The sequence below is a fragment of the Glycine soja genome, chromosome 18 (assembly GCF_004193775.1).
Source record: "Glycine soja cultivar W05 chromosome 18, ASM419377v2, whole genome shotgun sequence".
Lineage (NCBI taxonomy): Eukaryota > Viridiplantae > Streptophyta > Magnoliopsida > Fabales > Fabaceae > Glycine > Glycine soja.
Window position 1 is genome coordinate 46,601,245 of NC_041019.1, and position 72,089 is coordinate 46,673,333.

Consider the following 72,089-nt stretch of genomic DNA (forward strand, 5'->3'; position numbering starts at 1 on the left):
TTGATAATTTATATATATATATATATATATATATATATATATATATATATATTTCTGTTAGTTAATAATGGATTAATTAGGTATAATGGTATAATATTAAATGATTTAGGTAACTTAAATGTATAATGGTACAAAAATGTTTTATTAGTTGTTTATTATAGTGATAAGTTTAGTTTAAGTAAATAATATAGTTATAAATTTAGAATATATTTGTATTAGTTTTTACTATGTTTGTTAGTTAATAAGTAGTCAATTTATGGATGTGGTTTTATGATAATTTGAATATACATTGTGTATGATGCATATGTGCTGTTAATGTTTTTGTTATTTAAGGTGTAGTAAATTTTTGGATGTAGTTATATGATAATTTGAATGTACTTGTGTATGATGCATATGTCCTTAAGATGGACAAAGATCAATGGAGGTATGACTTTGCGATGTCACAAGAAGTTCATATGGATTATGATTATGATAATCAAGAAGAATGTGGGGTGAATGAACCACATGTGGATTGTTCAAATGCTTTTAATACGTCTCAGGTAATCATAGATAATTTGAGTCATTTGGTTGAATTAATGGTTTGTATGAAAATTAAAATGTTAGGGTTGCGTTGTAGGTATTCGCTACTCGAGATGATGTTTTGCAATGGGCTCGAACAGTTGCCCATGAAAATGGATTTGTTGCAGTGATTATGAGGTCTGACACAGAGACCAGTAGCAGAGGAAGAAGTTCATTTGTCTTAATTGGGTGTGAAAGGAGTGGTACGTACAAGTGTAGAAATAAAGAATTCGTTAGAAAAGACACCGGGAGTAGGAAATGTGGTTGTCCCTTCAGGCTTCATGGGAAACCAGTGCATGGAGGGGAAGGTTGGATGGTGAAGTTGATTTGTGGGATTCACAATCATGAATTGGCGAAGTCCTTAGTTGGACATCCATACGTCGGGCGATTGACTAAGGAAGAAAAGAAAATTATTGCTGATATGACAAAGTCGATGGTGAAACCGAAAAACATCTTGCTAATGTTGAAGGAACACAATGCCGACAGTTGCACCACGATAAAGCAAATTTACAATGCAAGAAGTGCATATCGTTCTTCAATAAGAGGAGCTGATACCGAAATGCAGCATCTAATGAAGCTTCTCGAACGTGATCAATACATTCATTGGCTTAGATTGAAGGATGAAGTTGTGGTGCGTGATCTGTTTTGGTGTCACCCAGATGCAGTAAAGTTATGCAATGCATGTCATCTGGTGTTTTTTATAGACAGTACCTACAAAACAAACAAGTACAGACTCCCACTACTTGACTTTGTTGGAGTGACACCAACGACGATGACATTCTCTGCTGGGTTTGCATATCTGGAGGCTGAGTATGTTAATAATATTGTATGGGCTTTGGAACGATTTCAAGGCCTATTTTTAAGACACAATCGCCTCCCTCTTGTTATTGTCACTGACAGAGACCTAGCACTGATGAATGCAGTGAAAACTGTGTTTCCCGAGTCTACTAATTTGTTGTGCAGGTTTCATATCGATAAGAATGTGAAGGCGAAGTGCAAATATTTAATCGGGGAAAAAAATGTGTGGGACTATGTAATGGATAGCTGGGGTACTTTGGTTGATTGCTCGTCCGAACACGAGTTCCATGAGTCACATCAGAAGTTTCAAGTTGCTTGTTCGCCTTGGCCGATGTTCATTGACTATGTTAACGACACATGGATTATCCCCCACAAGGAAAAATTTATTACAGCACGGACGAATAAGGTCATGCACCTAGGCAACACAACAACAAACAGGTATTAAGAACTGATTTTATTTGTTAGTAACGATTAGTATTAAATGGTATTTAATTGTTGTATATTTTCATGTTTGTTGTGTATTTTAAATATAGGGTTGAATCAGCTCATTGGGCTCTCAAAAGAGTACTACAAAATAGCGTTGGAGACCTATGTAGTGTTTGGGATGCCATGAACAACATGATCACGCTGCAACACGTCGAAATTAAAGCATCCTTTGAAACCAGTACGCATGTGGTTGGCCATGTATATATAAAAACCTTATACAAGAGGCTTCTTGGGATGGTTTCGAGGGATGCTTTAAATCAGATTGTTTCTGAGATTGACCGTCTACGTTATCTCGGCAACAATCTCTCTTCTTGTGGTTGTGTGATGAGAAGCACGCACGACCTTCCTTGTGCATGTGAGCTTTCTAGGTATACTGCTGGCAGCATCCCATTGGAGTCAGTCCATATTTTTTGGAGGAGACTTTGCTTTTCAGACCAATGGTTATGTGAGACGGAAGTCACCATCAAGGAAGAGATAGAGGTCATATCTAAAAGGTTTGATGAACTTGATGTGGCTGGCAAAGTAACTCTGAAGAGTAAACTTTGAGAAATTGCATACCCTGATCATAACTCTATGTGCCCTCCTCCGTCAAAGGTGAACACTAAAGGTGCACCGAAGAAATCGATGAAAAGAAGTCAAACATCCACAAAGCGTGATCCGTCTTACTGGGAGTATGTTGATGCTTTTCATTCTGTTCAAAGCAGCAACTCTCCAGTGAAACGAAGTGCATCATGTTCTCAACCGCGTCAGCCAACAAGGATCATCCCGATGTTGGATCAATTTGCGTCATTCTTTCAAGGTTTCATTCGTGACTTTGTGGATGTGAAAGCGGACGGTAACTGTGGATATCGGTCCATTGCCGCTTTATTAGGTATGGGGGAAGATTCGTGGCCGTTAGTGCGTAATGAATTGATTAAAGAACTTGGCAGGTGGTTACATGAGTACATGAACCTCTTCGATGGCACAGAGAGATTTGAACAATTAAAGTTGTCCCTACTTGTTGATGGCTTTTCAAAGGTATGTTTTTAGGTTAATTTTTTTAATAACAATGTTTAAATTACTTACATGTGTATGTTTGGTTCATTCAGGTTAGTGTGGACAAGTGGATGGATATAACAGACATGGGATATGTGATTGCTTCACGGTATAACGTAATCCTTGTATCGTTGTCCCAACAACAAAGCATGACATTTTTCCCTCTTAGAAGTCAACCACCACCTGACTCTTCTGGCCACCGCATCATATGTGTCGGTCACGTGTTTGGAAATCATTTTGTTCAGGTACATTGAATATAGTTAGTATAACAATTATGCAATGACTTCGCTGGTTCGTTTGGCACGGTCAGCGCATGATATAATGTTTGTTCATGTACAACAGGTTTATTTGAAAGACCATTGTCCCTTGCCGCCTCCAGCGCTGTTGTGGTCAAGCAATTGTTATTCTCAGGCAAAGCAGTGGGCAATTCCATATATTAGTAGAATGCAACAATACACAAGCTTGATGTCATTCAAAACACACTATGTAGACCTAAATGAAGACTAAACATGCATTGTTTATGTAATTGTATTCATTATGCGATATAATTTGTTGTAACCCGTTACTAACCAATTAATATTATCAAGTACTCGTTTGGTTAAGCAAGGAAATTGTTGGTCCAACAAAAATCATTTACGCGTGCAACATACATCATTGTCATAATTGACAACACATAATGGCATGCATGCGTATTACAGTTTGAGCGCGACAACACATTGGCTGACTTCAGTACACATTCTGAAACTAGCAGTCGCTCGACAACACATTGGCTGACTTGACTACACATTGGCGACAACACATTGGCTGACTTGACTACACATTTACGCGTGCCTATTTTTTTGTAAACAAAGTTAAACAATGGCTTGGTCACAACCATCTATATATATGGCCTACTAAATCACACATTATCTTGCTTTCAAATAATCTCCCAACTGATACACAAACTATGGCATTTTTAGGAGAAACTAGCAGTCAGACGATTGTCAACTCAAGGTTGGCTTTCATTTATCCAAATGGATCGATTATTCACAATGATACTGGGGTTTACTTCCAAACTTCAACTCTGGTGCCCATTCGAGTACCAAATAGGTGTGATTTTGCAAGCCTAAAAACCAGAATACACAATACCCTTCAGCTATCCGACAAACAATTTTTGGATGAAATTCACTACCGGAAGCCATTCACCGATACAGGTAATCAAATTCGCTTTGAGTGTATCAAATTGATAAATGATGACGATGTCAACACAATGTTAATGTGTAATGATCAATTTTCTTGTGTTGGTCCGATTGAGTTATTATGCACCGTTGGAAGAACACCAGATGGAATAATAAACTTACTTGAACGCACTATGCCTCGTATTCATGACACGATCCTGTATTACAACGGGAAATGGAACATGCCACCGCAGAACAAATTTGTTGGATGCGCGTTCACAGGAAAAAATCCTAAGAAATTTCAAATTCCTTCAACATGTACCATCTATGAACTGAAGAATTTAATCAAGCAAGTTGCACCTAAAAGGATTCCCCCTCTTGGAATTCACGAATCACAAACGGTAAGACGATTGTTTTTTTGCCAACCAGCTCGGTTTGAGTATTTAGATACGGTTATAAAATATGAAATAAATGAGCTGATCACCAACGAAGAACTGCTAAAGGTGTTAGTACAATCTAACTACTGGAAAAAATATGGACCAATAGAAATTTTAGCTGTCTTTACTAAATATGTTGAAGACGAGGTCAGTGGGACGTCGCTAAACAACTGAATGTGATGTTTAATTTTTTGTTTTTTCATTGATGTAACCTTTATCTGTTTACGGCGTGTTTAATTTCCATAATAAAGTTGAATGTGTTGTTTCAGTGGTCCAAAAAATTAATTGTTAAAAGGGTCCATTTCCTATTCTTTTGGATTTTCAGGTTTTGTTTTGACATGTTAGTTGACGGAACCGGGGAACGAGACTATTTTTTTTGGGTTCTTTGACGTCCAAACATAAGAAATGGCCGCCCTCCATTGTCTCACGGCACTGGCACACCCACGCAAAAAAAATCCCAAACATGGGTACTTGAACATGGAAAAAGGGTCCATTTCCTATTTTTTTGGATTTTCAGGCTTTGTTTTGACGTGTTAGTTGACGGAACCGGGGAACGGAACTATTTTTTTTGGGTTCTTTGACGCCCAAAGATGAGAAATGGCCTCCCTCCATTGTCTCACGGCACTGGCACACCCACGCAAAAAAATCCCAAACATGGGTACTTGAACATGGAAAAAAGGTCCATTTCCTATTTTTTTGGATTTTCAGGCTTTGTTTTGACGTGTTAGTTGACGGAACCGGGGAACGGGACTATTTTTTTTGGGTTCTTTGACGTCCAAACATGAGAAATGGCCACCCTCCATTGTCTCACGGCACTGGCACACCCACGCAAAAAAATCCCAAACATGGGTACTTGAACATGGAAAAAGGGTTCATTTCCTATTTTTTTTTGGATTTTCAGGCTTTGTTTTGACGTGTTAGTTGACGAAACCGGGGAACGAGACTATTTCTTTTAGGTTCTTTGACGTCCAAACATGAGAAATGGCCACCCTCCATTGTCTCACGGCACTGGCACACCCACGCAAAAAAATCCCAAACATGCGTACTTGAACATGGATTTTTTTTAAAGTCATTCTTGTAGTATCTTATATGGCGATTTCGTTGTCATGTAATTTTTTTAAAATATTTAGTTTTTGGTACGACCTTATATATTAATGGTGTAAATTATGAATTATGAATTATTAATGATTTTAAAAACTTTTATTTTTTATGAAATTCTTACAAACAAAACTCATGATTCTAGGTTCCCTTTTTTTAAAAATAAATTTAAAACAACCGTAAACTTCGCTTAAGGACCACAAACAATCGGAATAATAATCTATATTATAAAATAATAAACTGTGCAAAACACGTCAACTATATTAAACAAAAACTGTAATAATTACAAATATTCATGTCAACTACAACACAAAAAATAAATACAATGATCAATGGTCCGTGCGGCGTCTCTGACGAGCCCTGACCGTCCCATCAGCACTGGGTCCCCCTCTCGCGATCGTCAGACAGTCCTGCATAATGTCATATAACTCTGTGCCTGCAGTGACTATCCTAAGGTTGAGCACACACTCCAACTTCTGTGCAATCGCCTCATATCCCTCGTAATCATCCTGTCAAAGTCATTAAAAACATTTATTATGAAATTTAAAATAAACAACAACTCATAAAACATTGAACGCGCAAATAATCTTACCAGATGGGTCCTATGGTCGTCACGGCTGGGCTGGGCGGCTGGAACATATCCCGCACATATGGAGGGGGGTCAAATGCCACTGGAACATGGGGGCTGGGCGGCTGTATGTAGTCCTCAGGGTCTACAGCTGGTGCATCCCTATGCTGGTCACCTGCTTGGGTCGGTGTCATGAATGGGTGAGATATGCGGAAAAACCACTCCATGTAATCCGCAGATACCTGCCCAGGCACTAGACAAAGCTGACCCGCAGGTAGTAAGTGATATGCAAACTGCATCCACCTGTCATCTATCTGATCGTGTGACAATCGTGCACTAACAGGCGGCGGAGGGATGCTCTGGATGTAACCGAACTGGTGTACCACCCTCTCCGGTCGAACCGTGACGACCATAGGACCCATCTGAGCTGACCCTGGAAAGATGAAATCTCCTGAAACGCCCTAACCCCCCGATGCTCCGTGTACGGCAACCAGGACACATCTGTGACGGTCAAACCATCACAACGTGCCCTGTAGGGTGCTCCTGTGATTCCCTTCATGTGCGCCTTCGACGTCAACCACCGGGAAGCACGTGGGGACGTCTCCTGGTATGTATCGTCAGTCACGCACTGGTGCACACTAGGGAAGTGCTCATAGATCCAGCACTACACAATAATTGAGGTTAACATAACATAAAAACATGTTTAAATCATAATCAAACCTAACATATTAGTAAACACAAAATTTACCTGAAGTAGCGTCAAGTACCCCGCAAGCTGTCGGGTGGTGGTCCTACAAGCTTCATCTAACTGGTCATACATATGAACCAGCGCGGCAACCCCCCAAGCGTAACCACCACAATGAGCGAGGTCCCGAAAAGCGTCAAGGTGGACCACATGCACGTATGTTGCACTCTTATTAGCAAAAAGAGTGCAACCGACAAGGTGCAACAGATAAGCGCGAGCTGCGACAATCCACCGCCGGGCCTGACATCTGGTCTCATAAATGACACGAACCCATCCTAATCGTACATATGCTCCACGTGTGAGTGTTGTCTCGGCTCTGACCTCCTCGGCAGACACTTCCAGCAACTCCGTTAGCAAGAATCTGGCCTCCTCCGTAGAAAGAGCGTGGAAACTGTGCAAGGCGCCAGTGATGGGCAAATGTAGGATGGACGACAAATCATCCAATGTGATCGTCAGCTCTCCTACAGGAAGGTGGAAGGTGTTAGTCTCACTGTGCCACCTCTTCACAAATGCGGATATAAGTCCAGGATCGCCAGTAATAACTGAACAATCTATCAGTGGACTTAATCTTGTGGCAGCCACCAGGCCTTCAATCTCAGGCACTGGCCTCCCAATCAGTGTCACCTTCCTCCCATGTGACACTAACTTCAAATTAGAACGTTCCTGATTTGAAGTACAAATTATACAATTATTAAAAAAAATTAATCATAAACAAATAAATCAACAATGACAAATAATTAACAAATTAAAATACCTGTCCACTCCAAACGGCATGTGCAACATGCTCGGCAAATGATGTGAGCACTGACGGGTCACGTGGACTACCAGGGAATCCCTCAGCAGCATCATCACCATCTGACCCCTCACCACTATCAGCACCCTGTGCGTCCGCACGCATCTCAGGTGCCTCCGTAGGCTGCTCAGGGACATCGTCAATCATGTCAGCGATGCCCTCAGCCATATCACGTCCCTCCGTAGTCATCTGATGAACGCGTAGCCTACGGGCTGAGACAGTAGGCCTACGCCTCTCGGGAACATCCGCAGCATCCTCGTCAGCAGGTCTATCTCTGCCTACAACTCTACATATGGCACGACCTAAACCTCGTGTTCTGGCCATGATCTGTAAATCATGTCGAACACGTATTTTTTTCGGTCAAAATATACACAATTTTCTTTATAAAAAAACAACTTTATTTATAAACAAATTAGACTAACTTAAATCAAATTATTTTAAAACATACACAACCTAATTTTAAAAAAAAAAATTAAACAACTTCATTTATTAAAAAAACACAACTTAAATTATAAAAAAAACAAATTAATATTTAGTAAAAATACACAACTTAAATTTTTACAAATTAATATTTAGTAAAAATACACAATTTAAATTATAAAAAAAACATGACATCAAAAACCCAAACCTCATTTTTCATAAAATCTAAAAAACAAAATAACCAAAATAAATACAATAATTCATTTAAAAAAAAACAAAACAATTTCTGTTTAAAAAAATTTAAAAAAAAAGTGAAAAAAAAACAAAAAAACCACTTTCCGGAAGAAGTGGATCTTCCGGAACAATTCCGGAAGAACCACTTCTTCCGGAAAGTTCTTCCGGAAATTTGAAAGTTCTTCCGGAAGAGCGTGTCTTCCGGAATTCTTCCGGAAGAACCACTTCTTCCGGAAAGTTTCCGGAAAAGGTTTTCCGAGAGTCTTCCGGAAGACGTTTGGTTACTTCCGGAAGAACACTTCTTCCGGAAACTTTCCGGAAAATGTTCTTCCGGAACTTCCGGAAGAACCCCTAACGGGTCTTCCGGAAGACTCCACCGTCAGCCTTTTCCGCCATTTTTTCCGGCGTACTCTCGTCTTCTCCCCTCTCGTCTTCTACCCTAAGGTTACTATCCTAAGGTTCCATTGCTATGCTAATAGTGCTGCACATTACAAGCAAAGGGTAAGGGGAAGGGGAACTAACCTGTTCGCGGAGAAGAAGAAGAAAGCCTTGGCGCGCCTCGCGGAAAAGAAGCTTCACGGAGAAGAGAAGAAGAAGCAGGTTCCGGGAGAGAAGAAGAAGCAGGTTCCGGGAGAGAAGAAGAAGCTGTTTGAAACAGTGTCTTCCGGAAATTACATTCGCACTTTTTATAATTTTATTTTAAAGGGCAAAATGGTAATTTCAATAAATTGTTGGGTGCACCAGCAATATTGCTGGGTGCACCTAGCAACTCACTCCTACTTTTATGTATCTCAATAAACCTGTCCAGTCAAAGGGATTGTATTGGATTTGTTGCATGTGGCTCCATTTAGTGACTAAAACCAATTAAGTGTCCATTTCCTAGATCAATTGGTCAAACAAAGTGGTTCAAATCAAGTCTATTTTTTATTTGTAAGAATTGAAGATAATGTTAGTTAGTAGTTTATAATAATTTACACATTTTATTTAATCAACTAAGTTAAATCTGATTGACCAATCCAAGTCTATTAACAATGCATAATAAAATTCAGTGAATAATAATAATAATAATAATAATAATAATAATAATAATAATAATAATAATAATAAAAGAAATATACTTTTTTGGCTACTACTCATTCCTGATAGCTATGTGCTACTCGTCTATTGTTAGTTTTTCTTAACTTCTATTGTTTTTTTTTTCTTTTTAATTAAAGCATGTAAAGAGGCCGGAAGTGTCTCTGTAACCTAATAATAATAAAGGAAACACTCTCATTTGATGTTCATATTTCATTGGACATTTTATCCTTAATCCACTTCTTAAACTTTAAAAAAAAATTCTAATCTACAATAACATTCCACTAGTTCTATATTGTTAGTCTTTATTTTTGTATTTTGTCACTTTTTTTACTAACTATATTTAATTTTTTTTATTATTTCAAAAATTTAGAAAATCTCGTCCCCCAGTAATAATAACAATAATAAACGTGGTTTCTTCACCTTACGGGTCATGCCACATAAATGGGTTGAAAGTTTCCTGAAAACAAAACATATACGTGTGACATTAACCCGATCATGTAAAAACAACTTAATATTAAAAGAAAAATCTACCTAAATTAATTTAATTTTTACATAAAAACCTTAAATCCTAGTTAAAAACCATGTGTTGTTAATTTCAACCGAATAAACCGATCCTGGCCCGAGATAGCGGAGGAATCTTCCGATGAAGCTAAAAAGATGGTTGTGAAAGTACTGCTTAGAAAATCAGATAGCAAGATTTTGCAGACTCCATTTTTAGTTTTCTAACTTTCCCTTTGGGAGGAGTCTTGCACATGCTCAAAGGATCCTCTTCTTTGAGCGGCATAGGTAAATTATATAAGAGCATTTGTGAAATGAATCCGGACAGATATTTAAGGTGACAGGGACTCAAAGACCAACTAGTTAATCTTCTGTGTGCCCTGCAATTCAGCATCCACAACCAGATATTACCAATTCGCGCGGTGCGCTTTCCTGCATATGGTTGTGAGACCTACAATAACGTTGACAACAAGTTGTGTGTGGGTCTTGGTACTTCACCTGCATATCCTCGATTGTTTATCATTAGTTGTGTGTGAGTCATGAAGGATTTGCCAAAGGACCATCATGTTCATGGTGGCAGATGACTTGGTTGTGACTCCAATGTCATCCCTTTCTGCTGTTTCATATCTAAATAGGTCACAATTCACAAGTACCCCTCTCTGACTTGGAGGAAAGGGCCATTCTAAAAGCTTCCTTGGCCTCAGCATCTGCTTTGACAAATGGTCTCAAACAAATCACAAAAAGCATGAAGGATAAGATTTGACCAATTATTATTTTACATCTTGTTTAAGGTTAGGGTCAGCGGTGATGCAGAATTCGTATTTACATTTATTAGAGCCATGGAAATTCTATTGTGATACTTGAGATTATTTGTTGGACAATATTTTATCATATATTTTGTTGTGTTTCGACGTGTAAAATATTCTGAATGCACCTTTGGGCGGTGGTTCGGCTTACTTTGCCCAAAATTTTCTGTGGTTCTGTCTAAGCAAGCGTGATTAACAATCCCTCCTAGTAGTAATCTTCTTTTTCTCAAATAACAAGTGGATGTCTCTTAACTAACTTGCTTTGCATGAAAAAGAAAATCATAAAACTTAGAATTGGAATTTCTCGTTGAAATAGTTATAAGATTTCGGTTTTAAAAAGGTAAGCTAGGTTCCTTCTGCTATCGATTATTGAATTCCTTTATTTGAGTTAATTCAAACATACACTGGTAAGTTTCAATTTTTTTGAAATTTGAATGCCAAATTTTAAACTTAAATTGCACATTCCTTGAAACTACTTTCATTCACATTCCCAATCAAATCGTTTCATTACACAAAGTGACTTTATAAAAAATGGCACATGATTTTCAAGATTAATTCGGAAGCGAAAAGCCAATGGATACTACAGTTGAAACACTCCAATAAAAGATTTTTAGTGGCAATAAAATGATATGATTTTCTTCGTTCGTTTCCTATCCTTGAATCTCTGTTCAAAATGCACATTTACAGACAACGATTCATTAAAAATAGAGTGAAAATGACTTTGTATTTTCAATATAAATATTTGAAGTGCCTAGAAAAACTCCTGGAAACAAAAGAAAGTTATTTTCAAGTTTCAACTCTTCAACAAAATAATTTGTACTCTCTTGGAAACGTGACTATGGCCTGCTACCATGGCTGATGTTAACACTGAGCAGCAGGTCACCTTGAAACTAGTGGTAATCAAATAAAGAAACGAAGTTCTCTTTGTGGAGGCAGAGAAGGACTTTGTGGATGTTCTGTTTAGCTTCTTAACGAAATCTTTGGAATCCATTGCAAGGCTTGTGCGAAAGGAGTTCAAGAATTCTGTTTGAAGCTTGTATAACCTTAGCTCGATTTGCCAAAATTAAGATTATAGACTTACTAGAATTACGTGTTTGTGCAGGGTGTCCGCATACTACAAGCATCTTTGACCTCTACATCGGCTCTAACAATTGGTCTCAGCTACTTATTAACCAAAGTTAAGGAGGGGAACTAAGTAATTAGTAATTTTGTTCTGTATTCAGGATACATCGTAGACAAAAGCTAATTTAGCAGGAGAGTTAGTTGTAGTCCTTTTAATTTTTTTTTTCATTTATCGTACATTCTCATTTTAGGTTTAATTGATATTGTGAAATCTAATTACTTGCCATGAAAATTAAAATGTTCTATTGTCTTACAATTATTTTATAGATACTTGGGCGTTTAATAATATTATAAAGAAATGGAAAAGAAAATTAAAATCCTAATATAGACAAAATGGTTTTGATTGAAGGTTATCTTTGGTTTATGTTAACTCATTGGCAAGTTGACCAATTTGTACAAGTAGTATTTTAAAACTGTAAAACCGAATATAATTTTCGTAGGGATTTTGTTTGTACTCAAACTAGTGCATATTCAATTTGGATGCTATTAATGAATGAATTTGAGGAATGCGAAGTGAATCATTTTGTTTTGTTTGTGTTGAGAAACACCAGAACTATTTCCATCTCTGTCGACTCAAAATAGGCACTTAGCGCAAATGGAAAAACAAGAATAAAGACTAGAAAAATGACATCAAGGATTTTTAACGTGGAAAACCCTTTCAATGTGAAAGCTAAAAAGCACGAGATTAAGCCAGAAAATATCTTCACTATTTAAAAGTAGGATTACAATGACTCTCTTAATACAAGAGAATGTCTCTCAAACTCACCTAACAAGGATGCTTTACAATTCCTCTTAACTCTCACCAAGTGTGGTGGAAACTAGAACTCTCTTTCTCTCAGAGAAGAATACAAGAACTATTTTTCTCACTCTCACTCTTGTTTTGCTTCTCTTTGGATGGGATGAGATTAGATGCTCCAACTCATCATAAGTCTACCTATTTATAGGAGAGAGATGTGGCTTCCTTCAAGAGTGAGTGGTGGATGCTATGAATGAGTTACATTCACAAAGCTCCTTGTAACTCTAATATTCAATTTCCTAAGTGGAGTGTGTAAATCTCAAGGTCAAAGGAACCAATTCCAAGACCTTAGAAAGTGCTCCACAACTTCCTATGCATGTCTTGGAATGTGTTCTTCAATTTTCCATGTATTTGAATTTACATGTTTACTTGAACTTGAACCAACCTTAATTATGAAGGAATTTCCAATAAATCTCTCCCTTCCGACATAAATGGTGTGCACCACTATACCAACACCTTGACAGCAGTCTTCAACCTTCTTGGTTGTTATTGTCTTGGTCATCATATAAGACCAATTAAAGTTTGTATGGATTTTCTCTAACTTTAGTTTCTTCTCATCCAACACCTCTCGTATCTGTTTGAGTGGTCAGCAAGTGTATCGATCGCACAAGTAGTATATTAAAACGGTAAAACCGAGTGTCGAGTTCACAGGGAATTTGTTTCACTCAGAAACTGTACATTCAGTGTGCAAACATTTGTATAACTGAAAGCTAAATAAATATCAAGTTGGGTTTTTGTTCTAAAATCTAATTAAATACAAACTAAATATCCAAAGTTTGAGAAGTAAAAATAGTCAAGTAAAAAAGCATTTGGTTGTTCTACTGAATTTTCCTTGATGTTGTTATGTATTTTTCTCTATTTAATGTTATCCTAGTGTTCTTATGCTGAGAAATTACCCAAACCAAGATCCCTATAGTGAATGGGCCTAACTCTCGTTAAACCTTGTCCTTGATCCCTCAACAAACTCAGCCTAAAAGAGTTGCATTAAGTCTATAGCATAATATGGACTAGATCGTTGCACTCCATTCCTAGACATACAGTTTTCTAGCTTGCTCTACCAAGTTCTAAGGCTTTAAAGCACTTTCCAATGCTAAAAATCCTAACTATACATACAAATGGGTGATCAAGCCACAAGCATGTAAAAATAAGCATAGATAGAAGCAATGAACACAGAAAAACAACATTAAATAGATAGTGAAAGAGTATTACATCACGGGTTCAGCAGAACTTCCCAACCAAGAGGTTTAGCCTTCCATTACAAGAAATGAACTCTCAATACAAGGAAGAATAGAGTTTAAGTGGAAGAAAATGGCTAAGAAGGGTTGAGGATGTCTCCTTCAACCTCTAGAACCCTAATCTCACTACTCTAACCTAAACTCTCTAGGTAGCTCAATTTCTGTCGCTTCAGCTTCTCCCTTGGCTTTGTTTTTTGACTCCCCTCTTTTAGTTTCCGCCAACTTTAGTGTTTTAAAGGCTTCTTGATGTTTTAGCTTCTGAAGGCTTGCTTAGCGAGATTTTCTCGTTAAGCGAGAGTAAGTGAATTTTGGCTTAGCGAGTTGGGCGAGCACATCTCTGACTGATCCTCTTCTGAGGTTTCCCAACCCGCTAAGCGAACTACATACCTCGCTTAGCGGATGTCACTCGCTAAGCGCATATGCCTCGCTTAGCAAGACCTCAGATACTTGAACCTTCTCTTCTTTTAGCCTGAAACTGAAGTGGTTTCAACATTAATTCACAAAATTGGAGTATCTACTATATGAAATCATAATAAACATGAAAATATTTACAATTCCTACAAAATGAACTATAAATTGGAGGTAAAGCGCTATTTTTATGCAAATAGTCAATACAAAACTTAGTCGTGAATAGCGACTAACAAACTCCCCCAAATTTATAGTTTTGCTTGTCCTCAAGCAAAGAAATAACAGTTCAATTGTCCTCAAGTGATAGAAATCACAATGGTTAACCAAAAATGTGTTTGTTCCAAAACAATCAATCACATGAACATAAGCGGCAAGCAATACATCAACCAACAACCCTTCATAAAGATATGCAGAACTTCAAAGATATGAACATGATTACTAAGTAGCACAAATGAAATAAGCTAGCAAGCAAGACAGGTATCAAGGAAGGTTCATTAAACCTAATCCTCACGGTCACTATTTCTCTCATAAGCACAAGTGTTTAAGGTAATTCTTCAAATCAACAACCAACACAAATCTCAACTTTTGCATTTCATCTCATGCCATACAATCACAAACACACAAATTGAATCTGAAGGACTTTCTTGGCTTGTAATGAGGCTGGGCTACAAACAATTCGTGATTTTTCTAGGATGCAAAAATTAGGTTCTAGGAGAGCATTCATCCTTAGATAAACTCTTTTCCTTTTATTCCCAGCTTCTATTGAAATGTCACAATCATGTAAGACACTTAGCTTAAGCAACAACACACACAAACTTTGCTTATTCTTGAAACTTTCATTTTCTTCTCTTTTTTTATTTTTGCAGTTTTTACTTACTGCTTCTTGATACAATTTTTTTGTGGCTGCTGCTTGTCTTACAACAATCATCATTACCCAATACCTTCCCCCAAATTTGGAACAAATTTTCTTTGAACCATAATGCTCTCTATTAGTCGTCTTTTATGACTAACTTTTGTATAGAAAAGTTTTCCAAAATGTATATATTTTCCCCAATTTATGGTTCTTTTTGTAGGATTGTAAATATTTCTTGTTTAGTTTTTATTTTTGCTCAGTAGAGACCTTCCTCATGGAATTAATGTAAATTTCACTTCAATTTCAGGTAAAAAGGAGAAATTTTGGAAGGTGCTAAAGTTGTTGTCTCGCTAAGCCTGGTCCATGCGCTTAGCAAGATTCATCCGCTAAGCGAGACATCAGCCCGCTTAGCGAGTAAGAGGAATCTTGGAGAGAATCTGCCTCGTCAGCACGCGCTCAGCGCGTCACCAGCTCGACCAGCGAGATTTTTTGTCTTTTCTTGTGCTAAGCGCACCTGGCTCGCTGAGCCAAAGTTCACTTACTTGCTCTTAGCGCGAAAATGGCGCTAAGCGCGTCTTCGAGGACAAAAAACCCTTTTTAAGCTTGAAGTGAAGATAAAGAAAGGGGGGTCTGAATAGACTGAGAGCTTGGCAGAAGAATAGAGGCGAAAAGCAAAGTAAGGAAGCAAAAACCTTAGCTTTTAGGAGGATTTTAGGTTTAGGAGTAATTTCTAGGTTAGAATAGAGGGGTAAAATTTTAGGTTTAGGAGTAATTTTAGGTTTAGGAGGATTTTAGGTTTAGGAGTAATTTCTAGAGGTGGAGGAGACATCCCCGCTACTTTGTAATCTGCTATTTTCTCTTCAACCCTTCTCCTACTTGTGAAAGGTGCTCCCTTGTAATAGAGGGGTAAAATCCTTTGTTGGAAAATTCTGCTGAGTACTTAATGTAAATACTTATCATATCTATTTGAAGTTGTTTTTATGTTTTCATTTTTTTTATCCATGCTTAATTATCACATGCTTGTGGCTTGATCACCCATTTGTATGTGCTGTTAGCAGCTTTAGCATTGGAAAATGTATTGCATCCTTAGAACCAGATAGAACAGGGCTAGGTTATTGTATAATCTGGACACGGAGTGCGGTAATTTATTTTTTATTATGCTGTAGTCATAACGCTGTTCGGTTAGGCTAAGTTCAACAAGAGACATCTGAGAACGAGGTTTAATTAAAATTAGTCAAAACTCATGAGACATCGGTGTTTGGTATTTTAGCTCTCAACATAGAACGTAGGAATAACCTTAAATAGAGAAATACATTTAATTGCATCAAGTATTTCAGTAGGAGGACCCAACGCTTTTACATATTTGTTTTCACACCCACTTGCTCACATTTACTGTTTTTATTAGAATAGAAACCACAATTGTTTTTAATTCATGATAATCAATTCTTTGCACACATGCCTGCTTACTGAATGATGCTTTGCCAAATGAAACAAGTTCCCTGAGTTTGATACTCAGTTCTTACCGTTTTATTATTACTTGCACGACTCGGTACACTTGCCGGTTAGATTTACGCATCCATATTAACAAGTAACACCGAGGCGTAAACACTCTCCTACAACCTAAAGAAAGGTAGATGGAGGTTATAATTCAACAGGCTTAGGGTTCAACTCAATCAATCAGATTTAAGCTCAAAATGGGTGCAAAGGATTCATCATTCATGAATAGGGTAAGTGATCGAGGCCGTACCCGAATCAAATAAACATTAAAAATGTAGTATCTAGGAAGTGATCTTAGGTCGTCTCCCTATGAGCAATGGTCAACCAAATGTTCATAACAGATAGTAATAAAATAGTAACGAATTGGGGAGGGGTTGTTTGTTTTTGTAAATTAAACAACGAGCAAATTTTAATTAGAAAATATCATAATTAAAACACGTTGTTTCCCCTTGATTCACAAGCAAGTTTGTTATCCTAGGTTACGAGAATTTATCCTTTATCAGTTCAACCACTTAATCCGACCCTAAATTAAATTACTAAGTGAAATTTAACATAGGGCAGTCATTATGTGATTAAGCAACATATACACCAATTAATCATGAACGAAAATGATCATTAAGCATGAACGTAAATTAAGCGCAGAGACAATTAATCAAGCACTAAGCATGCATGGATTAATAGCAACAAATATAGAGTAATTGGTGAAGAGGAAAAACTGATCAGAATTCAATAGTAATAATAAAACCTCAAAGAGAGTTGTGCTTGATCCTCAAGAGAAAACAACGCTGGAGACTTAGCCTTCCATTAATCAGTAGAAAACAAAATTGCAGATTGAAGCAGAAAATGAAATTTTATTGCTACGTGAATAGTAAAAACTGGAATTGCAAAACATAAAATTATTCTTTCTCCCAAAATGAAAAGGACTCCTAAAACTAAAACCTTGGTGTTGTTATATAGGTTCTCAGTCCCAAAGCTTACAAATCTGTTTTAAGTCCAAGCCCATTAATAAAATAAAATCTGGACAAGATAAGATAAGATTTGATAAAATAAAATCTAGATGAAATAAAATCTAGATAAGATAAGATAAGATAAAATCTAGATGAAATAATATCTAGATGAGATAAAATCAGGATAAGATAAGATTTGGTAGAATAAAATTGTCTGCTCTCTTCAAGTCCAAGCCCAATTCCGGATTCAAGCCCAATTGCTTATAATTCTCTTAACCATTTTTGTCACCATTTTAATTAGTGATTAAATTAAAAACACAAAATTAATCCAGTAGGCCCAAATGATAAAACTGCATAATTAATTTGACAATTAAGGCTAATCACTAATTAAAATGGTGACAAAAATGGTTAAGAGACTCGAACAATTCTTCCCCAGAAAAGTGATCGTTGGATTATTCGGGTTCCAGCAATTCTTCCGGATATATGCCCAGTTAATGGCAAGGCTTAGAGACTCAAACATCAGAGAATCTGGAACAACTCCCCAGGCGATGCATAAGGCGGTGATCAAGGCAGGGAAGCCGAGCCTGGAGGAGTTGGACTGGGCCATCTATGATATCTATCCAGAGATAAACGAGCCCACGTCCATGTCCATCTTCGTGACGAGTCTGTAGACTAGCCTCGCCCTGTCCATTATCAAATCAGACATGTGAGAAGTGGGGGCGAGGTTAAAGTAAGAGAGGACACTCCAGGTTGGCGCCAGCATGGTGAGATCCTTCCTCAGGAGCTTCCAAGGTGCTCCTTCAACGTTAAGAACAAAGCCCTGCCCTGGAATACAAAGCTTGGAAGCAAGCTCCTGAGGGTCTGGGTGCGTGTGGCAAAACCTGGTGTATGCAGTGTAGTGCTCCCCTGGCTCCAGAACCACTGGAGAAGGCATTCAGCATCTCCCCATCAAATTTAATTAGTCTTCCTCTCACCTTGACCTCCCCAGGTGACCATCACCTCCTCATCAAATTTAAATTGGCATAAAATTCATTGACCAGGGCCACGTCAATGCAACCATCAGGCTGCCTGGTCAAGGCTTTATACCACCACCTCCTCTCGAGTTCCCGGTGGAACTCATCATACTCTGTCACAAATAAATTAACGTTCCTCTCCGGAAGGATGTTTCGGGAGTGAACATTCTGCTCGTAGTGTTCCCAAGTGACCTCAGAGATGAATCTGGTAGTGTCGTACGGTTCCTGAGGTCGGGAGGCGGTTGATTTCCTTTTCCTAGAGGCCATCTGCATCAAAAGAATCACAGGAAAGGAAATTAGACAAATTTTATTCAAAACTGAAAGCAGAAAAAATAAAACAGAAAAATAGACTGGGTGCTTAGCGAGACAGACTCGCTTAGCGCGCCTTCAGAAAATAATAGGATACGCTTAATGCACAGAGCGTGCTTAGAGCGACTACATGAAATAAAGACTCTGGCTAAGCGAGACACTCTCGCTTAGCTAACACAACACGGTGGCTAAGCGAGCATGGCTCGCTAAGCTTTATTCTCCAACAGAGAGCTAATTGCACTTAGCGAGTATGATTCGCTTAGCGCGACATACTATGCAGGCTTAGCGCCAGTGGGCGCTTAGCCTAACTTGACCACAGGAACTTAATTGGCTTAGCGAGTAGGCTCGCTAAGCCTTATTAAAAAATAGTAAAGAAATTATGCTTAGCGAGTACGACTCGCTTAGCGCCTGAACAATTTTTCAAAACACTAAATTACCTTGGGCTTAGCAATACAAACTCGCTTAGCCCAGGCTTATTCATACTTTCAGAGGCATGGTGGCTTAGTGAGCGAGGCTCACTCAGCCGCAAACAGAATACCAAAAGCCTCAAGGAGTCTGACCTAACTAAACTAACTCGCTTAGCGCGGCATGCCGACTTAGCAAGTTCATACGAACTCAGAAATTAAAACTGGGAATTTAAATGCTCGCTAAGCCTAAGTGCAGTGGCTTAGCGAGTTCATATATATAAGCATAAATTTAAACACAAATGATGAACATGCTTAGCGGGACAGGGCCGGCTTAGCGAGTTCATCAGAAAACCCAGAAATTCATCCAAAATTGATGAACTCGCTTAGCGAGTACATCGAAATTTCCAGAAAAATTGGGGCTTCGAAGCCTCAACTTCCTAGCCACTTTTAGGCATAGGAAATCTAAGCAAAACCCATCAATTGAACCTACATTATATGCTAAACTAAAGCCCTAACAACATATAATCAAACAACTAAGAAATGAACAACAATATCAATAGACAATCAAAATCACAGAGCAAGCAAATTTGTCCCTAGGGTTCAAAAACGAAATTAACAAGAAGGAAATGAATACTTACTTGGATTTTTTAGGTAAATGAGCAGAGATGAGGGTAAAAGAAGTAGGGAAGCAAAATGCACAGTGCAGAATGCAAGCAAGAAATTCCAATGATGGGGAAGAGTTATAAATTTATGCCCAAAAGTAACTGCCTAAGGCAGTTATATGTTATTTTTGGCAGTTTCAACTGTCTCGCTTAGCGCGAGTGACTCGCTATGTGAGCACTCAGTGATGTTTGGATTTTCAGATTTTAAAATCATGCGCTTAGCGGGACAGACTTGCTTATCCCAATTCGAGAATTAGAAAACACAAGAAGGTTTTGGGCTTAGCACACAGATGCGTGCTTAGTGAGTTCTGCAGCTCTGATTGGTCTGCAACTTCCGCTAAGCGGGATATGTCCGGCTTAGCGAATTAAATGTCTCAAGATGCAGTAGTGGGGTTGCGCTTAGCGAGATGGTCTCGCTTTGCGCAATGCCATTCCAAAGAGATATTTGGGCTTAGTGGGTATGACCCGCTTAGACCAATTGACATGGAGGTCCAGGCAGAGAGTGATTAGCGATTAGCACACAGACGCACTTAGCGAGACGCAATATTGTGCTTAGCGAATTGACTCGCTTAGCCCTATTCCAATAATTGCAATTCCAGAGAAGTTTTTGGGCTTAGCGCAATTGTCTCGCTTAGCGAGACCCCTTCAGCCAATGGGTGGGGGTTGGTGTGCTTAGCGCGAGTGACTACTCGCTCAGCGCATGAAGTATGATCCGCTTAGCGCATAGGGCGCGCTGAGCGAATGGATGACTGAAAAAATTTCTAAGTTATTTCTCATCCAATGCTTCAGAGAAGCTTTTGCCAACCCCTTTTTCATACAAAAAAACATGTTGATTCTAACTCCAACAATCACAAACAAGTTAAAACCTAGCTATATGCAATGATGTACAAAAACAATGATTAAGAAAACAAGGAAAAAGTTAGGTTGCCTCCTAGTAAGCGCTTCTTTAACATCTTTAGCTTGACGCATGTTACCTCTAAGGGACTTGTGCAATCTTGGCTCTAACCATTTGAGCCATCTCATTCTCAATTTTATCCATCTTAGAACAAACATTCCGGTCAATTGAGTGCTTTTCTGCATCAAACAAGTCAAATGTGATATTCTGATCATCTATACCCCTTTCTGGATTACCTTTCCCCATATCCACCACACAATTGGCAGTTAACATGAAGGGATGGCCCAAAATCAGTGGGATTTCAACATCCTCTTCAATATCCATGATCACGAAACCTGCAGGGAAGGTAAACTGTCGCACTTTGACCAAAACATCTTCTACCACGCCATAAGACCTTGTAATAGACCGATCTGCCAACTGCAATGTCAATCTTGTTGGCATGATTTCCAGCTCTCCTATCCTTCTGCACATGGAGAGAGGCATCAAATTAATGTTGGCCCTCAAGTCAATGAGGGCTTTCCCAACTGACACCGCACCAATAGAGTAAGGGATTGTGACACTCCCTGGATCGTTGTATTTAGGTGGAAGGATTCTCTAGATAACAACACTGCAGTTTCCCTCCACCACAATATTATCACTATGGATATATTTTCCCTTCTTGGTCAGCTGATCTTTAAGAAACTTTAAGTAGAGTGGCATTTGTTGTAAGGCTTCTCCAAAGGGGATAGTTATCTCCAATTTCTTGAAGATATCAAGGAAATGAGCAAAGTGTCATTCCTTGTCTTTCTTGGATGGCAGCAAAGGGTATGGTGCTTCCTTCCCTGTACATGGGACAACCTCCTTCTTCTTTTCTCTGGCCAACCCACTCTTTGTCTTCTTCTCTTCCTCATTTTCTCTCTTTTTTTCAATTTTTTCTTCTTTTTCTTCTTTTTCCTCCATTTATTTTTTCTCCCTCATTTGATCTTTTTCTTTTTCTTTTTCTCCTTCATCCTCCAACTCCTGCTCATCACTATTCCTCCTCTCATCCTCCACCATGGTTGCCGTTTTGCTTCTGGTTATGACAGCCTTGTATTCTTTTTTGGGATTTTTTTTTCAGTATTGGCCCCAAAACCTCCAGAAGAATTTTCAGCTATCTACTTAGCTAGCTATCCCACTTGAATCTCCAGGTTCTTTATAGCTGACTCTGTGCTTTTGTGATTGGACATTGAAACTTGCATGAACTGAGCCAAAGTCTCCTCCAGCTTGGTTGTCCTTTCGTACAGGCTAGACCCTTGATTGTGAGGCCTGTTGGATGGTCCTCCTTGGTCTTTGTTGAATTGATTCCCAGGATGAGACCTCCACTGCCCTTGATTCTGATTAAAATTGGCCCCTTGCTGGTAACCTAAAAATCCACCTGCATTAAACCCTGGTCTGTGCTAATTTCCTATATAATTCACTTCCTTTGTAGCAGCATCAAGTGGTATATAGCAACCAGATTCATGTGCTCCTCCACATATGCTACAACCTCCAACCTGCATAACTGCTGAATGGGAAGGTTAAGTCGCTTGCAATTGGATTGGCAGCTTACTAAGTGTCTCTGTCAATGATTCTAGTTGCTTAGCTAGCAGCTTGTTCTACTCCAACAATGCATCTTGTGAAGAAAGCTCTAGCAGGCTTCTCTTTGTAGGTACATGTGGCCTATCACACAAAATAGCATGATCACTAGCAGCCATATTTTTAATAAGTTCCATTGCGTCTTCAGGAGTCTTCAATTTAATATTTCCTCCAGCAGAAGCATCCAATAACTGCTTGGACTGCAGCCTTAAACCATCTATGAAAATGTTCAGCTGAATTGGCTCGAAGAATCCATGAGTTGGTGTCTTCCGCAGCAAGCTACGAAATCTCTCAAGCGCTTCACTCGGGGATTCATCTAGAAATTGATGGAATGAGGAGATACCTGCCTTGCCTTCAACTATCTTGGACCAAAGGAAATACTTCTTCAGAAATTTCTCTACAACCTCTTCACAAGTCCTTAAGTTGTTTTCCTTGAACAAGTGCAGCCACCTCTTGGCTTCTCCAGCCAAAGAAAATGAGAACAGGCTAAGTCTTACTGCATATTCCGGCACACCTTCAATTTTCACTGTGTTGCAGATTTCTATGTATGTAGCCAGGTGTGCGTAAGGGTCTTCATTTGGCAAACCATGAAACAAATTTCCTTGGATCAACAGGATCAAGGAATAAGGATATGTGATGTTGTGAGCTTGGACCTCCGGCCGCACAATGCTTGTAAAGAACTGTGGCACGGTAGAGCTAGAATAATCTTCAAGAGTCACCCTCCGTGGTTGATCTTCAGCCATCATATGTGCTTCAGACGCATCTACTTCAGATTCCCTTAAATCTGGAAATGTCGAAGATGATTCAGATGATTGAGCTTCCTCTAAACTTGGTTGTGCTGTCCTTTCTTGCAAAATTTCTCTCCTTCTCTCTGTGTTGTTTCTTCTGCAAGTGACTTCTATCTCCAAATCTAATGGAGCTAAATTCCCTGCTGAAGAATTACCTCGCATACAAAAAGCACTAACAGAGCAGCAATTAACCAAGTCAAGAAAAAAAATGAATCCTAACTTACTATTCACAAAATCAATCAAAGAATAAAGAATAAATGTCTACAAACTGAACTATACTATCTAAGTGGAAAGAAATTCCCAAGCAACGGCGCCAAAAACTAGTTCGAGTGGTCAGCAAGTGTACCAATTCGCACAAGTAGTATATTAAAACAGTAAGACCGAGTGTCGAGTCCACAGGGAATTTTTTTCACTCAGAAACTGTACATTCAGTGCGCAAACATTTGTATAACTGAAAGCTAAATAAATATCAAGTTGGGTTTTTTTTATAAAGTCAAGTTAAATACAAACTGAATATCCAAAGTTTGAGAAGTAAAAACAGTCAAGTAAAAAAGCGTTGGGTCATTCTACTGAATTTTCCTTGATGTTGTTATGTATTTTTCTCTATTTAATGTTATCCTAGTGTTCTTATGCTGAGAAATTACCCAAACCAAGATCCTTCTAGTGAATGGGCCTAACTCTCCTTAAACCTTGTCCTTGATCCCTCAACAAACTCAGCCTAAAAGAGTTGCATTAAGTCTACAACATAATATGGACTAGATCGCTGCACTCCATTCCTAGACATACAATTTTCTAGCTTGCTCTACCAAGTTCTAAGGCTTTAAAGCACTTTCCAATGCTAACAATCCTAACTATACATACAAATGGGTGATCAAGCCACAAGCATGTAAAAATAAGCATAGATAGAAGCCATGAACACAAAAAAAACAACATTAAATAGATAGTGAAAGAGTATTACATCAAGGGTTCAACGGAACTTCCCAACCAAGAGGTTTAGCCTTCCATTACAAGAAATGAACTCTCAATACAAGGAAGAACAGAGGTTAAGTGGAAGAAAATGTCTACGAAGGGTTGAGGATGTCTCCTTCAACCTCTAGAACCCTAATCTCACTACTCTAACCTAAACTCTCTTGGTAGCTCAATTTTTGTCACTTCAGCTTCTCCCTTTGCTCTATTTTTCGACTCCCCTCTTTTAGTTTCTGCCAACTTCAGTGTTTTAAAGGCTCCTTGACGTTTCAGCTTCTGAAGGCTTGCTTAGTGAAATTTGTTCGCTAAGCGAGAGTAAGTGAATTTTGGCTTAGCGAGTTGGGCGCGCTAAGCGCGAGAAGAGACAAACAACTCGCTGGGCGAGCTGGCGGCGCGCTGGGCGAGCACATCTCTAACTGATCCTCTTCTACGGTTTCCCAACCCGTTAAGCGAGCTGCATGCCTCGCTTAGCAGATGTCACTCGCTAAGCGCATATGCCTCGCTTAGCAAGACATCAGCTACTCGAACCTTCTCTTCTTTTAGCCTGAAACTGAAGTGGTTTCTACATTAATTCACAAAATTGGAGTATCTACTGTATGAAATCATAATAAACATGAAAATATGTACAATTCCTACAAAATGAACTATAAATTGGAGGTAAAGCGCTATTTTTATACAAATAGTCAATACAAAACTTAGTCGTGAATAGCGACTAAGAGTATCCAATGATAACAGATGCCAATGTGTTTAGAGTGTGAATGGAACATGGGGAACCTCAGTATTCATTTCACAGTGTTCCAATGCTCTTTTCATGGATTTGATAGGAATATGCTCACAACTCCTACAACATAGGCAATGTCTAGTCTTGTGCAAATCATTGCATACATAAGGCAACCCACACCAGACGAATGAGGCACCTTGCTCATCTCTTCTTTTTCTTCTTCATTCTTTGGGCATTGCATCTTGCTTAATTTGAAATGTTCAAGATGAGGAATATGCATTGGTTTTGCATTATGCATGTTGAACCTTTCAAGAACCTTCTCAATGTAGTCCTCTTGAGATATTCAAAGCATTCTTTTGGATCGATCTCTAGATCTTCATTCCAAGAATCTTCTTTACTAGACCAAGATCTTTCATGGCAAAAGATTTTCTCAGTGCCTTCTTGAAAGCATCAATCTTCATTTTATTTTTTCCAACAATCAACATATCATCAACATGCAATATGAGTATGATGGACTCACCATTCTTGTAGTTCTTCACAAACACATAGTGGTCTGCCAAGGTTTTTCTGAAATCATGTTGGGCCATAAAGAGATCAAACTTCTTGTACCATTGTCTTGGAGCTTGTTTTAAACCATAAAGACTTTTCTTCAGGAGACACACTAAGTGTTCTTTTCCAGGCTCTACAAATCCTTCTGGTTACTCCATATAAATTTCTTCCTCTAAGTCTCCATGTAAGAATTTCATTTTGACATCAAGCTGTTCAACCTCCAAGTCTTGTTTTGCAGATAGACGAAGAATTGCTCTAATGGATGTCATCTTCACCACCGGTGAGAAGATTTCTTCAAAATCTATGTTTTTCTTCTAGTTACATCCTTTCACCATAATGCAAGCCTTGTACCTTTGGTTTGAGTTGTTGTCTTCATTCTTGAGTTTGAACACCCGCTTGTTTCTTAATGCTTTCCTTCTTTTTGGTAACTCCACTAGATCATATGTTTGATTTTCAACTAGGGACTGCATTTCTTCTTTATCATCTATCTCAATGGCTTCCTCAAAACTTTGAGGTTCCTCATCATCAGTGAGATTGACATATTCATCAGAGAAATACTTCTTTTATGGTTGTCTGACTCTTATTGATCACTTCACTTGGGATTCATCTTCCTTCTAGACAGTCTCCATTGTTGATTCTACCATCATTTGAGTTGGATGCTCCATCTGACTCTACTACATCTGATCAAGTTGTTCTATCTTAGGAGGTTGCTCTGTCTAATCGGTTTCTATCATCTGAGTGGGTTTTGGCTCTTTTAGAAAAGTCTCTCCCTTGAAGTTTCTCACTATGGGCTTTGACTTCTTAGATCGTTGGATATCATGTATTGTTTGATCTTAGAAGAACAACACATCTCTACTTTGAACAATCTTCTTGTTTATAGGATCCCATAGTTTGAATCCAAGTTCATCTCTTGGTGAACCAAGGTATATGCACTCCTTCGCCTTAACATCAGGCTTTGCTCTTTCATCTTTCAAAATATGGACAAAAGCCTTGCACCGGAAGACTCTTAAGTGACCATAAGAGGCTTTCTTTCCAAACCAAACTTCTTCTAGTATATTTCCATTTAAAGGTCTTGAAGGAGACAAATTGATCAAATCAATTGCAATCTTCACTGCTTCACCCCAGAATGTCTTGGGAAGTTTTGAATGGGAAATTATACATTTGACTTTCTCTGTAATTATTCAATTCATACTTTCAGCTAATCCATTCAACTGAGGAGTTTTTGGGAGGTACCTTCTCATGTTGTACCTCATCAGCCTTGTAATATGCCTCGAATAGGCCTCTATATTCTCCACCATTGTTTAATCTCAAGCATTTGAGCTTTCTTCCAATCTCTTGTTCTACTGAGGCATGAAACTCCTTAAAATTTTGAAGAACTTGACCTTTCGTCTTCAACGGATAGACCCACACCTTTCTTGAGTGATCATCAATGAAGGTAACAAAGTATTGGGCACCATCAAGATACTTTTCAGACATTGAGCAAACATTTGAATGGACAAGATCTAGGATTTTTTTTCTCCTTCTGGCCTCATCTGATCTTTGGAAAGACACTCTGCACTTTTTACCTGCAAGACAGTCTTCACAAGATTCAAGTGGCTGGCCCTTTATGTTTGGAAAGTGATCCTTTGTTAGAAACTCCAAACCTTTCTCACTCATGTGACCCAATCTCTTGTGCCATAATTCTTTTGTTGTATCTTGAGTAACATTCATCTTCCATTTGTATATCTTTCCTTCCATGATGTACAAGGAGTCTTCCTTCTTACCTCAAGCAATGACCATGCTTCCATCTACCAGCACCGAACTGGTATATCATCCCAACTTCATCAAGCTTTCCTGTTGAGATAAGGTTTAAACAAATCTCAGGCACACATCTTACTTCCTTCAGCACAAGCTTGCTTCCATTTTCAGTCATCAAAGTTGAAAGTTGAAAATGGAAGTTGAAAGTTGGAAGTGGAAGTTATTGGAAGTTGGAAGTTTGAAATTTGAAATTTAAAATTTGAAATTTGAAGTTTGAAATTTGAAATTTAAAATTGAAATTAAAAAAAATTAATTAAAATTATATTTTTTTGGAATATAAATTATTGTGTATAGTTAGTTGATTGATAATTTAATTAGTTTAATTTGAAATATTTGTTGATTGATTGAAATTGTGAGAATGTGTTTATATGTTTCGATTAAGTTAATTTTCTTTCTCAAAGCATGAAGTTTCCTTTTAAATATTTTGATAATGTCTATGATTATTATTCTTCAATATTTGTGTTGATTATTTTGATATGATTGAATATATATATATATATATATATATATATATATATATATATATATATATATATATATATATATTTAAAATGATTATGCATAATTTTTAATGTGATATGTGTCATTTATGAATGGTTATGTATGGTTTTATATCTCTTGTATGATTCTTGCATAATTTTTAATATGATATGTGAATTACTTGCTTAAGGTTCATTCATAAAGTTTTTCAAAATCCATTATGTTATATTTATTTATTTTTATATAAGAATTTTCATATATAAAGTATCTTTTTGATTCTGAAAAATGTGTTATCAAGCATGAGCATGATAAAGATATTGAGCATGTAGGTTTCAGAGAAAATTATGATTACATGATTGATTGAGTTCTTTGAACTTTCTAAGTTTTTAAAATTATCTTTAACAAATCTGAATGTTTGGTAATGCCTGTGATCTATATCCTTCAATCCTTGTATAATTCTTGTTTGATATGTTTGAATTACTTGATTGATTGTTCAAAATATTTTTTTATGCTTTTCAAAATTATTATATTGTATTTCAAATAAAATTATTTTGATATAACCTTCTATGTTAATAAAAACTCATCTTGGTAAGTGTAGGTAGTCAATTAGCACTTAGTCTTAGGAAAAAGGTGATTGTGTTTTAAAATTTGTAGATACTAAAAGCAAACTTGTAGACATCTTCACAAAACCACTAACTAAAGATTATTTCTACAACATTAGAAGAGAATTATGACTTCTAGATGCTAGTGACTTATCCAAATAATCTATATTATTATGACATTTAAACAATTTAGTATTTCTTTATTTGCATGGTTTGATTGAACAATTATGAATTATGTTATATGACTATGTGGTTTTTATATATTTGATCTATTCATGTTTCTTGCTTCATGATTGGTATATATTCTTCAATGTATGCCTTGTGAATGATTAATAGTATATGTTTGTCTTATACTTGTTACGCACTTTGGCTTTTTGTTGATGCCAAAGGGGGAGAGAAATAGGGAATAAATCAAGAACTCACATAAGTAATTAACTTAATTTCAAGTGAAGCATAAACTCAAAAACAAAGGGGGAGAATTCATGTGAGTGGACTAGGAAAAAGTGTGTCTATGTGTTTCTTGATTTCAGAGTTGTCATCATCAAAAAGGGGGAGATTGTAGAAGCAAGCTTCATGATGAATCAAGATTGATTCAAGGTGTTTTGATGATAACAAAGATGATGACAAAAAGCTCAAAAGTCAAGATCACTTCATGATAACAAAGATGATGACATTCAAGAACGAGTTCAAGATTGATTCAAGAACACTTCAAAGATCAAGAGGAAATTTGATTTCAAGAATCAAGAATCAAGATTCAAGAATAATCAAGATCAAGATTCAAGACTCAAAGATTCAAGAATCAAGAGAAGACTTAATCAAGATAAGTATTAAAAAGTTTTTTAAAACATTGAGTAGCACAAGAAGTTTTCACAAAATCATTACCAAAGAGTTTTACTCTCTGGTAATCAATTACCAGATTATAGTAATCGATTACCAGTGGTTTTAAAACATTAAGATTTTCAAAATTCAAATGAAGAGTCACATCTGTTGATGTGTAATCGATTACACCTTTATGGTAATCGATTACCCGTGATTGTTTTCGAAAAATTCATTTCCAAAAGTCACATTTCTTCAAGTGACTTATTTCTGAAGTTTCTTTCAAAAGTCATATCTTTTTAAGTGATTAGTTTTAAAGGAATTGCCAAGAGTTACAAGTTTTTACTTGAGTCATCAAGAAACTATAAATATGTGACCTTGGCATGAAACATTTACAATTATCACATTCAGATCCATCATCTCTTTCAACCATTCTATCTTTCAATCTATCTTTCAACATCTTCTTTCATTTCTTTCAGAACTTTCTGGTTTCATCTTCTCTTCATCTTTCTAAAAGTTTTTGTTCAAAACTTTCTCTTCCAAGAAAAGTTCTTTGTTCAAAAACTTGTGTTATTCATCTTTTTCATTCCCTTCTCCTTTTGCCAAAAAGAATTCGCCAAGGACTAACCGCCTGAATTCTTTTTGTGTCTCTCTTCTCTCTTTTTCAAAAGAACAAAGGACTAACCGCCTGAATTCTTTTGTGTCTCCCTTCTCCCTTGTCAAAGAATTCAAAATGACGCAGTCTGAGAATTATTTTGATTCTTCCCTTTCACATAAACAAAAGTTTTCAAAGGACTAACCGCCTGAGAATTCTTTTGTTTCCCCCTTCACAAAGTTTCGAAGGACTAACCGCCTGAGAACTTTCTCTTAACACATTGGAGGGTACATCCTTTGTGGTACAAGTAGAGGGTACATCTACTTGGGTTGTTGACTGAGAACAAAAGAGGGTACATATCTTGTGGATCAGTTCTAGTGGAGGGTACATCCACTAGGTTGTTCAAAGAGAACAAGGGAGCGTACATCCCTTGTGGATCTTTGCTTGTAAAAGGATTTTTACAAGGTTGAAAAGAAATCTCAAGGACCGCAGGTCGCTTGGGGACTGGATGTAGGCACGGGTTGTTGTCGAACCAGTATAAAACTCTTATGTGTTTGTCTCCTTCTTCCCTACTCTTTTAATTTCTGTTGTGCACTTTAATTCTTGCTTTTACTTTTGGTTAAGTTTCTTTTCTATTCTTCATTTACTTAACAACATAGTAAAAGCCTTGGAAGAGTAAATTTTTAATTAGTAAAGGTTTAGGAATAATTAATTCAACCCTCCCTACTTAATTATTCTGAGGCCACTTGATTCAACAATTACTCAAGTCTTTCTCTTTTCTTATGGACTCTTCATTTAGCAAACTATCTGTGACATTGTCCATGCTAAGCTTTCCATCTAGTGCAGAGTTGCTGAGAGTGACAACCAATATGTCCCAACTCTCAAGCAGAGAACTGAGGAGTAGAAGAGTTTGTAATTCATCATCTATATTCATATCTACATTCTTTAATTGGTTAACAATACCTTTGAAGGTGTTAAGATGTTCAATAATGTTCTGACCTCCATATACTCCAACTTGACCAAGCGTCTGACAAGATGAGCTTTATTCCTCGGCGCCTTCTTTTGAATCAAAGATTCAAGCTTTGTCCATAACTCATACGCATTGGTATAAGTAGATACATGCTCAAACAAGCTTCGGTCAATATACCTACGAATCATAGCTACAAACTTCCAATTAAGGAGCTCCCATTTGTTGTCCTTCTTATCCATCAGTTTATTCTCATTGGTGATTTGCTCGTGCAAATCCTTGCAGTACAGATGGTCTTCCATCATCGGCTTCCAATAGGAATAATTTTCTGCGGTTAGCTTGAGCATATCTCCATCATGAGTGACAACTTCTTCCATCTTGGGAAACACCAGCACTATTTCCCTCTCTGTAGACTCAAAATAGGCACTTAGTGAAAACGAAAAACAAGAATACATGGTAAAAAAATGACACCAAGAATTTTTAATGTGGAAAACCTTTTCAATGTGAAAGGTAAAAACCATAGGACCAAGCCAGTAAATATCTCCATTATTTAAAAGTAAGATTATAATGACTCTCTTAATATAAGAGAATACCTCTCAACCTCATCCAACAAGGATGGTTTACAATTTTTTTCAATTCTCACCAAGTGTGGCGGAAACTATAATTCTCTTTCTCTTAAAGAAGAATAGAAGAACCTTTTTTTCTCAATCTCACTCTTGCTTTGCTTCTCATTGGATAGGATGAGATGGGATACTCCAACTCTTCACAAGTCTCTCTATTTATAGGAGAAGGGTGTGTCTTCCTTCAAGAGTGAGTGATAGATGTCAACGAATGAGTTACATTCACAAAGCTCCTTGTAACTCTAATATTCAATTTCCTGAGTGAAGTGTGTAAATCTCAAGGTCAAAGGAACCAATTCCAAGGCCTTGGAAAGTGCTCTACAAATTTCTATACATGTCTTGGAATGAGCTCTTCAATTTCCCATGTATTTGAATTTGCATGTTTACTTGAATTTGAATTGATGCAATCCTACCGCTAAGGGCATTGGAGAGAAGACTCCATGGGAAGGTCCTAGAGTTCTCATGAACCTTAGGGTAAATTTTGGGCCCATGAGCTCAATATGAGCTCACTTATCTTTGTACATATTATATTAAGGTTTCATTATTTTTGGGTCTTGTATTTAGGGCTCCATAGTATAGGGAGGGTATGCTAGTAATGTAGAATTTTTTAACCCTTGTATTTTAGGGCACCTAGACCAGTTTTTGTATTAGGGGTAGTTTTATAATTTCACATATTAAGTGTACTATTTGATGTATGTGTGTTGGGAGATAAATTTAATTGAATTGGGAGAAGCCCAATCCAATTAAATTTTGGACCATCTTAAAACGGAGGTAAGCATTTGCTTGCTACACCCCATTGCCACATCATATAGTCACACTTTGTGCATGTCCTTCATGTTTTACATGTCTCATGATATCTAAGCACACTTAGTGGAGAATCTTGGACTTGATCTTGAATTAGTAGGATGAACCATAACTAAAATTCACTAATCATAATTAGTGAAATTTTGGCTCCAAATTTGGTTCCATAAGTTCAAATTCAAGCGAAATTTGAATAGAAATTCAAATTTCTATCCAATTTTGTGTGACACTTAGGTTATAAATAGAGGCCTTGTGTGCGCATTTTTTTTAACTTTGATCATTTGAGGATTACACTTCAAAAGTTCATACCTCGTTTGAGGCATAAAATTCTTTGCTCCTTCTCTCCTTCTCCCTCCACTCATCTTCTCCTACCTTCAAGCTCTTATCCATGAGTTCCTATGGTGGTGAACTTGTTCTTGACTCATCTTTTCCTTGAAGTAGTGTCTCCATTCACCTTTCATCCTTCTCCATTCTGTTAATTGTTATTCATGAGTATTAAATGCATTAAAAATAGGATAAAAAATAACAATGTACCTCTAATTTATGGTTTCTTTTGTGAGATTTGTAAATAATTTATTCTTGTGTGAATTTATACAGTTGAAACTCCATTTTGATGACCAATGTTGAACTTAATTGGATTTTTAGGCTAAAAGAATAGAAGATTTTGAAATGTTACTGAAGGGCTCGCTCAGCAAGGCAGATTGGCTAAGCGAGGCTTATCTGCTTAGCGAGAAAGTCAGCTCGCTAAGCAAGTACAAAACCCTAGAGAATGTTAAGTCAGAGAGCAGCACACTTAGTGCACAACCAGCCCACCCAGTGAGGATGTTGTCTCTTCTTGCGCTTAGCGCATCCAAGCTCGCTTAGCGCCCAGCCACTAACTCTCGCTCAATAAGACATGCTCACTGAGCGAGCCTTCATAAGCTGAGAAGCCCAAAAGTCTTTAAAACACTGAGAAAGAAAGGGAAATAAAGAAGGAAGAAGGAAGAAGGCACCAAGGCTAAAGAAAAGACATTTTCTTCACATTTTTACCATTTCCTTTCATTCCTACATCATTTTCACTCTTGTATTAAGCCTTCCTTGCTAATGGAGCGCTAAACACTTCATTGTTGGGGAGTTTTTCCACTGAGCACTCTAGATGTAAAACTTCTAACTATTTATTTAATGTTATTGCTAGTGTTCTCTGCTTCTAACTGTGTTATTTTACATATTTGTGGCTTGATCACCCATTTATATGCTTTGTTAGGTTTTGAGTATTGGAAAATGCTTAAAGTCCTTAGAACTTGGTAGAGCAGCTAGAAGTCTATATTTCTAGGAATAGTTTGCCGTAATCTAGTAAATATTGCATCTTTTGCGTAGTGCAGCTCACTTAGAATGAGTTTGTTGAGGAATCAAGAACGAAACTAAGAGAGCTAGGCTCTTTTGCGTGAGGAATTGCGATTAGATTAATTTAACGATGCAAGAACATTACAGTAATACTAAATAGAGAAAAACTTATTTAGTTACATCAAGAGAAAGTTTAGTAGAATATTCCCCGACGTTTTCATCTTGATATTTGTTCTATTATATAGTTTTGCGTTTGTCTTGTCATGCATTTTTAAGTTTAGAAAAACTAATTCAAGAAATTTGAAACATGAATGAGTTCCTCTACTTTATTTTACTACAATTGAAAGTGTTTACAAACTGAATGTGCATCATCTAAGTATAACAAATTCCCTATGAACACGATACTCAGATTTACCATTTTAATTACTACTTGGACAAATTGGTGCACTTGCCAATAGTTGAACACATTCCGCTTACATTGATCTTCAAGAAGCAAAAGACTCCATTGATGAATAAGATCCAAGGCTTACAAGCTCCACATGGAGATACATCATGAACCAATCTTAATTAAGGAGGAATTTCCAACAGTTTGTAAATTAGACAATTATGTAATTTTAAACTAAGACTGAGCAAAGAAAACAAACACTGAAAATGGCAAGGAAAAGTGAATGTAGGAGTTGATTGTGTTGGGGGCTCCTTACCGAAACTTCTCTTGATGTGATTTGGGTAATTTTTCTCTAGTTATCAGCTTCATCCATTAAAGTATTCCTCGCATGAGAGAGGCTAATTCCCCTAGTTCCTTTCTTAATCCATCAAGAACTAAACTAGTTGAACTACATGATTAAAACAGATGTGCAATTCAACTAAATTGTCAAACACTATCCCTAGTAGTGAAGCATTTTAGATGTTCTTCCCAGTTCTAAGGATTAACCACATTTTCCAATGCTTAAACCCTAACATAGCATATAAATGGATTATCAGACCAAATACATGAAAATAAACACAGAAAGAACAATGAAAATAATAATAATATTAAATAGAGTTTGGTGGAAACCTCTCCAACAATGGGTTGTTTAGCCCTTCACAGTCATGAAGGGCTCAACTGTACAAAAGGGTGTAAAAGATTAAGGGATAAGGAATGAAGATAAATCCATGGAAGAGAATGAGCTCCCAATGGTTGTCTTCTTCCTCTAGCTCAAGCTTTAGAACTCTATATTTTATCATAACATGAACAACCCTTTTTTACTCTATCTTTTTCACTTAAAAGCCATCCTGAGATGGAGATTTGGTGAATAAGCGCTGAGCGCGCCTGCGCACTACTTTGCATGACTGCAGATTCTCCATGCTTCTTCTTCGTGCTAAGCGTAAACCCTCCCGCTAAGCAACAACAGCTCGAAGATAGATTGGCGCGTTAAGTGCGAATCTTCAAGCTTCAACTTTTCTTCTTGTCCCTTGCTTGTATTTCTGCAAAATAAAAACCACCAAACTAGTATGAATTAGCAGTTTAAGGCACCTACTACACAAAAACTCAGAGGATGCCGAAATTCCATTGATTCACACAAAAAGAAGCAATAAAAAATAGAAAAATATTGCTAATTCTTATATGTTTTAATTACGTAATCTACTTATACACATTAGTTATGAGTTTACTAGAGTCAGAAAATCAATTCCACAGAACATGCTTGAAAGCAGTTAAGCAAATATTTAAAACTAGCAATTAAGGGGTCTGGAGAACAGTTATCATAAAATCAAATCATTGTGTAAGTTGCTTAAAACAAAAAATTGAGATTCACGGATTAAAATTGAAAATATGCTTCATTCAAGTAAAACTAAGATCAAAATCCTAAATATACATTTTCAGTCCAACTCTACATGTATATAAACTAGATAATTTTCAGATAAAAAATTTTCAGTGGAAAAGATCAATTATCATTTTCTACATAGCAATTGAGTATGACCAGTCAGTCAATTATGTGCAATTTCTAGGTGAGGGAGTCAATTATGTTCTTGAATCTCAATAAATCACTTTTCGAACTGCTTGTTCTCATTTGAAAGCAATGTGTTGCAGGTTAGATAATGGAGCATTCCGAACCTCTATTTACCCTTTAATGACATTACGAGACTAATTTGAATTTGGAACCCATATTTACTAACACATCTATTTCTTTCGTTGTTATCTGCTACAACCACACTGTAGGACTACTGCCTGGTGTGGCTCTGGCGGTTGGATGGTGAAGAGTTTTGGTACATTGTATGTGGAAAAAAAAATCTTATTATTTCTGAGTATATTGATGACCATATGATAAAAATCAATGGGAAGATGGTTTGAAATTAACAAGACTTTTTTTTCTAACATGTTTCAACTGTACAAGAGAGAACAATGTTGTGAATTGATATAATACTCCTAATTAATTTTTTTTCCTTTTTTTCTCTATTTTTCTTATCACTATATTTCATTGTACTATATATCGTGCTAAGAGTTTTCAATTTGAATTAACTTTGTTTCGATTTTTTTATATAATTATATATTTGGTGAATTTATTAGCAAAAATGTTTTTTTTATCCGAGTGTTTCTTTGTTCGGAAGATGCTAGTTTTATGCTCTTTTGGACAAGTGAGCTACTACCAAGTATGTCTGATCATAGTGTCGGGGAGCTGATGGTTTATGATGGGGAGGTTCTTGAAAAATGACTCAATCCTTGAGTCGGTATCAATAATTAACATAGTATTAATATCATATACGAAGCATATTATTACCCCTTAATTTAACTAATATTTATAAGAGATGTTAGTATATCTTGATTTCTCAGGAGTTGAAGAAGGAGCTTAAGCATCGAGTGTTGTATCTCGATTGTTAGACAATAAGGGTGATGTGTGTAGGTAGTTGTTCTAGAGGATTTTTGTTATAACTCTACTACCCCCTCCATTCATATTATTTTCATACAACTTATACATAACCTTTATTCTATCAAACTTAGCAAAAACACATGGAAATCATTCTAGACATACAACTTGATATATTACATATTTCCAATTTTGAAAACCTTGCTCAGATTATCCTTGATAAAGTAGTAGCAATTCATGCTCACCAATTCCATGTAGTAAAACCATGCCTGCCTCCAGTAAGGATTGATGTATAAAGCTGCTGCAGTTACCAACAATGTTGATATGTATGACACGGCAAAGCTCACACAGAAAACATACATATCCAACAAACTATCATTGTCTCCATCAGTGTTTGAGTCATTTGGTATAATAGTAGGTGGAGGATTGCAACTCTTTGGCAGTGGAGGACCACAAAGGAACGGATTACCCTCATAGCTGCTTTCATCAAATGTGGAAAATTGTCCTTTAAAATCAGGTGTTGGACCTGATAAGTTATTGTGTGCCACACTAAATACTTCAAGTGATGTTAACATGCTCAGTTGAGGAGGAATTTGACTGTTTAACATGTTAAAAGAAAGATCCAAACTCTCTGTTTGTGCCAACAAGGAGAATGTAACTGGAATTTTCCCAGTTAAATCATTGTGGGATAAGTTCAATGCTCGAATTTTTGTCAAGTATCCAAGCTCAAATGGGATATTTCCCTTCAGTTTATTGTGAGATAAGTCAATTCCAGACATATAAAAAAGGACTCTCCCGATGTAAGTGTCAGTTCTTTCCTTTGTAGTGAAATTTGCTTTCTCTTGCAAATTTAGAGTTGGTCCCGATACCGGTGTTGGAGATTGGGCAAGGTCCGGAGATTGGGCAAGGTTATTGGGATCTGGATCAAAGGTAGAAAATCTTGCTAACAAGCTCTTCAGGTACTTATTCTCAAAAGGCATTTTACCTAAGCATTTGGGGATAACACCAGAAAAATTGTTATGAGAAAGGTCTAGCATGTTTAAATCTATCAACTGGCATATCTGCTTTGGTATATCCCCCATAAAGTGATTACCTTTTAAAAGGAGAAAATTTAACCTTTTATAACTAAGGTTATGTATCAGATCTTGAAGGTTGTTAGATATTTCATTGTAGCTAAGGTCTAACATCACTAAAGAAGATTTTCCATGGAACATTCTTTTGGGCAATCCACTTAAACGATTGTTGTTCAAATGGATAAATGCCACGGAAGAATTTGCAAATGATGGAACAAGACCAATAAAATTATTTTGGGAGAGATCTACAGAAGTTAAATCTTCAAGTTCTCCAAGTTCTAATGGAATGGATCCTTCAAAATGGTTATTAGACAAACAAATTTCGTACAATCCTGACAAGTTTTTTATAAGGCTTGGAATCTTTCCCACCAAATGATTATTCTTTACATCCAATGAAATGATGGATGCGTTAAAAATGTTGCTTGGGAGTCTACCGGTAAATCTATTATGGTTCAATAACAAGGTCTCCAAACCATTAGGGATATTCAAAATAGGTCCCTCAAGCTTATTGTTTGATAGTTTCAAGAACCTGAGTTGGTGACCAACTCCAAATATGTCCTTTGGTATCTCTCCAGACAATTGATTGCCAGAAAGATCCAATGAATATAATGAGTTCATTTGGCCTAACTCATGAGGGATTGAACCTTGGATGTTGTTTCTAGACAAGTTAAGAAAATGCAAATTTGGATAAATTGAACTGAAATTGTTGCTAGGGATTTGGCCAACTATGATATTGTCAGAAACATCAATTTCCCATATGTTAGGAAGGGGACGCATGGGTAGCTGGAAAGTACCAGTGAAAGAGCAATTTCTAAACAGAACATGGGTCATTTTTGTGTTGTTTTCCAACAACCAATGAGGAAAGTCTCCTTCCAACTTCCAACTACTGAAATCTAGTCTGATTAAACTATTTTGGTAAAGGAGAAAATTTGGGAGTGGAAGAAACATAGTTTTAGTTGTCGAAGACACAATAAGCTCTTGTAACTGAAATTTTGGAATCCAAGTTGGAAAACTATGTTGTGAGTCCAATGAGACTTTGTTTCCTTCACCATGGATGAACTTGATCTTTGAATGATTGGCAAATGGTGTGAAAGAAACAGGAACTTCAAATTGGTTTTCTATAAAACCAAAATATTCAAGTGATGTAAGGCTTGCAATGTTAGAATCGAAATTTCCAATGAAGTGATTATAAGATATTTCCAACTTCTGGAGAGACGTCATGTTAACAAAAGACGAAGGAAGTGGTCCCTCAAATTTGTTGCCGGATAGATCTAACAACTCTAACTTCTTTAGCTTAGACCAATCTGAAAAATGAAATTTTGACACATAAAAAAATCCACCTTGTTAGTGACATAATGAAAAGGATGATAATATTTGACCAAACTAAGAAAAAATTGTATAAAATAAATGTGATGAAAAAAAAACAAATAATATAATTACCCGCATGAGGAAGGGTGCCATTTATATTACAATAATAAAGAGACAGAACTTTTAAAGATGTCAATTTCCCAATACTTTTGAAAAACTCATTCTCCATGTTATTACTGAGGTCCATTGTCAACTCTTCTAGGTTACTTAAATCCTGAAAATCTGCATAATATAAAAACAAAATTTGATATGAGCCTCAATGTGAAAAAATTTTACCCATAGAAGTTCATAAATATTTGTTACCTCCAGCAACAATTGTTCCTTTAAATTCATTTTCTCCCATTGAAAGCATCCTAACAGATGAAAAAGCTCGCAACGACTTTCTTAGCTTGCTTCCATCTATCATATTCCCATATAAATGAAGAGCATCCAATCTGCGTAGACTTTTTAAGCCTGAAAGATGTAACGTGATCATTAACTAAAAAAATGTAAAGACGTTTTAATTAGGTAGATTGTGACAAAGCGGATGAGTCTCAAATATAAAGGAGACATACATTTTGTTATAGATGTAAATAAATGAACTTCGACCAAGTAATGGGATTCAATAACTTGTAAGTATCATGAATTTATCCATGTCATGTTCATGCTAAACAACGAATTAAACTTTTTAATTGTATTTTCATACATACCTTGATGGACCACAAAATCACTAATATTATTATAACTTAGATCAAGAATCTCCAAGCTAGTCAAACCGGATAATCCTGTAAGAGATAAATAGAGAACCAATCACTAAACCATCATTTGTGTAGAATAATACTTTTCTTCAGTTATATAATTAAGTATATACACATGACAACGTGTTTTAATACATTAGTGATTCTTATTTTCATATAAGATTATCACCTTACGTAAGAATGATAATAATCAATAATAATCGTTAGATTGAAATGAAGGACCTAAATTAAAAATATTTTAAATTCAAATTAAAATATAATTTAAACATCAAATTTTTTTAAGATTCACTAATTACAAAATTAAATATCTAAAATATTTAATTTATCACGTCCTAAATTACCTTAAACTATGATAATAATCATAAACTATCATTACAATTATTATCATAAATTATTCTTGTTGTCATTATTACTACAATGTCACTATCAAATGTTATAGTTAGTATCACTACTATCACATTCTGGTGGCAACAATAATTATAACAAGAATCACTTTGGTGGTCACAATTGTAGATTTAAGACATTTTAGAACATAATAAATTATATATTTTATATATTTGATTTTTTTATTTATTAAATCTTTTAAAGATTTTATAATTAAATAAAATTTTAACTTAAATTTAAAATATTTTTAATCTAAACCTTCCATTCTAATATCTCCTTTTATATATAAACGTATAAGTCTATATGTATTAACTCTCATTTTTTTTTATCAATTTCTGTAACTACCCATATTCACTTCTTTAATATTTCTCTAACTACCTTTTTTTACTTCTCTCTGTTTGATGCTATATTTTTTTTCAATATTTCATTTATAAGTTTTTTAACTCCGGAGATTTCTCTCTAAAATTAATAATTTCAAATCCTTATATCAGTTTATTTTTAAAGTTAATATTAAATATAATTAATTTTTTTAACTTTTTAGATTAATTACAAGATATTCAAAATTAGTAGTTATTGATATTAAAATTTATAGAAAAAATCATAATATTATTGGCAGATACTTTATAATTATTCACAATTGTTAAAAGGTTTATTTTAAAAAAAAAAATTATCGTTTCAAATTTCTTAGGGATAAATTATGTCTCTTTTCAAATTTCTTTTGATGTGCTATATATGTCTTTATTTTTTCTATAAAAAACTATAGTCTCTAATTTTTTGGGATATATCATTATCTCTTTTTCAAATCTCTTTTCATTGAAACACTGGCAACTCATAACAATACTGACAACTATTGCATGGGTGAAACACTGGTAACTCATAAAAATACTAACCGCTTATATTCAGCGATCCTTCTAACTGATTGCTGCTTAAACCAAGATATTTGAGACATTCTAACCCATTTAATGATGGAAGAAACTTGTTATTTAATCTGTTTTCCCGCAGATCAAGGGCTTGTAAACCGGTTGGCCACGTAAATCCACCGTTCCCTGATAAAGATTTGAAAGAAAAAAAAAAATCCACTCATTAGATTCACATAAGAATAAAAAGCAATTTTCTTGGAGCCATATTATAATAAGTAAATTCTTGTTAATTTTTTTTAATTAAGCAGATATAATTCCTCGATCAAAAGTCAATTATTAATCCTCCAAGGTAATTATATATTTAAAGGAATCATCTTTTGTAACAAGTAATTTTTCATATACATGGATCAAGCATTAAATGTATAATCATATGCTAAAGAATAAAATTATCTACTCATATTGGTAAATTCTCATTAATTTTAGTTCCAATACTATAAATACCGGTTATTTTGGATCTTATCTTCAATTTTTTTAAATCCTAATTTTATATAAAATTATTTATTTTAATTCTTTTCCTCTTATTCTCCATTATCATTTTGCATAAAAAGGGATTAAACTAAAAAAATGTTTTGCAAAGTAAATAATTATTATGTACGATAACTACTATTTTAAAAGTAACATCAATAATGATTTCTAGTTTGATATGGAAAAAGAATAAATAATTAAGATTGATATTAATTTAGTGCATTAGAATTATTTTCAGAGAAATTTTTTCTTAATTTTTTATTTTTCAAAAATAATATTGAAAGTAAATTAAATTAAACCCATAGAATATTGTGATATAGCATTGATCTCTATATACAATATATTTAAATGTTAATGTGTACTAGACTCTAATTAAATCGTTATTTTTAATATATTTTTTTATTCATAAAATGAAAGATAAGTATTATAAATTATTTAATACTATATTCGTAAATATACATAACTATTGCAATTAGATATATTTTTAAAAAAAAAAACAAATCATCAAAATTTTTAAAATGGAAAATATTTGGTATTCTAAAAATTGATCTGGAGATCAATTTACAAGATACTAAATATAAAAGACTTGAGGGATGAAAGTTCATAGAGAGCAAAATCACACGTGGTTGAAGTTGTTATTAGTTAAGTTAAGGACCTCAAGATTCATTAATGATGAGCATAAACATACAAGGAATTGAATATGTAGTTTATTACATTTTAGATACATTTTACCCCTGAAGCAATCAACAAATTGCTCCATTAAAACACCACTAATGGCAAAATGTAAAGATGTTTAATTAGGTAGATTGTAACAAAGGGGATGAGTCTCAAATATAAAGGAGACATACATTTTGTTACAAATGTAAATAAATGAACTTCGGCCAAGTAATGGAATTCAATAACTTGTAAGTATCATGAATTTATCCATGTCATGTTCATGCTAAACAAGGAATTAAACTTTTTAATTGTATTTTCTTAAATACCTTGATGGACCACAAAATCACTAATATTATTATAACTTAGATCAAGAGTCTTCAAGCTAGTCAAACGTGACAATTCTGTAAGAGATAAATAGAGAACCAATCACTAAATCATCATTTGTGTAGAATAATACTTTTCTTCAATTATATAATTAAGTATATACATAGGACAACGTGTTATAATACATTAGTGATTCTTATTTTATATAAGATGATCACCTTATGTAAAAATGATAATAATCAATAATAATCATTAGATTGAAATGAAAGACCTAAGTTAAAAATATTTTAAATTCAAATTAAAATATCATTTAATCATCAAAATTTTTTAAGATTCACTAATTACAAAATTAAATATCTAAAATATTTAATTTATCACATCCTAAATTACCTTAAACTATGATAACGGTCATAAACTATCATTATAATTATTATCATAAATTATTGTTGTTATCATTATTATTACAATTGTCACTACCAAAGTAATTATCGTTGGTTGTTATGGTTAATATCACTACTACCACATTGTGGTGGTAACAATAATGAAAACAAGAATCACTTTGATAGTCATATTCAAAATGGTTATAATTATAGATTTGAGATATTTTAGAATATAATAAATTATATGTTTTATATATTCGATTTTTTTATTTATTAAATCTTTTAAAGATTTTATAATTAAATAAAATTTTAACTTAAATTTAAAATATTTTTAATCTAAACCTTCCATTCTAATATCTCCTTTTATATATAAACGTATAAGTCTATATGTATTAACTCTTTTTTTTTTTTATCAATTTCTGTAACTACCCATATTAACTTCTTTAATATTTCTCTAACTACCTTTTTTTTTTACTTCTCTCTGTTTGATGCTATTATTTTTTTTCAATATTTCATTTATAAGTTTTTTTAACTCCGGAGATTTCTCTCTAAAATTAATAATTTCAAATCCTTATATCAGTTTATTTTTAAAGTTATTATTAAATATAATTATTTTTTTAACTTTTTAGATTAATTACAAGATATTCAAAATTATTATTTATTGATATTAAAATTTATAGAAAAAATCATAATATTATTGGCAGATACTTTATAATTATTCACAATTGTTAAAAGGTTTATTTTAAAAAAAAATTATCGTTATAATTTCTTAGGGATAAATTATGTCTCTTTTCAAATTTCTTTTGATGTGCTATATATGCCTTTATTTTTTCTATAAAAAACTATAGTCTCTAATTTTTTGGGATATATCATTATCTCTTTTTCAAATCTCTTTTCATTGAAACACGGGCAACTCATAACAATACTGACAACTATTGCATGGGTGAAACACTGGTAACTCATAAAAATACTAACCGCTTATATTCAGCGATCCTTCTAACTGATTCCATCTTAAACCAAGATATTTGAGACATTCTAACCCATTTAATGATGGAAGAAACTTGTTATTTAATCTGTTTTCCCGCAGATCAAGTTCTTGTAAACCGGTTGGCCACGTAAATCCACCGTTCTCTGGTAAAAAATTGAAAGAAAAAAAAAATCCACTCATTAGATTCACATAAGAATAAAAAGCAATTTTCTTGGAGCCATATTATAATAAGTAAATTCTTGTTAATTTTTTTTAATTAAGCAGATATTATTCCTCGATCAAAAGTCAATTATTAATCCTCCAAGGTAATTATATATTTAAAGGAATCATCTTTTGTAACAAGTAATTTTTCATATACATGGATCAAGCATTAAATGTATAATCATATGCTAAAGAATAAAATTATCTACTCATATTGGTAAATTCTCATTAATTTTAGTTCCAATACTATAAATACCGGTTATTTTGGATCTTATCTTCAATTTTTTTAAATCCTAATTTTATATAAAATTATTTATTTTAATTATTTTCCTCTTATTCTCCATTATCATTTTGCATAAAAAGGGATTAAACTAAAAAAATGTTTTGCAAAGTAAATAATTATTATGTACGATAACTACTATTTTAAAAGTAACATCAATAATGATTTCTAGTTTGATATGGAAAAAGAATAAATAATTAAGATTGATATTAATTTAGTGCATTAGAATTATTTTCAGAGAAATTTTTTCTTAATTTTTTATTTTTCAAAAAAAAAATATTGAAAGTAAATTAAATTAAACCCATAGAATATTGTGATATAGCATTGATCTCTATATACATTATATTTAAATGTTAATGTGTACTAGACTCTAATTAAATCATTATTTTTAATATATTTTTTTATTCATAAAATGAAAGATAAGTATTATAAATTATTTAATACTATATTCGTAAATATACATAACTATTGCAATTAGATATATTTTAAAAAAAAAAACAAATCAAAATTTTTAATATGGAAAGTATTTGGTATTCTAAAAATTGATCTGGAAGTCAATTTACAAGATACTAAATATAAAAGACTTGAGGAATGAAAGTTCAGAGAGAGCAAAATCACAAGTGGTTGAAGTTGTTATTAGTTAAGTTAAGGACCTCAAGATTCATTAATGATGAGCATAAATATGCAAGGAATTGAATATATAGTTTATTACATTTTAGATACATTCTACCCCTGAAGCAATCAACTAATTGCTCCATTAAAACACCACTGTTTATCTTTATTAATTAATGAAATGGAGAAATGATCCTACCTTGGAAATGAAGATCTGAGTCCAAATGAATTCCAGCCAAATACAGCCTTTTCAAAGATGTAAATCCCCCGAGGGATGGCAGGATGTCATTAGTCAAATAGTTGAAACTTATGTCAAGGACCTCCAGATTACGCAACTTTGAAGATAGAGTTTCAAAAACTTATATAGGTATATATGCACATGTGTTGTGGAAGAAGCCAACAAATTGTGGGAAAACAGTACCAAAAATTAGAAGAGGTTGACGACATCATTTTAAAATAAAAAAGACAAATGTTGCTAGCCTCACCGTGGAATGAAGATGTATTCAACTTGTTATCTGCTAAATATAGAGACTTAAGAGATGAAAGCCCATCCAAACAAGATAGAATGCCAGCATCATCCAAATAGTTGCCACTTACGTCAAGGACTTCCAGATAACGCAACTTTGAAGATAGAGTTTCAAAAACTTATATAGGTATATATGCACATGTGTTGTGGAAGAAGCCAACAAATTGTGGAAAAACAGTACCAAAAATTAGAAGAGGTTGACGACATCATTTTAAAATAAAAAAGACAAATGTTGCTAGCCTCACCGTGGAATGAAGATGTATTCAACCCGATATCTCTTAAATATAGAGACTTAAGAGATGAAAGCCCATCCAAACAAGATAGAATGCCAGCATCATCCAAATAGTTTCTACTTATGTCAAGGACTTCCAGACTTTCCAGCCGCGCTGCAAAGTATGTAAATTAAAGTTGAAATAATGAGTATGCCATATAATTAACAATTAAGCCTCGTTTTCACTAAGTAGATCAGATCGACAATGATATATATATCAAGACATATATAGAATTTGTACGAGAGGTTAACCTTCATTCCCTACACAACCGGATATGCCATTCAATGACAAGTCCAGGTTCTTCAAATCTTTGAAGACAACAAAATCTGAGTAATTAATATTGAAAGGCCGTAACCACCACAGAGACAGCAAATCGAGTTGGGCCACTCTCCCAGTGGTGGAGTTGCACTCCACTCGTTCCCATTGACAACAGTATGGGCCGTCCCAAGAGAGAGGGAAGTCAAAACGGGAATTTAGGACCAAAAGAGCATCTCTCTCTTCCTTCCAACACCCTTCACAGCACATCGCTTCCAACAAAACCAAAAACAACAAACACACGCCTACAGTACTCTTCATTTTCCTATTCATAATCATATTCGATCTGTACGTAACACAATCGATTTGGTCTCCTTTAAATAACAAAATTAACACTAACTCGCTATAGCCTATTGTTTGTGGTCCTACGCGCAATCGCCAACTCATAGTTACGTTCAAACGTGGTTGACGGGTTTCATTAATTTTCGTCTCTTGTTATTGTTTTTCTCAATACCATACAAAAAATAAGAAAATGAAACAACACTTCGATTTCCACATCAAGGAAATTGCGTGCAGCGTTCGCATTACGATCATGACTTGCTTCATAATAGCTTTTTGGTCTAAGCCCCAAATTGTACGCTTCATATATATCAGCTATCCAATATATTGTTTGTTCGGTGTTTTTATTGGTTTGCATTCAAGCTAGCTTAATTAGCAGTTAGCATAAACCATGATCACTTGCAAGTTGCAATGTCCAATGCGACAGTGTTGGACAACGACAACTCTATATTTTATTAAGTTGTTTTGTATAATTATATTTAAACTAAATAAAAGTGAGATAAAATAATGCAATAAAAGAATTGATATGACACGATATAGAAAAAAGTTGAAGAAAGTATGTGTAGAAATAATATGTGACTAGCTTTTTAAAATAGTTGTTGACCTAGTCAAATTATCAAGACTAGTTAACCCAATACTGGATGTCGAGTTCAAAATTCACATGCATGCTCATTCGTGAATATCATATATATCTTGGTATTCATTTATAATATCCAACATGTATTATAAATTAGTATTCATCATTGGATCGGATGAGAAAAGTTCTAAAACATATTTTCTTTCTTGTTAAATTATTTTAGAAGTTATTGTTTAATTTTATTTATTATTGTTCTATTTGGATTAAAAGTGAAATACAGAAAAAATAAATAAGAAAGAAAGAAGTAAAATAGAAATACAATAAATAAGATGTATTATTTGGATGGATAAAAATGAGAGAAATGGAAAAAAAAAACCACTTGTATGAACAAGTGGAAGAATCGGAGAAAAAAATAAAAAAAAAATAAAAAAAAAAATTATGCTAATTAAAAAAAATTAAATTTAACTTAAAAATTTTAAACTTTTTACAACATCAGTTGCTCTTTGCATAAAATTATTTAATATTTTTATTGTTACATAATTATTTAAATTTTAAAATAGAAAAAAGGAATAATAATACAAGACCTACATTTCTTCCTTAGTGACAAATTATGGGGAAATTTTTTGTTTTTGTGTGTGGAATGAAATGCCCCTTAGCTAGTTCAAAGCTTCCATTCACTTCTCCTTCCAACTCTGTCTAATCATAAACCTGAGGAGAGTCATGAAATTCACCTCTATTTGTATGTGATATCCCCAATTCTTTACACATATCTTCTTAGCATTGGTTTTTGTAGACCATGTGTCTGTTTACACATGATCTTGTTTGCTTCGTACTAGGAAGAATGTGTTGTGTCAGAGACATGATATGCTGATTGATGTTGTCACCACACCCTAACGATTTTGAGGGGTGTATACTTGATAGTATATATAAAGCCTATTTTGGGCAATTAAGTTACTCATCGATGCAGGCTAATGATCAGCACATAGAATAAAGGGAATTAAGGGTAAGACTTGATCCTCTGAGGGATCGAGTCGATCAAGCATCCACAATCCTCTAAGGGTTTAAATGTTTAAGTTGATTATGTGTGAGTTGGTCATTTGAGGTCCATTTAGTCGGGTAGTCCACTAATTCCTACCAAATATTAATATATTTTGTGGCGTAAATACTTGAGTTGAGAATTAACCCTTTGAGGGATCGAATCAGTTAGACAATCCAAGTACTTAAGAGATGTAATTCCTTGCTTAACTCTATTTTTATGAGTTCTACTAGATATCATCTTTATGAAATTTAACAAATTTTCACTTCAATAATGTAAGTCTTCAAATTTAACTTAAAATAGGTCTCACAAATTATTAAACGTTTATATTTTTTAATTGGCCTAGCAAGAAATTATTTTAATATTAAAAGTAAGTTCTTGTGGAAAAAGTATATGTCTCTAGTCTCTACTCATCTAATCTTTCTATATATAAAAGTAAAAGTGAGGATAATTATGCCATTTTTTTTCCTGCTCATTTTAAGGCTAGAAGATTATATTGAAAGATAAAAATTGTGCATTTTAATTTAAATAATATCTTTCATGAATAAATTATGCCTTTAATTCAAACAATTTAATTACTTCTGAGTCCCAAATCGCACCCTTATCCAATATTATTCGCTATTATTATTTCTTTGCTTTCTAGTATGAATCAGTCACTTGCAACATAATCATCAAATGGTGGAGTCATGGAACAATGTTGAACAATAACACCTTCTATTTTGTTTAGTTGTGCTCAATAATTTCATCAAAAACTTTAACAGTAAACATGGATGGAAGATAAATTATTCCATGTGTCAACCATCCTTATTAAAATCCGAAGGGAAATTATGCAAGTAAAAGTTGTTAGATTTTTTTTTCCACTGAAGGAGGTAAATCGTTAGATTCTTCTAAGAAAATATATTTGTTTTTATTTTTTAGTTTTTACATATAGTAAAATATAATATATTAAAATAGAATCAATACTTTATTAATATATAAATACATTATATTTATTGTATTATTAATATAAATATTTAAAATTTTATGTTCATTATATGCAAAAGTTATGAAATTAAAAATGAATATTATTATTTTTGAATCTTAACTATAATATTTAATGAAATTTTATTATATAAAAATTAATATGTAAATTTTTTTGCTATATTTAATAATAAAACATTTTACTATAATATAAAATTAATTATTTTTTTACTATAATTTTATATTTTTTTATCATTGTGGCATATTTCTAATCTGCACTATATTTGTTAATACTTTTATTATTTTATAACTTGAAAATTATTAAATTGAATTTTAAATAATAGCAATTTTGAAGCTAGTTTCCGCATTAACATTGTTGGACTAAAAGGACAACATTTTACAGTAATTTTGAAAAAACAAAGAGATTAAATTTAATAAAAGTATGGAAAATTGAATAAAATAAATTACCAAAAAGAAAAATAAACAAACAAACAAAATTTAAGTCCAAGGAATAGAAATAAAAGAAAACAACACGAGTTGACTTGACTTCACGTCACCCCATAGACTTGCCAGTCTAAAGACTATCATTTCTAGCGTGACAAATGTGAAAAAATATTAAACGTGAATTTTATTTCAAAGAAATTGTATTTTTACAACCCTTTTTATAATTATTTTTACCACCAATAGTACAAGTAAAAGAAAAAAAATTAAAAGATCATATAACATAAATTAAATTGAATTATTAATGTGATAAAAAAATAAACTAAAAACAATTTTAGTCTTTTTATAATTCTCAAACAATTATTTAAGTTCTCATTTAAAAAAAATCTGTAAATTTGATTCAGTTCTCAATTTATACACTTTTTTTATATTTTATTTACTAATTATTAAATTATCTTTTGATAATATTTTAAATAAATATGTTAGGTCTAAAGTTTAATTGGACTAACATAATAAAACATATACAAAATTAAAGATTAAATAAAATTTTAAGTTTTCTAAATTTGAAGACTAAAATCACACCAAAAAAATAACGAATCAAAATAGTAGATAAAAAAATTAAAGGAGGATCAAACCTACAATTTTAAGAAAAAAGGCAATAAAAAGATAATATTATTGTTGAGAAAAAAACAGAAAATATATTAAAGAAAAAAGGAAAACAGAACAACAGACATGGGAACCAAACCAATATCCATGAAAAAATAAAAAGCACAGTAATAGCACCTATAGCTAAGTTAGGAAGACTTAAGTTATTGCTATAGAATTCCTCCAAACAAAAAGGAGGAGCAGGATAACATCAAGAAGAGCTATGATGTTGAATACCACAATAATTAAGCTAAAAAAAATGTAGATCATACAACCTAATAAAATGAATAAAGTGTATCATTTTTTTTTTGAAAAAAAATAAAAGGAAAATCATTCTAGAACTGAATAGAATAAAAATAAAAAAGAAATGAGTGAAATGTAATTTATGAGTACATGTATAAATATTACCTGTTGTAACTACTATACAATTAATTCCAAGAAGAGAAAAATAGAGAGAGAAAAAGAAAACATTAATGAGATCATATAATATTTTTATTTTTTTTAGGTGTAATTGGGTTATGAGTTAAGTGTTTTAAAAATATCTATTATATAATTTTCTCTTGCAATGAAAAATCTGCAACAACTCAAAAATATAGGCATAATTGATTGAATTCTATTATGAATTTTGTGAGTGATTATTCCGTATTTATTTTATTAACTTGTTATTGCTTTTCTCAATATCTTACCAATTAAAATGCAGCACCTTGATTTCCACATCAAGGAAATTGCATGCAGCGTTCGCATTACGATCATGTCTTGCTTCATAATATCTTTTCGATCTACGCCCCAAATTGTACGCTTCATATATTGTCACTACTGAAATATTGTTTTTCTAAGTCAGTTAAATTGGATTTTTTAAGAGCCGTTGTGGAAGTGTCCATCATAAATAGTATAAGACTCTACGATCACGGTTCCGCAATTGTCGTAGAAAGTCAAATATTCTAAAACGATTATATATTCATACAACTGTCCTAAAATATTCCATGTTTTTATTTTTATTGGTTTGCATTCTATCTAGCTTAATTAGAAGTTAGCATAAACCATGGCCACGCAAATTGCAATTAATGTCGAATGCGACAGTGTTGGACAACGACAACTCTTTATTTTATTAAGTAACTAAATAAAAGTTAGATAAAATAATTGATATGACACGAGAGAAAAAAGTTGAAGAAAGTATGTGTAGAAATAATTAATATGTGACTAGCTTTTTAAAATAGTTGTTGACCTAGTCAAATTATCAAGACTAACTAACCAATACCGAATGTCAAGTTCACGATTCACTTATTCGTGAATATCATATATATTTAGGTATTTATTTTTAATATTCATCCACGTACTATAAATTAGTATTCATCTTTGGATCGGATGAGAAAAGTTCTAAAACATATTTTCTTTCTTGTCAAATTATTTTAGAAGATATTGTTTGATTTTATTGATTAATTTTCTATTTGGATTAAAAGTGAAATACAGAAAAAAGAAATAAGAAAGATAGAAGTAAAATAGAAATACAATAAATAAGATGTACAATTTGGATGGATAAAAATGAGAGAAATGGAAGAAAAAAAAAATTCACATGTTTGAACAAGTGGAAGAATGGGTGGAAAAAAAAAATAAATTAAAGAAAAAAAATTTATGCTAATTAAAAATTTAAATTTAACTTAGAAATTTTAAAAATTTTACTACATCAGTTGTTCTTTACATAAAATAAATTAATATTTTCATTTTTACATAATTATTTTATTTTAAAATAGAAAATATAATAATACACAACCTGCATTTCTTCCTTAGTTACAAATTATGGCAAAATTTTTTGTTTTGTGTGTGGAACCAAATGCCCCATTAACTAGTTCAAAGCCTCCATCAACACCTCCTCCTTCCAACTTTAGCTATCTAACCATAAACCTGGGCTCATCTCTATTTGTACGTGATGTCTTCAAGAATCTTTTGTTAAAATTCAATAAAAAAAAATAAGCTAGTTATTGATTGATATAGATTTTTACCACGTGTAATAAGTACTCCCCTATATACTGAACCATATTTGTGTATTAGCTGTATGTGTGTGTATGTGCGTGATTCTTTTTTTTGATGAATTCATACTTCAACAAATGGTATCCAGAGCAGGTTGTTGAAGTGTGATCATCGATTGAAAGTGAGGTGAGTGAAACCTAAACACGAGAGACGGTAAGCGAGTGAAAACACGAGAAGCGGTGAGGAACCTTATCAATGGCAACGACGAACGGAAACTTTCCGACGAACTTTCCGGTTCTTGATGGGAGAAATTACGATCAGTGGAGTATGAAGATGAAGGCGATCCTCGGTTATCAAGATGTGTGGGATCTGGTGGTGAACGGACTTGATCCGTTGCCGGTGAATCCAACCGCTGCGCAACAAGCGATATATAGAGATGCGAAGAAGAAAGATTGCAAAGGTTTGTGCATTCTGCATCAGTGTGTGAATCAAGCAATTTTCGAGAAAATTGCGAGATCGGAGACGAGCAAAGCGGCGTGGGATGTTCTCGCGAGCTCCTACGCCGGTGATCAGAAATTGAAGAAAGTACGGCTTCAAACTCTAAGGCGACAGTATGAATTGCTAGGCATGGAAGAGAGTGAGACAATTGCTACCTATTTCACTCGTGTTCAAACCATGACAAATCAAATGCAATCGTGTGGTGAAACTCTGTCTGATGAGAAGATTGTTGAGAAGATATTACGATCGGTGCATTCGCAATTTGATCATGTCACGGTAGCGATTGAAGAATCGAAGGATCTATCAACGCTAAAATTGGAGGAGCTGCAAGGATCACTTGAAGCACATGAACAACGAATGAATGAGAGGAAGTCTGTGAAGCCTAGCACTGAACAAGCACTCATGGCAGAAAGTGGAAACAGAAGTCGTGACAGTCAAGGAGGACGTGGCAGAAGTAGAAACAATTACAGAGGAGGAAAAGGTAGAGGTAACAATTGTAACTCAAACTCTAGTAGAGGAAACTCTAGTAATAATTACAATAGTGAACAAAAGAACAATAGCAGTGAAAATTATAGAAGAAGAGGTGGAAGAGGTGGTAGAGGAAGAGGTGGAAGAGGAGGAAGAAAAACTGATAAGAGTCACATTCAATGCTATAATTGTGAGAAATACGGTCATTTTGCCGATGAATGCTATAGTAATCCAAGCCACACTGATGCAAGATTGGCTCAAGAAGAAGATGAGAAGGAGGAAATTCTGTTAATGGCAGTAGAGGAGGAAATTGGTGATGATGGAGTGGAAGAAGTGAGAAAGGAGAAAGTAGATATAGAAGAAGTGTTATATATGGTGACTGTGAAGGATGAGAGTGATCATGGTGATAACTGGTTCCTTGACACTGGGTGTTCAACACACATGTCAGGAAAGAAGGAATGGTTTGTTGAGATAGATTTCACTGTCAAAAGCAGGGTGAGGTTTGTTGATGACAGGACTATGAAGGTTGAAGGTGTAGGAAAGGTGATGATCAAGAAGAGAGATGGATCTAAATGCTTTATTTCTGGAGTGTTGTATGTTCCAGGAATGAAGAGCAATCTTCTGAGCATTGGACAGCTACTAGAGAAAGGGTACAAGATGGTGTTGGAGGATTGTGCCATGAAGGTGTATGACAATGAGAGGAGATTGTTGATTAAAGCAAATTTTTCAAAGAATAGAACATTTAAAGCTGAGCTAGATGTTCTAGTGCAACAGTGTTTAGCATCAACAATTGACAAGGAAGAATGGCTATGGCATTTTCGTTATGGTCACTTAAACTTCACTGATCTGAATAGGTTACAGAGTAAGGGAATAGTGAAAGGAATTCCTCATATCAAGGTGCCAAATGATGTATGTGGAGAATGTATAAAAAGCAAGATGTCCAGAAACTCATTCAATCAAAATGTATCCACAAGATCCAAGATGAAGCTTGTGTTAAGAGGAAGAGTGATGTGATTGAAGTATTCAAGAAATTCAAAGTTTCAGTGGAGAAACAGTGTGGAAAAAATTTAGAGATATTAAGAACGGATGGTGGGGGTGAATATGTATCTGTTGAGTTTGCTGAATTTTGTGAGAAAGAAGGCATCACACATGAAGTAACACCTCCATACACTCCTCAACATAATGGAGTAGTTGAGAGGAAGAATAGAACTTTGTTGAACATGGTGAGGAGCATGTTAAAGAGCAAGAAACTACCAAAATATTTGTGGGGAGAAGCTGTGAACATTGCTGCATACATCTTGAGCAGAAGCCCAACTAGGAAATTGGAAAATATAACACTTGAGGAAGCTTGGACAGGAGTGAAACCAAGTGTGTCTCACCTCAGAGTGTTTGGATCTATTTGTTATAAACATGTACCTGACCAACTGAGAACTAAACTTGATGATAAAGGAGAAATGATGATATTGATTGGATATCACTCAACTGGAGGTTATAAATTGTTGAATCCAGTGAACAACAAGATAGTGATAAGCAGGGATGTAGTGGTGGATGAAAGCAAGGATTGGGAGTGGAATGTCACACCAGAGATAGAAAAACAGAATCAAGTTGAATTGCAACTTGAAGACAGTGACACTGTGACTGTGCAAGAAAATGAAACTGGAGAAGGCAGTGCTGAGGGGCCAAGAAGATCTTTGAGATAGAGACAAGTCCCTCAAAGATTAAATGATTTTGAATTGTTGAATGATGGTGCAATTAATGATGAAGGTGAGATAGTGCATTTTGCACTACTAGCTGAATCTGAGCCACTCACAGTGGAAGAAGCAATGCAGAATAAGAAATGGATTAAAGCTATGAATGAAGAGCTTAATTCCATAGAAAAGAATAATACTTGGAGTTAGTGGAACTACTAAAGAATAAGAAAGCCATTGGAGTGAAGTGGGTGTATAAGGTGAAAGTAAATCCCAAAGGAGAAGTGGTGAGGTATAAGGCGAGATTAGTAGCAAGGGGATTTCTCCAAAGGCAAGGCATTGACTATGAAGAAGTATTTGCACCTGTGGCCAGATTAGAGACAGTGAGAGTGGTGGTGGCACATGCAAGTTTGAGAGGGTGGAAACTACATCAACTTGATGTAAAATCAGCATTTTTGAATGGTGATTTACAAGAAGAAGTGTACATTGATCAACCACCTGGGTTTATAGTGAAAGGCAGTGAGAGAAAGGTGTTCAAATTGAGGAAGGCTCTATATGGGTTGAAACAAGCACCACGTGCTTGGAACATGAAAATAGATAAGAGCTTGACCAATTTGGGTTTTGTGAAATGTAGGTCTGAGTATGGAGTGTATGTGAAGTCAGGGGGTGAAGACATTATGATGCTATGCCTTTATGTTGATGATCTGTTATTGACAGGAAACAATGAAGCAAAAGTGAATGAATTTAAGAAAAATCTGATGGATGAGTTTGACATGACTGACCTGGGTGAGTTGTCATATTTCCTTGGAATTGAATTCAAGAAGTGTAGTGAAGGAATTGTTCTCACACAGCAAAAATATGCTACTGATATTCTGCATAGATTCAATATACAACACTGTAACAGTGCTGAAACACCTGCAGAAGCTGGATTATGGCTCGATAGAGATAATGAAGATGACTTAGCAGATGCTACTGAGTTTAGAAGGATTGTTGGGGCATTGAGATATCTCTGCAACACCAGACCTGATCTGGTTTTCAGTGTTGGTCTGATTAGCAGAGTTATGGATAGGCCTAGAGTATCACATCTCAATGCAGCAAAACGAATATTGAGATATGTGAAAGGAACAATTGGTTATGGAATTTTGATGCCCATTAACCATAGTGAAAATACAAGAAATCTATATGGCTATACAGATGCTGATTGGTGTGGAGACAAAAGTGATAGGAAGAGCACTGCTAGGTTTGTTTTTCTAATTGATTCAGCACCAATTTCTTGGAGCTCGAAGAAGGAATCTGTGGTTGCACTTTCATCGTGCGAAGCTGAATACATTGCTGCTGCAATGGGAGCTTGTCAAGCCGTGTGGCTTGACACTTTGATGCAGGAACTGAAGATCAAAGAAGAAGGTCCAGTTGAGCTATATGTAGATAACAAATCTGCAATCAAGTTAGCCAAACATCCAATTGCACATGGAAGATCAAAGCACATTGAAACCAAATTTCATTTCATAAGAGACCAAGTTGCGAAGGGGAAATTCAAGTTGAAGTTCTGCAGATCAGAAGATCAGCTTGCAGATATATTTACCAAGTCCTTAAATCTGAAACCTTCAAGAAACAGAGAAGCATGCTGAATATTGTTGATAGCAGGAAACTAGCTTAAGGGGGTGTGTTAAAATTCAATAAAAAATAAGCTAGTTATTGATTGATATAGATTTTTACCACGTGTAATAAGTACTCTCCTATATGTTGAACCATATTTGTGTATTAGTTGTGTGCTAACAGAAACAAAAATTGGTTGTAACTGTTTTCCCCTTTCTCTCTCTTGTTCTTGGAAAAGTGTATGTGCGTGTATGTGCGTGATTCTTTTTTTTTTTTTGATGAATTCATACTCCAACATCTTTTACACATGTCTTCTTAGCATTGATTTTGTAGATCATGTGTTTGATTACACATGATCTTGTTGGCTTCGTACTGGAAGAATGCGTTGTGTCAATGACGTTCGTTGTCACCACACCCCAATGATTTTCAGGGTGTATATATACTTGATAGTATATATAAAGTCTATTTAAGGCGAGTCACTTATTGATGTAGGCTAATTAATGACTGACACTTAAAATAAAGGGGATTAAGGGTAAGACTTAAATCCTCTAAGGGGTTGATAGATAAGACATTCACAATCCTCTAAGGACTTTAATGCTTAAGTTGATTATGTGTGAGTTGGTTCTCTAAGAGGTTGAGTGATAGTCCACTAACGTCCACCAAACATTAATATACTTTGTGACTTAAAAATACTTGAGTTAAGAATCATTGATCGAGTTAGTCAGACAATCAAAATACTTAAGGGACATGATTCCTCTGTTATAATAAGTATCTTTAATATTGAACACCATTAGAATTACTTAACATTATTTTTATGAGCTCTACTGTATAGCATCTTTAAGAAATTTAACAAATTTTCACTTCCATAATACACCTCTTCAAATCTAACTTAAAATAGGTCTCACAAATTATTACATATATTTATATTTTTTATTTGGCCTAGTAAAAAATTGTTAATATTAAAAATAGGTTCTTGTGGAAGAAATATATGTGTCCCTAGTCTCTACTCATTTAATCTTTATATATAAAAGTAAAAGTGAGGATAATTATATCATTTTCTTTTTCCCGCTCAATTTAAGACTATAAAATATGCATTTTAATTTATATAATATCTTTCATGAATAAATTATATGCTTTAATTTAAACAATATAATTTTCGAGTCTCAAATTGCACGCTTATCCAATATTGTTAAGTATTATTATTTCTTTTCCTTCCTAGTAAGAACTAATCACTTGCAACATGATTGTCAAATGGTGGAGCCGTGTTGGACAATAACACCTTCTATTTTATTGAGTTATTCTTAACAATTTCATCAAACAATTGTTCTCAACCGTTACATGGATGGAAGATAAATTATTCCACGTCTCTAACATCCTTACTAAAATCTGGAGGAAAATTATACAGGTAAAAATCGTTAGATTCTTTTCGCTGAAGGAGGTAAATTGTTAGATTCTTCTACAAAAATATTTTTATTTTAATTTTTACATATAATAAAAAATAATATATTAAAATAAAATGAATACTTTATTAATATATATATATATATATATATATATATTAATATCTAAAATCTTATATTCATTATATGTAAAAATTATGAAATTAAAAACGAATATTATAATTTTTAAATAATAACTATAATATTTATTATGTAAATATTAATATACAAATTATTTTTCTATACTTAATAATAAAATATTCTATATACTATAAAATTGAATTTTTTTACTATAATTATATATATATATATATATATATATATATATATATATATAGTTATCATAGTGGCAGATTTTTAATCACTACTATATTTTTTAACTTTTTAAAAATTATTAAACTTAAATTTAAATGGTTGTAATTTTGAAGCTCCGCTTATCCATTGTCATTATTGGACGAAAAGGATAACAATTTACACTGATTTTGAAAAAAAAAAGATTAAATCGAAACATTTAATAAAAGTGTGGACAAATCCAATAAATTAAATAACCAAAAAGAGAAAAAAAGACTAACTTAAATGAATAGAACTTTTTAATAAGTCCGACGAGAAAGAAATGAAAGGAAACAACACAAGCTAATGTACTTAACTCATAGATTGACTTCATATCAATCCAAAGCGAGAAATTTTTTATCCCGACATATATATTTATATAATATCATACATAAAAATATAAAATTAATTAAATAGATTTTATCCAATAAATATAAAAAAGCTTATGTAAGTAAAAAGTTCATATCCACGTTAATCATCAAATTAAAAGCTTATCAAATAAGGGTATAAAAACATCTTCGACCCAAAAACAAGACCATAAAAAAAGATTACAAAAGAAAACAAGTAGTAGAATAACATAAAGTAACATGTTCAGAATATTATGAAAATAATAACGAAATTCATGCTCTAATGTTACACACTATCACAACATTGTGTCTCAGCGTTCTCTAGCATGATGTTCTTTAAAGTCATTCACCTAACCATTTATTCCCATGAACATAAGGTTCGATATCATCACAGGATTCAAACACAAACAACACACAATAAGTGAGTTATCTCATTCCTAAATAGGTAAAAATAAACGAAAACACACACACACATATAATATAAGTATAACAAGTTCAACTTAACACGATTTTTATCATTTTATCATTCATTGTGTAACATCACTTGTCCGAAGGATTTAATTGCAAAATCATATTCTACACCTTCACATCAATCACATGTTTAGAACAACACATTTCAAGTATAACACAATATCTCACATTCACACAATTCATTGTCCATCATCACGTAACAAGTCATAATGATCATTACACAAACGTTATGCAACAAATACACTAAGACTTAGTCCTATATGCAATGTGATACCATATGAGTGAAAAACCTCGCAAGGCGTCTAAGAGTACATGACAAGACAGACCACATACCGGTAAGTTAGGTCACTCTCACAAGATAAAATCATATGGAGATCAGTCAAGGTCACACTATTTTACGAGAATGCTCCAACCATGTGGAATCGGCACATGGTTAAAGGAACAGTCAAACCGGGTGTATTTACCCTAAGGTTTAGACTCTGAAGAGTCTGTCACAGCCTCTCCCTCCTAATTCAGGTTCAACCCATAAAATATTTTAACACATAGACTATATCTATGAACTATACAAAACACATGACTCTTCAATTGTTCTCAAATAATTTTATTTCGTCACGCCTCAAAGTGATTAAACTCATTGGGTTCCCACAATGGATCCCATCACAATACTCATCACACAAAAGCTTGTTGCTCTTGAAAGGTCTTACAATTGTGTGATTATACAATTCATAACTCACAACTCAATGTCATCACTTTACACTTCACAATAACATGTATAATCACATTGACGAATGCATTAATCCCACACTTATTCATAACACATGTCTCATCATAACTTTTCACTAACACATTATCACTTCTCATACATCATAATATATATATATATATATATATATATATATATATATATCATACAATGACAATTTTTCTACATTTTAGACATATAATCATTCACTTATTCATTCAGTTTATAGCATAGAACATGTGATCACATTATGGGGAACAAAACCCCTCAATCAATTTCAAGAAAACATGCAAGAATCAAGAATTCCCAAATTTTTAGGTTTCTAACATTCAAAGCCAAACACTCAGTTAAACCATCCAATTTACATCAGGGCATCAATTGACCTTTCAAACATGAGCAATTTGTAGTTAACATTCTACATGCAAAATTAAAACGCATAAAACACCCCAAAATTAACCTCAATTTAATCCTATGAGGATCTTTACACATGTTCACTCTAACTCCAATTGCGATAAACTCATCCATTACATCTAAGTGGGCTCACGTGCTTAATCTGACAGTGATAGTGATATCTCTAGTGATTTTCTAAGATTTCTCAAGTTTTTCCTAAGTTATTTTGTTAGGGTTTCCAAGCATTAGAGAGAAGAAGAAGAGATTGAAGCTTCAATTTCACTATCTTCGTGTGAGAGTCATTTCTCTCTCTACATACATTATTTTGCAAATCTCAATGGTGAGAATGTTCACAATTTAGTTCTGAACCTGATGTCCAAATTTTAGGACGATTCAACAATTAATGAGTCCAGAATCGTAGTTTTACTGGGATAGGTATGAGTGTATGCAACAAAAAAAGATAAGGTTTTGGGAGAAGAGAACCGGAGAACGAACTTGGGAGAAAGAGAAAGATACAAACATATCTTAAATGAAAAAACTGATTAAATATATCTCTATTTATAGCTAAAGTACCTTGAGCCTATTATTTATTTTATTTTTCTTTATTTTATTATTTTATAAAAATAAAATATATTTTAATCTCTATCAAATGAATAAATAATTTTTTTTTATTTTCTAAAAACATATATTTATTTTATTTACCTTAAAATTATTACTTTAATTAATAAAACTATTTTTTATTTATTTAATTATAAAAATCTCATTATTTTTTTAAAATTCTATTTATTTTTAAATATATATATTTTTAATTTATTTTACGAAAAATAAAATATTACACAAATATCTTCATATCTATTCATGACAACCATGACGAGAAAGAAATGAAAGAACACGAGTTAACAAACGTCAATCCATAGACTTACTTGATGTCAATCCAAAGACCATCATATCTAACAATTACAACAGTTAAGAAAAATTAAACATGAATCCATGTTAGCCATATTCATTTAAACTTGCATTTTATTTCAAGAAATTGCATTATTACAACTCTTTTTATAATTATTTTTACCATCAATAGTAAAAGTAAAAGAAAAAAAATTAAAAGTTCAGATAAAATAAATTACATTGAATAATTAATGTGATAAAAAAATAAGTTAAATTACAATTTTAATCTATTTATAATTCTTAGAACTTTTTTAGTTCTCATACTGTAAAAATCTATAACATCAAGAAGAGCTATAATGTTAAATACCACACTAATTAAGCTAAAAGAAAAAACTTCCTATGGAGAGGAACAGTCGCCAACTGTTAAGAGTCCAATCTCCCTAAAACGGCAAACTTGAGAGGCGACATCTAAATGATATCTCAGCTGCTAAGAAAAGAGGGCACCAGCAGGTTACAAAACTTCATTATCTAAAACAAAAATAGCATATCCAGCAGATAAAAAGAGGACTTAAACAATCCACTTTCCTAACTAGCCAGAGGAGCGACATCACCAAACTAAGCAGAAGATAATATATATAGAGAAAAGGATTCAATTTATTCTAAGAGTAACATTTTTGGAGTTACTTCTAATTTTCATCATTTTTTTTAAATCTAATGGTTAAGTTGGTAGTTATTCATTATAACCATTCAATTTTAAGAAAATAAATGACCATAAATTTTAAAATAAATAAATAGAGAGAGAAGTTTTAAAATAAAACTGTTTATTATAAAATTGTTAAATCGGTAAATAATTAAGTACTGTGTACTCCTTATTGCCAAACAATTGTCAATTATATCTTCACTGAGCCAAATATTCTCTTAACTGAAAAAAAAATCAGAGTTTATTTAGGTACGTTTGGGTCCTGGAGATATATATTGACATTGTGGAGAACGATACCTGTGTTTAAAGAAGCATGTTTCATTGTGCTCCTCACTTTATGTGAAAGTGAGAAATGTCAGATGATCATAGGGAGAACATGAAATAGCATATTGTGATCTAAAGTGGAGCAGAGCACACCTGTCTGAAGAGGATGGAAATTTGAAGGCAATTGCATGTGAGAATATATCGCACCTGGACTAAAAGTCATGTATACCACTTTGAGCATTCATCTTATTGTGTTCAGAACTAACAGCGATGTGCTTCATGTTGTTTGGTCGTTCCAATGTGCTTAAACATTCAAGTTTCATAATGCAAAGGTGTTAGAACAAAGGAGAATGTGGATGAAAGTTTGAAAAAAAGAAAGGAAAAAAAAGAAGAAAAAAAAGGCTTCAAGTCCCACATCGCTCAAGAAAAACATTTGAATAGTGTTCCACTCCCTATATATAGAGAGCTCATTTCTTCATTTTTCTTTGCCCCAGTTGAGAAACATTTCCTCAACTTTTCTTTCTCCCTCCCATATTTCAGCTGATGCATTTCCGACAAACTTCTCCCTCTTTCTTTCTGTCGCTCTAAAATTACGGTTGGCTATAATAGTGACTTTTTAAGTCATATTTTCGGTTGGCTATAAGAGTGACTTTTCAAGTCATATTTTTTGGTTGGCTATCAGAGTGACTTTTCAAGTCATATTTTTTGGTTGGCTATTAGAATGACTTTTCTAGTCATATTTTTGGTTGGCTATTAGAGTGACTTTTCTAGTCATATTTTCGGTTGACTATAATAGTGACTTTTCAAGTCATATTTTTCGATTGGCTATTAAAGTGACTTTTCAAGTCATATTTTCGGTTGGCTGTTAGAGTGACTTTTCATGTCATATTTTTGGGTGGCTTTAGAGTGACTTTTCAAGTCATACAAGAGGGTGTAATTCTAGAAAAGGTTCCCTCAGTGTAGTGGGGATCTTATACAATGATCTGAGCTGTTTTATCCTGGGGACGTCGTGGTTGATAGTCTGCTTGCACAATTTTTGGCAGTGCCACAAAACGTCTTAAAGAAAGCGACATTGTCCGTGACTCAGCCAGTAATTTTTTCAGTTTGCCATAAACTATTGTTCCAACAAAAGGTTCTGCATCACTAAACTTAGATGGAGACATCAAGCCATTGGATGAGAATAACCTCATATATGTGAATTGTGAAACTAAAGGAATTTGGCTCTTTGTCCATGAAAGTTAAGACCTCTCTATGTGATGTAAATGAAACTCCCTGTGAGAATGATATGTCCACCGTGGAAAATAATTATCTCAAGGTGCCAGCAGATTAAGAGGAGAAAGAAGAGACTTTGAGTCCTCAAGTTGAGCACCAATACACCATTGGCAAGGGTGATTGAAGCTGATGATAACAACATCAAAACCTTCTCCCATTAGGTGAAGTCAGCTACATAAATCACACAAAGACAATAGGCATGGTTGAAAACTAAATTAAGCTTTAGAAGTATTATTTAGCATGAGATTTTCCTTAGCTACATGGTTGAAAATATAATTAAGGCTTAATCATATATTTAGACCCTCAAATATGCCATTCTTATATTTTAGTCTTATTTAAACTTTATTAGTTTTTAATCTCTGCATTTAGCAAAAAAGTAACACATTTACTCTTTTGTTATGGTCTCAAATTACGTGTTTGTTTGTAACTTTTAGGAACTAGAAATCGATAACATTTAAACATGAATTATTTTTAAAAAAAATCATCATAACATGTCTAAGCCTATGTTTGATGATCATCTAAAACCAACCTTAATGCACTTGTACTTGATGCAAGAGTTGAAGTAGAATTGATGGCTTTCAAGAAAACACAAACATAGAAAACCTGGAATAGAAGCTGGTATTTCTTTCTTTATTATCATTGATTGATGTCAGATAAGTTTGTGAATTATTTCTTTTTGTTTTGCATTTATAAGTATATTGCTGGCAGGCATAAAATATACTATGGTCTACATAGTTCACAGTCATACAAATAGACCAAAAGTCCAAATATATGGAACTTCTTGAGTTACCTAATTTATGGATTCATCTTTAGTAATTATCACCATCTAGAATTTTAAACTCTTGTGTAGAATTTCAAGCCAAAAGATAAGGAAAATTGCATATTAGGAATTGAATTTTTATTATTAAGGTTTAGGTGGCTTAAATGCAAAGTGAGAGATTGTATTTTACTAGATAAACTTAGTTGAATGGATGCATTGGAAATTATTTTTGTTTCAACTTTCAAGAGAACTTATTTATTATAATTGGTGACAATCTTCACTATAAATAGAAAAGAGATTTAGTGGAGAAACAACACACATGAAAAGAGAGTGTGTGAGAAGAGAGATTGTGAACCAAAATTACTTTGTTGAGAGACAAAAAATGTCTTTGTGTGAGAGTTTTATCATTTCTTGTAACCATTAAGTAGAGTACTCGAGTTTTTAAAGTAATACACTATGTGGGGGTGGGTAATTTTATTTGTATAAGCATTGATTATCCAACAGTCAGAGTGTTGATTTCTCAATAGTAGTATTAGAGCTATGCCGGGAACACACAAAGGTTCAAGATGGGGAGTAGATATTAAGAGGGTATAAATATGTTGGTTCAAAGTGGAGATACAAAGTGTACAAGGGAAAATACTTGGTGTTACGAGAATAAAAAAATAAAGATAACATTTGCTAAATAGGAAAATGTATCTCTTGTACTTTTTTTTACTTGTGACAAAGTGAAGTGTTTTATCAACTTGTGTAGATATGTACATAGCATGTTGTTCCATCATTTCAATTATTATAAAATCGGGAAATGTAGAATTTGGTGTAGTGATCATGGGTAATTCGTGTATACTTTGTACTCTATTATAATAATTATAATATTGTTGTTAATCAAATGTTTTGAATTCAAGTCATTATATTCGGTTGTGTTAAATATTTAATAAAAGAGTTTTTTTTTTCATAATAGTCATATTCAATTTGAACAGAATTATTTGTACCAAAAAAAATATTAGACTATAAATTATTGTATTTTGTTTTTTTTATTTGTTATATATAAAAGTTTAAGTGAACTGAATTTCAAGAGTTCATTAAGATCAGAATAAACCTCAAGACTCATTGAATAGATTACTCACCAACAATAATATATATGACTAACAAAAAGAAGAAATAAAAAGTTAAAAATATCATTTTGATATAGGCTAAATAATATATTTTGTTTTTGATAAAATAATGAATTTTGTTTTGGTCCCTACTAAAAAAATTATAATAATTCTTAATAAAACCAAAAATTTATTTTTAGTCCTTTGTATTTTATTTTAGTCCCTTATAAATTAGTATAAAAAAATTAGGCTCCTAAGAAATTTTGTTCATTTATTATTAATTCCTATTAAATATTTTTTTAAAGGGACTAATAAAAAAAATAGAAACCCATAACAAAATTCTTTAATTTATTAACAACTTCAAACATATTTTAGTCTTTGATACGTGTATTGTGCCTGTACCAGTATTCATATACTTTTTTTAGCATAATTCTCAAGCAACAAGGGACTTCAGCCCTGCACCAAGTTACAAAGTTTGTGACTGAAGCAGTGTACAGTGTAGATATATAATGTCTTTTTAGTCTTAGAATTTATGTTTTCATCTAACTTAATTCTACAAGTAAGATAAAAATTATTTCTTATTTATATATTCTATATTAGTATTATGTTCGACCAATGTGGGACTTTTTAAAAAAAAAAATATTGAAAACATTGACACCCGTTGTCACTCAATCAATAGTTGCCTCCTTGCAAGTGGTGCATGTTGGATGCCATGTTCTTTCTTCTGCGGCTCCGATTTGTTTGTTTTGCTGAAACAAATCGTACCTTTTCCTCTCGCTGGAGCATTAAGCTTCATGTAAAAGCCCATAATGTCCCACTTTTTAAGAGCAAAGATCTAGTGCTAGCTAGCAGTATCTAATGCTCTAAACAAGTGGGATCGGAGTTTGTATGTTTAAGGGAATCATTTTGGATCTGATGCTCTCATCATGGGAATAATTAATATGTTAAGGGAATCATTTTGGTACCTAAAGTATGTTTAACCACACTTCTAAGATTAGGGTATAATGTTAGATGTATGAGAGATTGCTGGTAGTTAAAATCGAGTTTTTTTATCTGCTAATCTGTTTCTAAGAATAAACGTGTGGATTAGTCCAATGCAATTAAGATAGTTTAACGATACGTTTGTAATTTAAATTTTTGGGTAACCATAGTATTGACATTAATCTACCGATTTAAATTAATATTTTAGAATGTATGCATAAATTAATTTCGATCATATAATTTTACATTAGAACACGTGTTATAGTGAAACGAATTAATTTTATGTATTTTCCCCAAAGCCACTAAATTAAAGAAGTTGAAATATATATAGGCTTGACTGAAACTCCTCTTATATTATGTAGTAGTTGATATTTAATTTCATATCTGCAAATATCTAAATTATATAAAATTTTATATATGATCGTCATGATACATGATGTGACTGTAATTTTTATACATTCTTAGGGTAAAATCTGTAGATCGAGCAATTATAATCTTACAAAAATGTATAATATTAATTGAAAATTATCTGAGTTTCTTCCTGCAAAAAACTGTATAATTAAATTAAATGACAGTATAAGAAAAGTTAAACTATCATTGCACGATAATTAAATTTATATAATATTACATGATTTAATGATTAAAATGATAAAATTTATTTGTAGTAAAAAGCTACTATATGTTTAAACGTGATGATGTCATTTGATCTTAAGTAGAATTATAACTTTATACTTTGCCCCAAAAATGCCAATTACACAATAATAATAATGCACTCATTTTTTAATTAGTCTACACTATAGAAATAAAATACAAATATGTTCAAAGAATGAGAAGAGTCAAAATATATAAAATAACAAAAAAATTATATCAAATATAAATACATGAGTTTAATTAATGTTTATACATTTAAAATGTAAAATAATCTTACATTCTCATCTAAATCACAAATCAACATTTAAATTACTTTAAAATAATTATTTTAAAAATTAACGAATTTATTATATATATACTTGAATTGTGATTGAATATTGATATAAAACTTTTTAGTTACATAATCATTTTCTCAAAATAGATAGCTAACATTGCTATGAGTTTTATGATTCTCAATTAATTCACTTTTTGCCTATGCGAAATTCCGTCACTTGAAATTTCTAACACTTCGCTCCACTAAAACTTGGAAGTTTTTGGTGAAAACCTTATCATAAAATCGTTAGAACGTGTCTTGTGTTGTGTGCGGTCATCATCCTCTTAATTTAGAGGGTCAAACGTTCAGGGCGATCTTACTTATGCCTCTTAATCCCTATCTGTAACAGATGGGCATGCATAAGCAAATATAGGAAATTAGAATAGTCTGATTCAAATATGAGTGTATCCTTATCCATCTCTATCTATAATAAGTAAAAGAAATCATAAAAGGATTATCTTCTCATACAAAATATGAGCATGCTTAAAACATGGGGTGATGGGTCAAATTACAAATAATTAAAATAATAATAAAGATAGGCCAACATTTTGGTGATATACTCCTGCGATCCTGTTAAGTGGTAGATCACTAAATCCTATCAGTATGCCTATATGGATTGCATAATGCATACTACCAAAATGAATGGATTGGGATTATTTTGGCATTACTTTCACTATTAATTCCTAAAATTAATTTGTAATACATGTAATGTTTAATTATATTTAATAAATATTATATGTTTATTGGTAAATTTTTTACTATTTCTTAGCACATATAATTATAATATAATCAATCACCAAAATTAATCTCATTTAGAACATCTATTGACACTGATGGATGTGTTCCATTCAGTTAGATTTTTTCTACACACAAAAGTTACTCAAACATCTGCATTTTTAAAGAGATTATCGTCTATTATACCAATAACTTATAGGTAAATATCTACTTTTAATATAAAAATAATAATTTTTATGCACTATCAACTTAAAAAAATTTACACAGTTAAATGATTAAAAAAAATTCTGACTTCCTAATTCTTTAGTGATTATTATATAACCAAACTTACTATACATAATAATAATGTGGTACATTTCATTCTAAATTACTCTATATCTATTCTTATATATAACTTTTTTTTAAAAAATTGTTTGTCTATTTTTATAGGATTTTTTATTTGTCTTTTATATTAATTATTTTATTTAAATATCTTTAATTATTTACAATAAATTTTATTACTAAAATAAATATATTATCTTTTTATAAAAATTATATAAGAATACCAACACATATTAATTAATTGGAAGAAAAAGTAATTAAATGTAAAGAAATAGATTATGAGTCTTAATAATTTTAAGAATAATTTTAATAAAATAATAGTTAATTAATTATTAATTATTAGATTATGATAAATTTAATGTTATTAATTATATTAATTATTTTTTTTTAAATGTTAATTAATTAAAAGAGTATTGTGTATAAGAAATAAGAGAGTATTTTTCATATATTATATAGATTCGCTTATTTAACAAAAGAGTTAGTATAAGAATTCCTCTGCCTTGTCTTGAACTTCACTGTCGTTACGCCAAACACCATTTTTTTTTTCTCTTCCTCTGAAGCCATTTTTTCTTCCTTCCTTTTTGGTTTCCTATTCCTTCTTCAATTATCTCTCTTCATTTAGTTGTGAACATTTTTTCGGTCTCGTCGAAGCAATGGTGGCGGGTGGCAATTCCAAATCCGACATCTCCTTTGCTGGCACTTACGCTAGCAGTGCTTTCGCTGCATGTTTCGCCGAGGTATTATTCATTATCTGTCACTGTAACAACATCTCTCTCTTTAAAACTCTCTTCTGGGTATTCATTATCTCAAAGTTTTCTTTTCTGGGTATCCTCTCTTTGCCGTGATCATGTGTTAAAACCCCGTCTTTTATTGAATTTGGACTCGTTATTTGTTATTACGTACAGTAACGGATCCAACTACAGTGAACTTTGTTTGATACATTTTTTCATAAAGTTCTAGGTGAATGTGATTGTGCTTGTGTTGTGACAAATCATGCACGTGATGAGCAACTGAGTTTGTTTTGTTTTTTTTTTTTTTTGTTGGTTGTGGTTAACTTGTGCGTCGTTGATTTTGATACCCTTTTGCTTGATCAGAATTCAATTGAATGTGGGGGTGCTGTAGCTGTGTTTAGTGATCAAATATGCTTTTTTTGTAGGTTAATAAGAGCCTAGCCAATTGCTTGTTGCTAGTTGCTAGTCTTGTGTATTAGACAATGGTCACCGAGACGCGGTTTTATAAACTGATATGATGATGAAAGTCCTTCAGTTTACACACTGGGCTGTTTGCTTTTCAAGGTTCAACATGTATAATGATTATTCCCAATGTTTAAAAAAATAGGGTATGCAGTTTTCAGCTGCAACGTCAATGTTTTCGGATTTTATGTTACAGCAATTGGGCAGTTGCATTTGTCTGCATATTCCCTTCCCATAATGGCAAGGATTGCGACGAAACCTCGACCATGACTGTGTGACTGTGTGACCGCAATTGTTTGTGGTATTTGCAGACCAACCTGTTATGCCTTTGAACTTTGGCAACAGTGAAAATATTGCATAAGAATCAAATAGTATTTTACATAATATCTTACATGAAATAGTTATAGATTTTTTCCCAAATTTTCCTTAGCTGTGAATTTTGGTCCTGATTTTGCTCTGTGTGAAGATTGGTTCTGCTTGTTATATATTTACTATTTACTATACTGTTTTGCATGTTCAGTTCACTTGTCAGATGCCATACAGCTTTTACATGTACTTAGTCCTTGTATATAACTATATGTTTGAAATTATAGCTCGAATTTGTTGTAGGTGTGTACTCTTCCTTTGGACACCGCCAAAGTTAGGCTTCAGCTTCAAAAACAAGCTGTAGTTGGTGATGTGGTGACCTTACCTAAATATAGGGGTTTGCTGGGAACGATTGGAACCATTGCCAGGGAAGAAGGTCTTTCAGCACTCTGGAAGGGGATTGTGCCAGGGCTACATCGTCAATGTTTGAATGGTGGTTTAAGAATTGCGTTATATGAGCCTGTGAGTTTGGGACCTTGTATCAAAGAATGTTAATTTATTTCAGTTAATATCTACTGCATGCTTATGTGAGCTGATGGCCTAAATGTCATGGGGATTTTAACAGGTTAAGAATTTCTATGTTGGGCCTGACCATGTTGGAGATGTTCCATTGTTTAAGAAAATTCTCGCTGGATTTACAACTGGTAAAGGCCAATTCTGGACATTGTAGGAATTTTTTTTCTATACACTAATATGTGAATTTGTTTCCGGATCTGTGGAGTGTCAACTTCTTGCTAGCAGGAGCATATGTTATTTCTGTCTAGAATTCCGATACATTATGCAAAAGCAAAACTATAACATTAAGCCACTTGAACTTGTGTTATCAACAGGTGCTATGGCAATTGCAGTGGCGAATCCAACTGATCTTGTGAAAGTTAGACTTCAAGCAGAAGGAAAATTACCTCCTGGTGTGCCCAGGCGTTACTCTGGATCATTAAATGCTTATTCAACAATTGTGAGACAGGTATTTGCATATAACTTGATATGATTTGAAAAAATGGGAAGATGTATTCAGTCCTTTTCAGGTTATAATAGTTATGTTCAATCTGCATCCTAAACACAGGAAGGAGTTGGAGCACTTTGGACTGGGATTGGTCCCAACATAGCAAGAAATGGCATCATTAATGCTGCTGAACTAGCCAGCTATGATCAAGTAAAACAGGTAATGAAAAGACACTAGACTGCATTTTGGAGTAAAATTTTGTAATCTTTCCTCTTTTATTTTTATATAACCTAACAGTTTTGATGCAGACTATTTTGAAAATTCCTGGATTCACCGACAATGTTGTAACTCACCTTCTTGCTGGTCTAGGAGCAGGATTTTTTGCAGTCTGTGTTGGCTCCCCTGTTGATGTGGTAATTTATTGTTTTTAATTGTGAACATCCTTAAATGATTTGGTATTTTTTATTGTATCATCATTTTATACATAATGTGCTAATATTCTAAAAATTTCTTCAAGTTTTAGACTTTCTTTATTCAACTATGGTAAACTGATAATCCAGGGATACTTAAAAAATGGATGAATTAGTAAATACATCTAATGTTTAATGATAATTAGAGTTTCTTATGGACAAGCTGATCTTAAGATCAATTGGGGTGGATTTGTATGACACTTTTTTTATTGTTTTGGCTGCTCAGTGAGCTTCTTAGTTAGTATTCAGTAGTCCTGCCATTCCCATAATTCATTGTGCTATCTTCCTTCTGTTGTATATACAGGTTAAGTCGAGAATGATGGGAGATTCAAGTTACAAAAGCACCCTTGATTGTTTCGTTAAGACATTAAAAAATGATGTATGGTTGTTCTCCACTATTATTTATTTTCTCTCTTCCCTGTTTTCTTTATTATAAATATTAACTGTATGTGAGCATACTTGCTGTGCTTTTTTAATAAAATGCATCATAGAATTTGATCATATTTAATTGCGAGCTTCTGTTGACTGGTATACATTATGCATAATCCACAAGCACGTGCAGAACAAACTCCCTAGTGAAATTTTAGCGTTGATGACATCATTATACATTTTCATTTTTCACCCTTATATGCCCAAACAAAAGTGATCTTTGACATCATCATTATACGCCTTTTTTTCCTTATTTGGATCTAGATGTTGGGGAATGAAGGGGGAGGCATCAGGCATTATCCAAGAAAACTCTTTCAATATTGTTGAGTGTGTCAATATAGGAGATGATCACATAGCTTTGTCTGTCTATTTTGTATGAACTTGTTAAACAAGGAACTATGTTGTCAATGGATATCATTTCATTTATCACATCTAATTTTGGTTATGGAATGTAATGTTTTTCAGGGACCTTTTGCCTTTTATAAGGGGTTCATACCAAATTTTGGACGGCTAGGATCTTGGAATGTGATCATGTTTCTAACTCTAGAACAGGTACAAGTTGAATACTTTGTGATAGCTTTCCATTTTTCCTTTCCTTCTTATCACCTATCTCATGGAATTCTAGTTTATTTTTATAGCATACTTGTCTGCTGCGGTAGAGGTTAGAAGACCCAAAATTTTCAAAACAATTTTTTTATTTAGTATCAAGATTGCTAATGTATTGATAATGGTTTAGGAAGCATCTTGGCAAACTATGAGCTGCTTCTTTCAAAGATAAAAACCCTTCTCCAAACTCACTTCTTTAACTTTGGCTTCATATTCATAATACTCACACTTACCTTTTCCTATCCTATAACTTTCATTATGTTTTAAATTTGACCAAGACATGCATGTCATTTAATTTAGTAAACAGATTTGTTAACAATGTGTCAAGTATAATGAAACAATGTCTTCTCTTATTTTACAGTGAAAGATAAAATGAAACAATGTTTCTTCTCTTTAAACGACTACTATTATGAAACA

General features: G+C 33.6%; 2 protein-coding genes across 8 annotated transcripts in view; one reads left to right on the top strand and one right to left on the bottom strand.

The window, feature by feature from the left end:
* Window positions 1–36,151: 36,151 nt before the first annotated feature.
* LOC114396195 (receptor-like protein 14) lies at window positions 36,152–46,167 on the bottom strand. 7 transcript variants are annotated; one of them, XR_003663245.1, is made up of 12 exons: window positions 45,754–46,166; window positions 45,476–45,616; window positions 45,190–45,348; window positions 44,904–45,062; window positions 43,599–43,754; window positions 42,246–42,320; window positions 40,768–40,923; window positions 39,446–39,520; window positions 39,060–39,209; window positions 38,829–38,978; window positions 36,409–38,692; window positions 36,152–36,226 (listed from the first exon to the last, which is right to left on the bottom strand). XR_003663245.1 is itself a non-coding variant. In XM_028358102.1 (11 exons), exons 1-11 carry the CDS (start codon window positions 46,094–46,096, stop codon window positions 36,492–36,494), a joined length of 3,765 nt encoding a protein of 1,254 aa, XP_028213903.1. In that variant the 5' UTR covers window positions 46,097–46,166; the 3' UTR covers window positions 36,369–36,491. The 7 variants fall into 7 exon arrangements, 1 of the variants encoding a protein (XP_028213903.1); XR_003663247.1 differs by lacking the exon at window positions 45,190–45,348; XR_003663246.1 differs by lacking the exon at window positions 42,246–42,320.
* A 21,991-nt stretch (window positions 46,168–68,158) lies between these two features.
* Window positions 68,159–72,089, top strand: part of LOC114395550 (mitochondrial uncoupling protein 1-like) — a 4,568-nt gene continuing 637 nt past the window's right edge. The window contains exons 1-8 of the mRNA XM_028357360.1: window positions 68,159–68,402; window positions 69,468–69,686; window positions 69,790–69,868; window positions 70,055–70,188; window positions 70,288–70,386; window positions 70,476–70,580; window positions 70,942–71,016; window positions 71,532–71,618. Of these exons, the coding sequence (XP_028213161.1) occupies window positions 68,319–68,402; window positions 69,468–69,686; window positions 69,790–69,868; window positions 70,055–70,188; window positions 70,288–70,386; window positions 70,476–70,580; window positions 70,942–71,016; window positions 71,532–71,618 (882 nt within the window). The 5' untranslated portion in view covers window positions 68,159–68,318. The remainder of the gene's footprint in view (window positions 68,403–69,467; window positions 69,687–69,789; window positions 69,869–70,054; window positions 70,189–70,287; window positions 70,387–70,475; window positions 70,581–70,941; window positions 71,017–71,531; window positions 71,619–72,089) is intronic.

Excerpts from the sequence above, each read along its gene's own strand:
- LOC114396195 (XM_028358102.1), bottom strand. The coding sequence starts at position 46,096 with ATGATTATGAATAGGAAAATGAAGAGTACTGTAGGCGTGTGTTTGTTG. Across the intron at positions 45,617-45,753 it reads CGGTTGTGTAGGGAATGAAG|CGCGGCTGGAAAGTCTGGAA; the intron begins GTTAACCTCTCG and ends CATACTTTGCAG. Across the intron at positions 38,693-38,828 it reads TGGCACCCTTCCTCATGCGG|ATTGGTCTAAGCTAAAGAAG; the intron begins GTAATTATATTA and ends TTCATTTTTCAG.